At 43.6% G+C, this 72,089-nt stretch overlaps 1 protein-coding gene across 5 annotated transcripts; it reads left to right on the top strand.

Moving 5' to 3' along the window:
* Nucleotides 1-5,298: 5,298 nt before the first annotated feature.
* On the top strand, nt 5,299-50,557 carry LOC147436042 (adenylyl-sulfate kinase 3-like). Of its 5 annotated transcripts, none has more exons than XM_086488936.1 (8): nt 5,299-5,454; nt 5,540-6,135; nt 48,427-48,567; nt 48,662-48,811; nt 48,892-49,010; nt 49,902-49,986; nt 50,108-50,154; nt 50,230-50,557. In XM_086488936.1, the coding sequence occupies exons 2-8, from the start codon at nt 5,703-5,705 to the stop codon at nt 50,341-50,343; spliced, it is 1,089 nt and encodes a 362-aa protein (XP_086345062.1). In that variant the 5' UTR covers nt 5,299-5,454; nt 5,540-5,702; the 3' UTR covers nt 50,344-50,557. The 5 variants fall into 5 exon arrangements, with proteins under 5 accessions (XP_086345062.1, XP_086345065.1, XP_086345064.1 ...); XM_086488937.1 differs by having other exon boundaries at nt 5,306-5,454; nt 5,586-6,135; XM_086488940.1 differs by lacking the exon at nt 5,299-5,454 and having other exon boundaries at nt 5,694-5,831; nt 5,912-6,135.
* Nucleotides 50,558-72,089: the final 21,532 nt, after the last annotated feature.

Genomic DNA, 72,089 nt, shown 5'->3' on the forward strand with positions numbered 1-72,089 from the left:
CATGTATTTGAAATGTGCTTAGGTGCATGCAAAGTGTGCTTTATGGAGTGCAATGGTTGCTAGGCGGGACCAACAAGGGTAGTACTAGAATGTGCTTGATTATTTCTAGCAAAGTAGGTTATTTCTAACAAAGGTAGAGTGCAGTTCCCTACATTTTCAACAGAAGCACAATGAGAGTAGATACATTTTCAAACTATTTCAACAAGTGAAGACAATATTTTTTTGTTAAAAGTAAATTAGACGAATAGTGGAAAAAGGATGCTTTCACCTTGGGGGGAAGTAGAATGGTATGGGAAATGAAAAGTCTAAAGACATTGGAAAGTCAATATTCAGTCTACACTTCTCAAGACCAAAAGGGGGTGCTTTTGAAATAGATACTTCAACGATATTTCTCCATTTCTACAAAAAGGTGTCATGTGGTTGCAACAATGAGCATGTTTTCTACATGCAACCTTTTCCATCTCCGAAGTTGTTCTATATGTATTGTAAGGATTTTAAGTATACTCCATTAGAAGATATAGATATAGATATTCCATTGAGGTATTCGAGTATCTAACGAACTAGCCAAATATAGATATAGATTAGGAAAAATTACCAAAATATCCCTGTAATTTGTGGAAATTTCCAAAATACCCCTCAAATTTGAAAAATTCCCATTGCATTCCTCATATTTGGCCAAAAACTCCCAAAATGCTCTTCATTTTTGCCAAAATTCCCAAAACACCTAATTAACCTTGCTAACATCTCTAAAAACAATTCTTTTTGCACCTCTTCATAGGAAGATTGGTTCTCCTCAATAGAAGATGATAGAACTAGGATTTAAGATGGTATTGAGGGCTCTTCAAATGAGTTCATCATTTTGAACACAAATGCCTCTATTTGTGAGCTCATTGGTGAATAATTTTGTCTAAGATGCTAAAAGATCTCCACTGCCATAAGCATTAGACCAAGCAAAAATTGGGGCAAGTGCATCCCAAAATGATGCAAGGATATAGGAAATTTTGAAATTTGATGGGAATTTTGGGAATTTCCACAAATTTGATGGGAATGGGGTCGTGCTAACTAGGGTGGATGAAAGAGAAACATAGTGCAAGTGTGTGAGTGTGTGTAAGAAAGATTATCACTCAAGTGAATTAGGTTCCAAGATAGATTAGCTTGGACTCATAAACACAATCTTGAGTATTGACTTAGCTTAGCAGAGGCTCACCATAGACAAGCATGTAGTGCAAACTTGAACCATGTTGTTTATTCATGAAAGTGAGCTTTAAGTATCTCTACAACTTGACTCCATTACATGTGGGATAATTCCCCCTCTTCCCTCGTTCACTTAGACCCTAGGACAAAACCCACACTTTACAATTCTCCCCCTTGGGATTTGTACTAAGACAAAATAATGAAGATGCAATATCCATACAAGATGATAAGTTGGTATCCACATAGGATGGGTAAAATTCACACAGGTTGACAAAATCCACACAAGATGATAATATCCACACAGGAAAATAAAAGTCGTCCCCTACAAGTAGAGAGGCTGCAATCTTCAAAGTATGTCGTAATAGAAGACAAGGTTGTTCTCGCCTTCGTCTTTTACTTTGTCCTGCACCATATGAGCTGATCCTTTGATAGGTTTCTTCCCTTTGTAGCTTCTATTGTTGTTGTTGCTACTGCTACTGCTTTCTCTAGTACCATTGCCTCCATTTGAGTACCATTGAGAAGGAGGATGACCCTTCTTACCACATGTATTGCAAGGTTTGTTTGTGTAGCAATATTTTGCCACATGTCCCATTCTTCCACAATCATAACCTTTCTTCCATTTGATGATGTCGATGGTGAATATCTTCCCCTTGAGGATATCGTGACAAAGGCCCCTCCTAATGATGTTAACGAGCCTTTTTGCTTTTTTTCTTTTGCTTGAATTGAGTTGATGACATCTTGAAAAGGTGGAGCTGGTTCTTTTTCTTCAAGAATGGTGACTAAGTGGTCATAATAAGGTGGAAGTGCACTCAATAGTACAGCCACTTTTGTCATCTTTTGGTACTTTGCACTGGATGTAAGTGAGCTGTGTGACAATGCTCTTAAGCCTATTTACTAGGCTAGCAATGTCCTCCCCTTCAGTCATAGTGATCTTGTAAAGTTGTCTTTTGAGACTAACTTTACTTCTTTTGGCCCTAGCTCCGAAATTGCTCTCTAGAGCATGCCAAGCTTCATGTGCATGCTTGCATTTGTCTAGTTGTCATGCAAGGAAGTGATGCTGATTCCTAATGTTTGTTCGTCCTTGGCCAAATTCAGTGCACTAGCTATGAGTGTCGTTGCCCTAGTGTGCACTCCATCGATTTTGGTTTGTTGCTCTAGGGCTGTGCTGATAATAGACCATGAACATTTTTTCATTAGGTAACCCCTTAACTTTGTTTGCCAGGTGTGAAACCCCTCCCCCTTGTACTTTTCAATTTCCTTTTCCCCCATTTTGTGCTAATAGAGGGGTCTTAGTCAATGTCTGCCTCTTTACACGAGCACAAAAAAATTGAAATTTATTTGAAGTTGTTGTGCTTGGTTGGATTCATTTCATTGCAAGTTGTGTGTGTGTGTGTGTGTGTGTGTGTGTGTGAGAGAGAGAGAGAGAGAGAGAGAGAGAGAGAGAGAGAGAGAGAGAGAGAGAGAGAGTTCTATTATCATCCTCGGAGGTCAAATATGACCTATGGGACCAAATGAACATGTCACATGGTGTGAGTGGAGGTCATAAGTGACTCTCGATGCTCAAAAATGAATGAAATGAGCGTCGCAATAGAGAGTCCACATCGTGGTTGGGAGAGGAAGGTATGTAGAGAGGCTGAATATATGGGGAAAAGAGGACCTAATGTGGTCAAAAGCTGAGCACTCAAGTAGTGTGTGGTACTCACTCTCTCGCACTTGACGAGGGCATAAGGTGCAAAGTCGATGAGACTCCTCGCCAGTGCCCCAACGTCCTGTCTCGCAGCGTAGAGAATGCGAGCTAAGACGAATGGAGAGAGAGAGAGAGAGAGAGAGAGAGAGAGAGAGAGAGAGAGAGAGATTTCTTCCTTTGTGAAGCTCCTCTTGACCAGTGTGAATTCCCCCTTCACAAAGAAGTAATGCTCCTCTGCTTTGCTTTGATGTTTAGCCAAGCCGACATGGAGTTTAAAGCTTTGGATAGGTTGATGATTCCTTTTTGAATGCTTGTTGTGCTCCCTTTTTGAAGCCTTGCTAGCTTTGAAGGCGATCTCTCTCCTTGAAGCTTCTTTGAATGCCTTCGAGTGCTTTGGTTTGATAGATTTAATGTGCTTTTAGCTCTTCTTGAATGTTCGAAAAGCTGAATATTGAAGCTTCCTTTGAAAAGTTTGAAGTTAGTTACTTTTTAGAGGGGAGTGTGAGGCCCTTCGGACATGCAATAGCATGGGAATTCCCTCTCTGCTTGTCGGAGCTCTGCAAAGCTGTGGCTGTTGGATTAGTTCCTTAGAGATCCCTGCATGGGGGGTTTGGCAGGTAGCAGCAGCAGATGGTGGGAAGGGGAGGCCCCGTAGTGGCGGACCGAAAAAAGGCCATAAAATATAGTTAAGCGCACTAGCCTTGCGTCCATCGGTCGAGTGGTAAGGCTTAGTGATCTTGAGCCGATCGATCACGCTGCAGCACAAAGAGTTGTTGATCGGCGAGAATCCGGTGGCGGGTGGTCATTCAGACCCAACGAGCTTCCTCAATCCAGCTTGGTACCTTGCTGAAATCCGCTATTGGGCCGGGCGGTGAGGAATGAGTTGGGATGGGCCCTCCTTAGAAAACAAAGGTCAACACTCTATAAATAGGGTTCTTCCCACGGGTTCAACAAAAAAGTTTGAGCATTTAATGCATGAAATTCTACACACACACACACACACACACACACACACACACACACACACACACACACACACACACACCTAAATACACTTCCCTGCTATAGAACACAGAGAAATAGTAGCCACAAACTCTCAAAAAAATTCAAAATTAATTAATCAATTATCCTCACATGAGATGCCCAATTGGAGCATGGGAAGATGCATCGTGAAGCTCATGACTGGCTACGGATACACATAAGTGAGGAAACAAGATAGTGCCGTACTTGGGAGTAATGGAGCACACAAAATGGTGCAAAAAGAGAAACTATCGAGGGAAACACACCTAATAATGAAGCCTAATGCTAATTAACCTCATAATTAGCCAGGAGAGTAGTGGCCCAAGAGAATCAAATCCAAGAACATGCTCACACTAACTAATTGATACTAATTAGTCACAAGGTATGCAATGGAAAGAGAAGAAGAGAAATACCAAGGATCCTAATGTTGACTAGGAGATGCCAATCAAACTAACACACAAATGCATAGTAAAAAAAAACTAGCTAGCATACCATAAAGCTCTCATACTACTTGATGGGAATGGGATCGTGCTAACTAGGGTGGATGAAAGAGAAACATAGTGCAAGTGTGTGAGTGTGTGTAAGCAAGATTATCACTCAAATGAATTAGGTTCCAAGATAGATTAGCTTGGACTCATAAACACAATCTTGAGTATTGTCTTAGCTTAGCACTGGCTCACCATAGACAAGCATGTAGTGCAAACTTGAACTATGTTGTTTATTCATGAAAGTAAGCTTTAAATAGCTCTACAACTTGACACCATTACATGTGGGATAATTCCCCCTCTTCCCTCCTTCACTTAGACTCTAGGACAAAACCCACACTTTACATAATTTTAGGGGTATTTTGGTAATTTTTCCTATAGATTATGTGGTGACTTGGAGCAAGTTTATCTACGCCAATGTAGAGTCTTGGTAGAGTGCCTTATTTGCATTGAGAATGCAAATCCATTTTTTATCGAATAGCAAAAGCATGTTGCCAATAATAATTGACTTAGAAAGGGCAATTGCATAATAGGGATGTAAATGGGTGAAATAGCCGCTCCTAGCAATAACGAGGGTGAATAAATGAGACTATCTTTCTAAACTCCTCCACCCATCCCTGGAAACCCTTTTTTGCATGTCTAGCGTATACAATACTTGAGTAGATGAGGCAATATCTGGCAGACAAAGAAACCTTAACTGAGCTAGCACCTTCCTCGCCTTGCACGCTTGTTGCCTAGCGTTGAATTAACAAGGATGAAAAGCGAGTTGTGGCATTCATTTCTCTTACCGAGCAGCAGATTTACGACTTTTAATGCCACCAATAAATGCAATGGGCCTTAGAACTTAGAACATTTTCAAAGCCCCATGTACTTCCCCTCTTTCAATTGGGACCATTGATCCCATGCTTTGGGACCTCGTGGCACTTAAAAGGGGAGGGTTGGCGATGAATATGTTTGTCACGAAAGAAGCACAGAAGCAATGGCCCACTTGAGTCTTGAAACATTACTAGCCTCCTTGTACATTGCACAACTTGAAGGTTCATGGGATCTAAAACTCGCAGCTTGAAGGTGAGCGTTTCCACCCTGCATTATCTGCCTCATCTGTCGTCTCTTTTGCATGGCTCATTCGCATTTCCTTCATGAAATTCTGCAGGCCTTTTCTGCAAATTTGCATCTGTTCAGATTGAAGTTTCTTGCAGGATTCCATAGTTAGCATTTTGCATGCTCCAGGGTGAATTCTGTTGTCGTAAATACACCCAGCGGAGTTTCTTTTCCATGGTTCGCAATTGCTTATCCTTAGACTTCAGCCGAAAAGCATGATCTGTTCCATTTCCAGTAGATGCTCATCAGAAAGGCACGCACTAGCTTCACATTGGCTCAACCATCAGCTAGCTGGTCCGTTCCTGTGTGATCGCAAGGGTTTTGGAGAGCACACATTCAGAAAGGTGGATGCCCTTAAGTCAGGTCTCCAAGGTTGGTTTTACAGCTGCAGGCTCAGCCCAACTGCCACAGTTCTTGCATGCAGGGGATTTTCTGCTCCTTTGACTAGGCGTTGTTATCACATTGGACGGAACTTCTGGATTCACAATTCTACATCGATCAGATTTTTTGAAGGATCCAGAATGGCTGGTGAATGTGGTTCAAATGTTGCCATGGAGGCAAGTTTTACAACTGATTCTTTCAAGGTGGACCAAGTAGACTCAGAAGTAGACTCGAATAAAGCAACCGATGCTACACCATCATTACCAGGTGAACCTTGATGATGCTTGTGTGCAAGTTATGTATCTTTGGTGCTAGTGCATGTGTATGGTTTCATTAATACCACCATCAGCATGGCAGCTAGAGCTTATGCTTGTCATCCATGTATGCTTAGTACAAAGAGAGAAATTGAGAGAATTTACGTCCACCGAGTTAAATGACAGGGATCAGTATCCACTAAGTATTCTGGATATGAAAATTAAACAACAGGTTCAGAATTGGGCTGAAAAAAGGTGAAGATGGTGAATCCTCAAAGCACCAGGAGGGTGGATGGAGGTCTATCTTGAAAGGTTCAAAATGCCCTGGGTGTCCAATCGTGCTATGCAAATCTGACTAGCTTCACTCCATCTGAGGTGGGGTGTTAAGATAGTATACACCAATGATGGGGGAAGTAGGGAACTCCTGAAGATCCTTTCAAGATCTGAGGGGAAGTATGCCAACCTCTTCTGAACAGAGTGGTGGTAGAAGTCTGGATCTACACAATCTCTCTTTGACTGGTCTGGGGTCCGGTAGCATGGTGCTCTTTAGACTTTGTACCTCTCAAACTCAGAGATTCTAAGCGTGTTGTAGTGTGAAACCGTTCGAAGAAAATGGGGAAGCCCAGTAACCGTCATGAGAATGACTGGAAGCCTGTCAATGCATGAACCTGTAACCCAGTGTGGCCAAGTGGCTAAGCTGTGTAAAACTCCAGGAAGGCGTAAACGTCCTCTGAATCAAGGAAAGCCAGACTAAACAGTCTGCACTGTAGAAGCTACCGTAAGTTGCAGCAGTCATCGAGAGACCGTACGGACCACCACCAGATGGTGTCCTGTCAGTAGGTAGGGTAATCCAAGATGAGGGGAAAGCCAGACTCAACAGTTTGCGCTTTGAAGGGCGTCTGAGAAGAGGTGTAATCAGACCAAGTTGTCTACACCGTAATCATCTTGTATGAAGAAGGGAAGCCAAACTGAGAAGTCTGCGCTGTGAAGATCCTCTGAGAAGAGGAAAGGCCAGACCAATCTGTCTGCACCGTCTTGTCTGTATCTCGTGCCTCCAATCCTCTGGTGTCAACCAAACAGAATCTGCGCCAACAACGCCACCAAACCGCATCTCGGTGTGGCTCTCAATGTGAAGTAGCTGGGAGTGGCCTATTGCCCAAGCCGGGGGACAAGTCTGCTGTAAGGTTATGGTGGGTGAGTGTAAGCAACTCTGAAGGTAGCAATCCAAATGATCAGGAGTGTTGAAGAGCAACTGCACTACCATCCAAGCCAAGCTCCGGGTGACTCCGGATGTAGGTGCGTAATGATGCCTGAACTCCCGCATCTTGCGGGTAAACTCTCCAAGAGAGTCCAAAGCATAGTTACCGGGGAACGCCCCCTAGCCCCCGTTCCGACGTTCCGGGGGGCAGTTCCCTTCCCGAACGTTCCGGAACGTCCCAGAATGTCTGACGTTCCGGGTGGCCAATGCAAACCGGAACGGCCGTTCCGGAACGTTTCGAAACGCCCCCGGACTGTTCCGGAATGCCCCTGGAACGGCCAACGGCTACAAACAAATTTGGCAAAAGTAAATGTTTGGGCTTCTTTTGAAAGTGTGCAAGGCCTCAAGGACTCATAAAATGCACCCCCCTCCCCCTTTCTCTTCACAAGCTAATCCTCAAGGCTCAAGCTCTCTCCCTCTCACTCTCAAGATCTCTCCCTCTCAAGACTCACTTTCTCAAGGCTCAAGGCTTCAAGCCTTCAAGCTCTCTTCCTCTCCCTCCCACTCTCTCAAATCTCTCCCTCTCCATCTCACTCTCTCTCTCTCTCTCTCTCTCATCATCTAGTCATAGCAAGGTTGAATGGTCTTCAAAACGAGTTTTTTGTGAGTATTAGAGTCAAAGCACTCTAATACTCCTTGTATTTAAACACAAGGAGCTAAAAATTGCACTATTTGGGTGTTTTTTATACCTCCCGTTCCGCGACGTTCCCGTTCTGGACCCCTAGCCGTTCCCCCGTTCCGCGGGGATCCCGTTGCCGTTCCCGTTCCGCGTTCCGGGTAACTATGGTCCAAAGCACTGAAGTCCCACTCCAATCTATAGATCCCAGCAATGAACCCGTCTAAGAAGAGATTGAAGATCCTCTCCCTAAGTCCATGTAGATGCTCCTGTGTAAAGCAAGTGATCTGACGTGTTGAGGTCAAGTGGTAAGTGTCTGTCCACCAAAGATGGTGGTGTCTTCTCTGGTAATGTTGGAATCCCATATGCCATGAGCATGGCCATGTCACAAATTGCTGACGTGCCGAAGCCCTAGAGAATGGAGCCAACTTGCAGATGCCGGCCGAGGGGCCTAAGCCCTAAAAAGAACAAGTAACAGAAGAAGAAGTCCTACCAACTTATGGGGACCCCGTCCGATGGGGCCCCAAGTGACATAAAGGATTAAAATAAAGCAAGACCTACACAAAATTGCGTAGCAGCTGATGACGTGGCAACTATACGGAAAACCCAGATTTCACGTTGGATTGTTGACGTGGCAAATTGTACGGATTTTCGCGTTTTGTGCTGATTGCTGATGTGGCAGTTGTACGGATTTCCGCAAATCGCGTTTGCAAATTTTGGCGCTTTTTGGGCCAATTGCTTTTGAGTTTGAAGCTTTTCACTGTAACTGCTTTTTAGGCCAAGGGCCTTTAAATATGAAGCTAGGGCTCATTCTTTGATATGCTTCCTGGAGAAGGTGCAGAGTTTGGAGTACCGGCTTGTACTGAGTTGATGCAATATAAAGAAATACCGAAAGGGGCGCCAATGTTTGGGGCCAATACTCTTTGGGATGGAATTCTGCCACTCCATGTCGCGTGTCGTCTCTCTCTCAGTTCAGTTGTTATTGAAGTGCTAAAAGTTTGTTTAGTCTGTTCTTTTCTATTGGCATGTGGTGCCTGTCTTGTGACAGTGGTATGAGAGCATCATGTGTGTGCTTTTCTGAAAGCATACTGGTCCCACCAAAGAGCAGAGAAAGCAAGATCGCACTTCCAAAGTTCATTGAAATTTTTAGCTTCGTGCTTCGACCCCAACAGACAAAGCAAGATCGCACTTCCAAAGTTAATCATTGGAAATTTTAGCTTCATGCTTCGACCCCGCACTTATTAGCCACTCCCATCCTTTCTTCATTGCGCATCGGGCGCGCTCCCTGCAAAGAATTGATGCATTGAGTGAGCGTCATTGCTTATGCCGACGTCGACAAAGCTTGGGGGTATCTATGATTCAGCATCATGTGCAACTTTTGTAAAAGGCCTCAATGGAGAGAATCCACCCTTCGAGATGGTGACAAGATACAAGTTGTCGGGTAGGTTTTGGGCTAGGTGGTAGTGTTTGTGTATGATAAATGGGGCTAGAGCTACAAAGTGTATGGTTCTCCAATCCACGGTCGGCATTTAAACTCAGTGAGGTTGTTGCTAATTGGACTATTTTCTTATTTTTAATGATTAATTTCTTTTTATGAAATTAGGATATTTTAATGTGTACACTATGAACTGTTAAAAGATTGTAGCTACAGGAAATGCCATCAGGAACGGACAACTCTGATGTGTCATTTGATGGGTGACGGTAAACATCTCGAAGGAGTTTCCGTAAGTTCGGTGGAAAGGGCCGGGTTACGAGTGCCTTTGATGCGTCACATGATGGGTGACGGGTGCATCAGTAAGGGGGCATCCCGTAGGCTAAGGAGGAAATTCGAACTGAGTAAGAAAATATGCGTAAGAACGCAAGCACAAGAATAAAGATGTGTTCAATGAAGCTTTTTACGAAAAGCAGGAACAATCGCGGGAAGGCAGACGCTTTCCCGCGAGGAATCTATGTTTGCATTGCATTCGTGTATGTGGTTGCATCCAGGGACGCCTGGGAAGTGTTGTTAAATGCATTGGTTTTAACTTATAAGGTTTTATTGAGTTTTTGGGTAGGTTCAGACCAATTTTAAAATATGCCAGCCGCCCACTTAATAAGTAGGCAGCCACTTAGAAGATAAAGCAACAAAACCAGCTAGCAAATTCTCTCTCCCTATTTCGGGTAGAACAGCGTTAAAAAAAAAGAAAAAAAGAAAAGTAAAAAAAAACGGCCGCGATCTCTACGCGAGCAGTGCTTTTCCCGCGCAAGAACGACAGGTATCTATTGTGGATTCGCCATACAAATTGTTGTCGCGTGTTTGTGTGGTTTGTTTTGCAGGAATCTCCCGTCTTACGGGAAGGCCCTTCATGGGAAGTACGGCTTCACGCCTAAGTTCCTTACGGGAAAGTACGGCTTCGCGCCTAAGTCCCTTACGGGAAGGAACGGCCTTGTGCCCAAGCCCTTTACGGGAAAGCACGACCTTCGGGTCTAAGATTACAGAACGGAGGGGTTTCCTCGGGTTCTCGTGCTTGTATAAGAATTCTCCCTGAATAAAAGAATACTCTTAACGAGGGGGGGACCAGCCCATCTTCTGGTCCCCAATATTGTATCGATCTTCTCCCTTCTCTCACATTTGCAAAGTATTTTAATTTTCAGATTTTCAAGTGCTCGTGTACGCTTCTGTTTTGTGACAGTGGTATCAGAGCTCGGACTCCTCTCTTTCTCTGAAAAGAAGGACGATTCCGGGAAGAACGGGAAGAACCATGTCGAGCCAAGGGAGAAGCGTTGAAGAGGAACTTCAACAAGTGCAAGCTCAGCTTGCGGAGTTGCAACAAATTTTACTGTTGCCGGACGTCCAAAAGCTTTTGGGCGGAATGAAGAAAACGAATGGAACTGATGCAGCCAAGCATCCAGACAACACTGTTGGCGTGAGACCACAGGAGGCAAGAGAAGAAGCCCGTGCCGAGGTGCACAAAGGATCTTCGGATCGGAATGAACGGCCTACTTCAAGGAAAGGCCAGGAAAAAGCGCTCTCTCTGCTAGACGAGAGCAAGGACATCTCTATCTCATCTCCATCTTACTCTCCTGATTATACTTCTACTTCTCGATCATCTCGTCAGAAGAAGGAAGCAACTACTACCGCCACTACCATACATCAACCTAAAGATAAGCCTCGATTCAAGAAGCAAGGTCGCAAGTCTCAACATCACATGAGAGTCTTCAAATCAGGCGACAAGGACATCAAGTTCGACACCTACAACGGACGGAGAGACATCTCCAAAGCACTGTCCTTCATCAGACAGTTTGAAGTTGCCTTTATCAATGGGCACTTCACAGAAAAATCCAAATTATGCCATGTGGGGATGCACCTCAAGGAAACGGCAAGTAATTGGTGGTTAGCCAAGATTCTGGAAGGTTCTCAGGCCAGAACTTGGGAGAGCTTTAAATCTGAATTTTATGAACAATTTCTTCCGCCTGACTTCGTGCAGGACATACGGAAGGAATGGGACTGGCTTACCCAGAAGAAACATGAAAGAGTAACGACTTATGTGGACAAGTATTGGTCGGTGCTTCTGAAGGTCACTCCCTTCATGAAGATTGCCGACGAGGAAAAGAAACGAAAGTTTGAAGCGGATCTCCAACCGCAGCTTCGAAAGAGTATGAAGGTGTATCCGCATGATACTCTTCAGAGGATGATGGAGTCAGCAATCATTGCTGAGGATTTGCACTCAACTGGGACGCCCAAAAAGATGTAGCATAGCACTTACTGTGCAAGACAAAGAGGGGTCTACGATGACCAAGGGGGCCAAGGAAGAAAACGTCCTCCATCTAGAGACGATGATCATTCTAAGAAGCCAAAGGGCACTGGCAAGCGAACTAAGTACCTTTCTCCTACTCAACTTCAAACTTTCAGAGAGGAAGGAAGATGCTTCTACTATGGCGAGAAAGGACATATGAAACCGGACTGCCCGCTAAAGCAGCAACGGCAAGAGCAAGCCTCTACGAGGCAAGAGAAAGCAAGGAAGGAACCTGCACCACCAAGCTCGAACTCCATTCCAGATGTTCAAGGAAACACAGAAATGGAGAAAGGGAAGCGTCAACTTCTGAAGGGCTGGGGGTCTTTAAACAACCAACGAGTACTGATTCTTTATGATTCAGGATCCACGGATAACTTCATCTCCCTGGATACTGCGGAACGTTTGTGCCTCGCACTGGCTCAGCTTGGCACACCGGTTACATCCGGATCGGCATTCGAGGGGTTGACAACCAATGCAACTCCCGTGCAAGGACAGCTCAATCTTCGGATTGGCGAGTACAAGGACCGCGAATCATTTTTGATGGCACCCATCGAGGGATGTGATATCATCTTGGGTATGCCATGGCACTTTCACATGACACCTATTCCTGATTATGTGGAAAAGACCCTCACTTTTGATCATGGGGGTAAGAAATAAAGATTCAAGTTGATGCAGGAGATTGGCAGTTCCCAATTGTAAGCCATATCTCCATGAAGAAGTGTGTTTCTGCTTACTTGATTTTTGCAAAGGATAAAACTAGTAGGGACTCTCTCTCTAGTTTGGAAATTAAGCGTCTTCAATTTATTGAAAAGTACAAGGATTGTTTCACGGAAACACTTCCTGATGAACTCCCTCCGGTACGCTCGGAAGATCACCGGATAGATCTCATACCGGGTAGCTCGCCTCCCAATCAACCCCCTTATCGGGTGAGTCTTGCTCAGCAAGAGGAAATTTTGAAGCAAGTCAACGAGCTTCTGGAGAAAGGGTTAGTACGGCCAAGTGCTTCATCCTACTGCTCTCCAGTTTTACTGGTGCAGAAGAAAGATGGCACGTTTCGAATGTGCATAGACTATCGGTCTTTAAACAAGATCACAATCAAGAATCGCTTTTCGATCCCTCGGATTGATGATATACTTGATAAGTTGCAGGGTGCAAGTGTCTTTAGTCGCATAGACTTAAAGAGTGGGTATCATCAGATACGCTTCGCCCCTGAGGATGTCCATAAGACTGCTTTCCGCTCAACCTTTGGACTATATGAATTTTGGTAATGCCTTTCGGCTTGACCAATGCCCGTGCGACATTCAATCGCATGATGGACCGCATTTTCAGCCGTATCGAGCTTTTACGGGAGTATTCTTTGATGACATACTCATCTTCTCTAAGTCAGAAGAGGAACATCGGAAGCACTTGGACTTAGTGTTTCAAGAATTGCGAAAGCATGAGTTGCATGTGAATGCAAAGAAGAGCGAGTTCTTTCTCTCTGAGATACACTATCTCGGCCATATAGTCTCTCACAATAAAGTGAGTATGGATCTTGCCAAGATCCGAGTGGTAGAAGATTGGCCTATTCCCACTACGGTACATGATGTACGTAGTTTCCTGGGATTATGTTCGTATTATTGAAGGTTTGTTCGAGGATTTGCTCATGTAGCAGGACCACTTTATGACTTGATAAAGAAGAAGATTCCTTTCAGATGGGGATCGAGACAACAAGGAGCTTTTGATCGGCTCAAGTACTTGCTAAGCCATGGACCTATTTTGATAGTGCCTGACTTAAGAAAACCATTTGAGGTTCACTGCGATGCTTCAGGCGATTGCATCGGAGCAGTGTTAAACCAAGAAGGCCATGGAGTGGCCTACGAAAGCAGACGGCTTAAGGATGCAGAGTTGCATGCATCAATCTACAAAAAGGAACTCATGGCTGTGATTCACGCCTTATCCAACTGGAAGCACCATCTTCTAGGAGCGGATTTTGTGATCAAGACTGATCACCAGAGTTTGCGGTATTTTCTTACGCAAAGGAAACTATCTGAGAAGCAGATGAGGTGGGCAAACTTTTTGTCTATGTTTCACTTCTAGATCCTTCACACGGCTGGGAGTAAGAATGTGGTCGCAAATGCATTGTCTAGGCGGCCAAGGGTGAATGCTATCACTTCGGTGTATCACCAAGAATTAGAAGCACTACCGGATTTGTATCCGAATGATCCAGATTTCTCCACCATTTTCGGAAAGCTACATCGTGGAGAGAATGAGTTTCCCTATTCCATTCGGGACGGTTCTCTCTACCACCATCAAGCCATATGTGTGGCGGAACCATTAAGAAAGAAGATCATGGATGAAGCACACGCTTCGCCTTATGCGGGTCATCGGGGTATTCTCCCTACGACCTTAGCAATGGAAAGATATTTCTTTTGGCCTAGCCTTAAAGCAGACATTGATAAGTATGTCAGGGAATGCTTGGTTTGCCAAAAAGTGAAGTATGATCGGCATAAGACGCCTGGGTTGCTACAACCTTTGCCTGTGCCTAATGAACCTTGGGAAAGTATTGCCATGGACTTCATCATGGACCTCCCTAGAACTCAGACTGGAAATGACGCGATCTGGACAATTGTGGACAGGTTTAGCAAGCAAGCACACTTTATACCAGTCAAGAAAACGATCAAAGTAGATCATATGGCTAGGGTTTTTCTAGCACAGATCTTTAAGCATCATGGAATGCCTAAGTCTATTGTGAGCGATCGAGATCCTCGTATGACAGGAAATTTTTGGCGTGCCTTGATGGATAATCTTGGTACGAAGTTGAATTTTTCATCTGCCTACCATCCTCAAACGGACGGGCAAAGTGAGATAGCCAATTCCACAGTATTGGATATGTTAAAAGCTTATGTGTCAGACCGGCAATCTGACTGGGAGAAATATTTGCCTCTTGTCGAGTATGCGTATAACAATACCATACACTCATCGACGGGGAAAGCACCTTTTGAGATTCTTTATGGTAAGCCTTTGCTTCCACCCATGCTTTTAACAAAGGATAAGATCTTTGCAGCAGATGAATTTGTCCGAGATTTGGACACCGCCTACGGGCAAGTTAGGAGAGCTATTCTACGCTCTTAGGAAAAGCATAAGAAAGCTGCAGACAAGCACAGGAGGAATCTCGACTTAACAGTCGGATAGTTAGTCTTACTCAAGTTTGAGAAGGCAAGACTTAAGAAACAAGCGTCTCATAAGGGGAAAGTGGTAAAACTTTCTACCCGTTATTATGGGCCGTTTAAGATTACTGAGCGAGTGAATGATGTCGCTTTCCGATTAGAGCTACCGCCTAATTGGAAGATCCATAATGCTTTCCATGTCAGTTTACTCCGGCCGTATGTGGGACCGCCTCCAAGCCAGCCTAGCGTTGAGGAACCTCCTGAGGTCGAGGAAACAGAAGAAATACTCCAACCGGAGCAGATAGTAAGTCATCAGGAGCGGTCTCTCAAATCCGGAAAGATAACACGGAAGTATTTGGTTAAGTTTAAGAACTATTCGAATCTAGATGCTCAATGGATGACGCAGGAGGATTTAGCAGCTTATCCCGAGATACTGGAGGTATATGTCCAAGCACTACAGTTGAGGTCAACTGTTTAGAAGCCAAAGGGATGTTGCTAATTGGACTATTTTCTTATTTTTAATGATTAATTTCTTTTTATGAAATTATGATATTTTAATGTGTACACTAAGAACTGTTAAAAGATTGTAGCTACAGGAAATGCCATCAGGAATGGACAACTCTGATGTGTCATTTCATGGGTGACGATAAACATCGCGAAGGAGTTTCCGTAAGTTCGGTGGAAAGGGCCGGGTTACGAGTGCCTCTGATGCGTCACATGATGGGTGACGGGTGCATCATTAAGGGGGCATCCCGTAGGCTAAGGAGGAAATCCGAACTGAGTAAGAAAATACGCGTAAGAACGCAAGCACAAGAATAAAGATGTGTTCAATGAAGCTTTTTACGAAAAGCAGGAACAATCGCGGGAAGGCAGACGCTTTCCCGCGAGGAATCTATGTTTGCATTGCATTCGTGCATGTGGTTGCATCCAGGGACGCCTGGGAAGTGTTGTTAAATGCATTGGTTTTAACTTATAAGGTTTTATTGAGTTTTTGGGCAGGTTCAGACCAATTTTAAAATATGCCGGCTGCCCACTTAATAAGTGGGCAGCCACTTAGAAGATAAAGCAACAAAACCAGCCAGCGAATTCTCTCTCCCTATTTTGGGTAGAACAACGTTAAAAAAAGAAAAAAAAAGAAAAAAAGAAAAAAAAAAACGGCTGCGATCTCTACGCGAGCAGTTATTCGTGCCGTGGCCAGGGAGCTATAAAAGCACCACATGCCCTCACTCACGGGAGGTACCAACATCAGCAAGAGAAGACTCTGCCGCAAGAGATCGCGAGACTACGAAGCACGGAAGTCGCTTTTCCCGCGCAAGAACGACAGGTATCTATTGTGGATTCGCCATACGAATTGTTGTCGTGTGTTTGTGTGGTTTGTTTTGCAGGAATCTCCCGTCTTACGGGAAGGCTCTTCACGAGAAGTACGGCTTTACGCCTAAGTCCCTTACGGGAAAGTACGGCTTCGCGCCTAAGTCCCTTACGGGAAGGAACGGCCTTATGCCCAAGCCCTTTATGGGAAAGCACGACCTTCGGGTCTAAGATTACAGAACGGAGGGGTTTCCTCGGGTTCTCGTGCTTGTATACGAATTCTCCCTGAATAAAAGAATACTCTTAACGGGGGGGGGACCAGCCCATCTTCTGGTCCCCAATACTGTGTCGATCTTCTCCCTTCTCTCACATTTGCAAAGTATTTCAATTTTCAGATTTTCAAGTGCTCGTGTACGCTCCCGTTTTGTGACAGAGGTCAAAGTTGAGAAGCGACGAAAGAAATCGTGGAGCCGATCAATGTGACTTGGTGGGAGTCGTCCCTTATTTTTGAAAATCAAAGGGAAATGAAAAGGGGTTTTTTGAATCGTCTGCAATGAGTGGGCGCATGGCCTGCACGTGAAGAGCCGCCTTGGAGAAGGGGGGAGCATACAGAGCATGGGCGAGCAAGGGAGCGGGGGATGAGTCGTAATTAGCAGGAGCCTCATCACAAAAAAAGGGGAAGAGCAGAGCCGGCGGGCTGCAGCTGGCACGTACCTGGGGAAGGGGTGGGCAGCCTGGAGAGCTCTGTAAGAGAAGAAGGCTCAAGAACGAGGGAGTAGAAAGGGGCGTCGGCCCATGAGAGGAGGGCTGCAGAACCTGCAAGAAGAGGAGGGGCTCTACAACGCAGATGTCACGTGACACATCCAACCCTATGTGTCCGTGGACAAGCTACAACATGACGAGGGTTCAGTTCAGTCAAGTCAATCTAGAATAGGAAGTAATTTGGCACCGAGTCTGTTTGCAGACCGTGCATGTCCATACACTTAGATTAGATGCATATCCTCTCTGGTTGCACACAACATGACCATCACATTTCCATAAGAACCCATCAGGAGCATTTTTATAGTGCATAGACCTATTTTCCCTATTTTTGACATTTTTACTTATTTATTACGTGACTTTTGTTGGGAACTAGGTAGGGCAATTTTACTAAGATAATATATAAGCAAACCAAAGCTAGCACTTTCCGGCAGATGAGGCAGCAGGAGCAGTGCTCAACAGGCCAAGTCTCAACAAGAACAAGAACCCCTCTCAGCAAGACAACCTCCCCTTCATGCTAGCGTTTTTCCCTCAGCCCTTGGCGAATTTCAGCAGCATATCAGCGTTTGGATCAGCCCTTAGCCTGGCGTTTCCAGCAAGGCCCTTCAGCAAGCAAGTGCCCAGCAAGATCAGCTATTTCACCTCAGAAGGCCAGCGTTTTGTTCAACGTTTTCAGCCTTGCTTCATAGCATTTTCAGCCTTGTGCCTTGGGCGATTTCAGTAGGTAAATCAGCCAGCAAGTGGCGTTTCCTACAACAGCATTTCAGCCAGCAGTCTAGCGTTTTGGAACCAAAGCAAGGCAGCGTTTTTGCACAGGTTGTCCAGCGTTTTCAAGCCATACGAAACAGCGGTTTCAGCCATAGAAATTCAGCAAGCAGTTGCAGATTCAAAGCACTCAGTTTTCAGCCTTAGCATCGTCCTCGTCGTCCACTCCGTTGGCATCAACATAGCAAGCATTTAGACTCATTGCATCAGCCATTGTACCAGATTGTGCAATCAATAGTAGACCACTCTCGCCATCGAGAGTGGGGCCCTTGGAGGAGGGTTTTACGTCTTCCCCGGTGTCGTATTCTCTTCTCTATCTCTCAGTCTTATGCACCTTCACGCACAGTGTCCATTCACTTTGTTTGTGTCCATTGCACTCTCTCATTAAGAACGGAAGGCTCTCCCTTCCGTAAGTAAATGGAACCTTGAGCACAGTTCGAAGCACTCATCTTGAGCAAAGTTCAACATTCATTCCGCTGCACCGTACAACTGCAGAAGCTTGAAGGAAGCGGCCATGGCGTGAGAAGGAGAAGAAGGTAGAGAGAGGACTCTCGAAGCCAGGCTCGGCAAGAAATTAGGGGAGTGACCAGGGCTCATCACCATGCAAGCAAGGGCCGAGAAGCCACTCAGAGGAGGAAAAAGTTGATCAAGCGCTCGCCCCAAGAGGTAGCTGACAGATCAGAGAAGGGAATAGCAAGCTGATTGAAGCAACCGGCTCGATCAGAGTAGAGCGAGCTTGGGTGAGTAAAGAGGTCGACGATGGAAGGGGTGCTACAAGCCACATCGTCAAGGTGAACGAGCCAGTCAAGGTGGGGACCATTAAAGGCCGCAAAAGCTCACTGGCTACCAAGTGTGTATGTGGGGGGGGGGGGGGGGGGGGGGGCTTGTAGGAAAAAGGAGCTCTGAATTGTGCTTGAAGGGTGTTACAGAAGAAGAGCTACAGGCCAAGGCAAGGTGGAAGACCTGAGGAAGCCATCAAGCAGGAATCAGTGGTCGAGGGAGGCTCTCTAAGCCAAGACTCTGCGAAGGAGATTCGGGCCATAAATTGAGAGCCATTAGTGGTGACAATTGTGCCAGAGTGTACAAAAAGAGGAGTGCATAATATTGGGGATAGGAGGGCTTCCTGTTGCAAAGGAGTTGGTCAAGGTGTTGAGGATTGGTAAGGAGAGTTAGTGCTGCAGAGGAACTGCAAAAGCAACCAAGAGAGAAGGGGGGCTTTGGAGCACGAGCACGGTGGCTATAGAAGGCCGCAGGTTATTTGGCTACAGAAGGAGGGGCTCCTTGGGGCTCCTTGAGGACTGCTGAGGGATGCAAAGAAGAAATATTTCCATGGGCCGCCCTTGAGTGGCCGACTGCAGGAGCTGTTGGAGAGTTTTCTTCAGGTTAGGGTCTCTAGTTGGATGGGGCAATTTTCAGCTATGAAGTAACATCTGCCTATATTCTCATGCATTGAGAATTTATTTAAGGCGTTCGTTGTACATCTTGTCTTCTAGTATGCTCGTGCTATTAAGCATGGAATTCAGTGCTTCACTGTTCTCTCAAGAGCCTTTTGGTTGCTTGCACAGTGCTGGGCAATGCCAATCTTTGGATGTATGCTCTTGGCTATGGTCTACAACTAGCTATTTGACTAAGTTTGCAAAGAATTGATGCATTGAGTGAGCGTCATTGCTTATGCTAAGTCGACAAAGCTCGGGGGTATCTATGATTCAGCATCATGTGCAACTTTTGTACAAGGCCTCAATGGAGAGAATCCACCCTTCGAGATGATGACGAGATACAAGTTGTCGGGTAGGTTCTGGGCTAGGTGGCAGTGTTTGTGTATGATAAATGGGGCTAGAGCTACAGAGTGTATGGCTCTCCAATCCACAATTGCGCTGACTGCTGACGTGGCAGATTTTTGTAAAACACACTGACTTACTGATGTGGCAGTCCGTACGGAATTTCAAAAATTACGCTGGCTGAATTTTGGTAGCTTTTGGGCTACAATTCCTTTTGAGTTTAAACTTCTGGGGCTTTGCTTTTGGGCATCCCTTGTAAGAATAAATAAGTCCAAGGGCCTCATTACTCAAAGCATTTTGACGCAGAGTCTGAGTTTCAGTGGACTCTTGTACATTGCACACAAATTAATATAAAAAGAAATACCGAAAGGGGCGCCAGTCTTTGGGGCAATACCTCTTGGCACGGAACCACGCCGGGCCGTGTCGTCTTTTGTGAACTGTTTTAAAGTGAATCTCTGCTGTGTCGTGGTAGAATCTAGACTTGGGGTGTCCAAGTTTGCTACAATGGTAGAGCGCAACCGATTTCTCTTTTACTAGGAAATCCGATCCTTTTCTTGTGACTCTTATGAATTCCAACAAGAATCAGTCGACTTCTTCTGCATCTGCTAATGCGGAAGGAGATCACGAAGAAGATTTTGATGACTTAACAAAGGAAGAGTATGGGCCACCTCGGCCTACTCTATTGCCAAATTGGCTTTATCTGACAGAAAAATAATTCTAAATGAATTATTGGATTTATAAGTGAGGGTTTTCTCGCTTGGAACACCAAGGAAAAATAATTCTAAATGAATTATTGGAATTTTAAGTGAGAGGGTGTTTCTCACTGGAGACATCCTAGTACAGAATATTCCTAGTGCGTCATTCAGAGTAATGACGGGAACATTGTGAAAGGGAATATCTGTAAGGCCACCAGGAACGGGTACTTATGATGCGTCACATCGGATGGGTGACATGGAGCATCGGGAAGAAGTATCTGACCATCCGGGAACGGACATCTTTGATGCGTCATAGGATGGGTGACATAGAGCATCGTGAAGGAGATTGATCATTGTACCGTAAGTTCGGTAGGAAAGGACTAGGTGATGGGTATTCTTGATGCGTCACAAGGTGGGTGACGGGTGCATCGGAAAGGGAATATCCATAGTCGGGAGGAAATTCCGAACTGTGTTAGAATTGTGCACAAGGAAAAAGCAAGCACTTGAATGAAGATGGGTTCAGAGGAAACTTTGAGGAAAAACAGATGCTTTTTGAGAAAGCGGGATTGCTTTTCGGGAAAGCACATGCTTTCCCACGAGGAAGTCTATGTCTGCATTGCAACTGTGCATGTGATTGCATCCAGGGACGCCTGGGAAGTGCTGTGAAAGCATTGTTTTTAACTTATAAGGTTTTATTGAGTTTTTGGGCAGGTTCAGACTATTTTTAAAATACGCCGGCCGCCCACTTAATAAGTGGGCACCATCTGATAAATAAGGCAACAGATCAGCCAGCGTTTTCTCTCTCTCTTTTTCTGGCAAAACAGAAAAAAAAAACGGAAAAAAAAAAAACGGCCGCGATCCGTGATCTCTACGCGAGCAGCTATTCGTGCCTGTGGCTAGGAGCTATAAAAGAATCACATGCCCTCATTCAGAGGGGAGGACCAATCTTTGCAAGGAGGAGATGCTACTGCAGATTTCAGCCGTAAAGAAGACGTTGCCGGTGATGCCCATGGCTGCCCCATGTGTACCAGATGTCACCAAGACCCAGTGCGCGAGTTCCCTCGCGATGAAGTGCCTACGAAGGGTGTTTCCATCGCGACAAGTTGCTGTTTTTCTCTGTTTTCAGCCCATAAACGTTGTAGACGGGGCTGATTTACAAGAAGGAACCCGAGAACACACCTCTTTTGTGTGTAGGATTGGAAGAGAGGATTTTCTATGGAGAGATCTCTTCCGGGGAATTGCTTTTTCGAGAACCGAGTTGCGGTTCGAGCGTCGAGACTTTGAAGGTAACGATTTTCATGTTCTGATCTTTGAGTATTTGATTGCAGGTGTACTTCCTCTTCGTGAGGGAGTAGGAGCAGAGGAAGGCATGAGCCTTTGCAGGAGAAAAGCGCTCTGAGGAACTAGAGCCAGATCAGCCCAAGGGTTTCGTACCCGACTTTGGGAAGTAGATCCATGGATCAGAGAGAGGTAGTCTCTCAAGTTGTGATATGGAAGTTGGGATTCCCAAGTAAGGACTTCGTGTCTGGGAAAGCAGAGTTGTTCTGCGGGAAGAGGACTCTGGAAAGAGAGTTACAGGGATGCCATGCCCTGAGTGTGGAAGGTGAGATCCAGAGGCGAGAACCTTGATTCTCAAGGATTTGGAATAAGGAACGGAAGTTCCTTGGAATAGGGTTTTGCCCTAAGAATCGGAAGCTGAGGCTTCCGGGAACCATCAAGTCTAATTCTAGAACGAACGTGGTAATACGTTCGGTTCAAGTGCTTGTATAGACTTCTTCTCAGTAATAAAGATACTATTACGGGGGGGGACCAGCCCATCTTCCGGTCCCCAGTACTGTGTCGATCTTCTCACTCTCTATCTCTCTCTCTATTTATTTCTCTCTATATCCTCTGGCTTCAGTAATAAGTGATAAATCCTATTTATCCGAATGTATTATATATTGTTATGCGCTCCCGTTTGTGACAGTGGTATCAGAGCATGGTGTCCTCTCTTTCTCTATAAAGGAGGATGACTCTGGGAAGATACGGGAAGAAGCCATGACAAGCCAAGAGAGAAGTAAGCAGGCGGAACCCTAAGTCCTGCAAGGAAAAGCTCGTAGAGTTGGAAATTTTTTTCTCTCTGCAAGAAGTCGACACAAGGCTTGGGATTCTCTGAGAAGGCGACAAGAGCATGATGCTCAAGAACCTAGAGAATCCAAGGAGCGGAATGCTCGAGATTCTTCAGAATCCAGAAAATATCCATGAACGTCAATCCAAAACTATAGCCATGAAATCCCGTCATTCCGGGAAGGATATGAAGAAGGTCTCTAGACCTAGGAACACTTCCAGTCAAGTTTGATACTTTTGATGGAAGGGAAGATGCCCCGAAAGCTACCGCATTGATTCGACAAGTTTGAAGTTGCCTTTGCAAACGGCAATTTCTGAAAAAGCGTCGAAGATGAGGGATGTGATTAAACACCTCAAGGGGATTGCAAGTACTTGGTGGTATACCAAAGCTCTGCAAGGAACTTACAACAAGACTTGGATTCAATTCAAGGCTGAATTTTTTGACAAAATTTTTTCCTCTATGCTTTGAAGAAGGCATCCAAGAAGATTGGGATCGGTTTGCCCAATAGGAACACGAGTGAGTCAAAGCAAGTAGTGGTTCACTCTTGCCAAGGTAGCTCCATTCTTGATCCTATCTGAGGAAGGAAAGATGAACAAATTTAACGAAGGACTTTTGCCCGAATTTGTAAACCCATCTGCAAGATACTTTGCAGCAGATGGTGGAGTCAGCAATACAAAGCTGAAAGTGTACACCTTAGTGTACATAGAATCCAATCCCCGTGGTGGGACGGGAAACATTGAACACAGAAAGTTTGGCATAAGGGAATTAAATCTAACTCCTGACTTCTTGAATATAAGACCCTTGAACTTTAAGTGAGAGGGCAGGTTTTTAATCAAAGTTACATCTTTGAGGAAATCATAAAGTGCATTATGCTTGTTTGCTCTTTTGCACGAGGTATGGTTGTGTCTAACCATGACAATCACTCTCGAGTGTTTATGAGAGTAAGGTTGAGTCAGAACATTGTTTATACGATGAACTGCTTTGCTTAACCATCCGGAAGGTCCATGATTGATCTGGTATCCGGTAGTTCTCCAACAAATTACCTGCTATTGTGGGTAGGAAATTATGAAGGAACCATTCTGAGTTTTCAAGCAAAGAAAAGCTTTCATGAAGCTTGAGTACTCTTTAAGCCCACACCCCCTACTCGGTGAGGGAAGATATGGTAGTGCTTTTTGCACAAGTGAATGAACACTCTCTTTACGAGGGAAGGAACAAGCGACGACTACGGCCTGTGCTTGAGGAATCCAAGGATTAAAATCCTAGATTATTTGATGAGCGGGTTTTGCTCTAAGATCGAGCCAAGTGATCGTCAAGTTGAGTGTCTTCGCTCTAAGGATTTTACGAAGGGAAGGTAATTTCCCAGGTTCACCGAAACTCTAACACAGCTTAAGAATTATGTACACTTTTGAGTACATGGATAACACATGAAGATGCAGACCTATGCCAAGGAACTGGACGAGAGTTTGTTATACTCTCTTGAGCGCCTTTTTGCGCGCAAGAATATTCCGACACGAGAATCTCTATTTGAGATGTGTTTGGTAGAAGGAATTTGAGTTTCTCTACGCAGAAGAGGTTTTCCGATGGTTGTTGATCATTGAGTACGCTATGTGCCTTTACCATTACAGTAGCAACTTTTGGTTGCGGTATATGTTTCTCCATGAGAAGGTCAAGTAGCATTTACACGCTGCTGGAATAAATTCGAACTAAGAATATAGCTCGCCAACCGTTTCAAAATGGTAAGAATTATATATGGGAGAACATCCCTGAGAATCAAAGAAGGTTTGCTCTATTGTGAACCGGGTTTGAACGTACGTTCAGAAAATGCTATGGCTAGAATCCTATCTGCTTGAGATTTTGCAAGGCGTCATTGATGCTTGCAAGGAGGAAAAGATTGGAAGGAAGTGCGCCGTGCACAAGGAATCTTCGGATTGGAACCGTCCGCCTACGTTGAGCGACGGCCCGAAACAAGAACCTTCTTTAAGGTGATCGCAAATTGTGAAAGAAAGACATCGAGCTTAATGCTCTATGACTTGAGCATTCCCTATGTGGGAGGACACAAGAGGTTTAATACCCTCTAGACTAACAACGCAGGATTATGCGTAAAGACAGATACCTAGATTGATTTCTAGGAGGATTATTCTTCTCGGATTGAGAAGGTGGATTTGAGTTAACAGACTCTCGAATGAGGAAATGTTCGATCTGTTGGAAAGACGCGAATGACGAGTTCTTCCACGGCTCATAAGTTTGATGATTGGTGAAGGATGTCCTCGAGGTACTAGAGGAAGGACATGAATCGGTAAGCTAAATATTGAATTATTAAATTTTTGAATTTTTGTTTAATTTAATTTTTAAGTTCTCTTTTGAGAAGGACTAGCTCAACTCACCATTGAGCAAGATTTGGAATCTTTCCGGTTTCTCCCCGGCAGTTCAGTTGGACCTCTACAGTTGAGGACAACTGTTTATAAGTGAGAGGGATGTTGCCAAATTGGCTTTATCTGACAGAAAAATAATTCTAAATGAATTATTGGATTTATAAGTGAGAGGGTTTTCTCGCTTGGAACACCAAGGAAAAATAATTCTAAATGAATTATTGGAATTTTAAGTGAGAGGGTTTTTCTCACTGGAGACATCCGAGTACAGAATATTCCTAGTGCGTCATTCAGAGTAATGACGGGAGCACTGTGAAAGGGAATATCTGTAAGGCCACCAGGAACGAGTACTTTTGATGCGTCACATCGGATGGGTGACAGGGAGCATCGGGAAGAAGTATCCGACCATCCGGGAACGGACATCTCTGATGCGTCATAGGATGGGTGACAGAGAGCATCGTGAAGGAGATTGTACCGTAAGATCGGTAGGAAAGGACTAGGTGATGGGTATTCCTGATGCGTCACAAGGTGGGTGACGGGTGCATCGGAAAGGGAATATCCATAGTCGGGAGGAAATTCCGAACTGTGTTAGAATTGTGCACAAGGAAAAAGCAAGCACTTGAATGAAGATGGGTTCAGAGGAAACTTTGAGGAAAAACAGATGCTTTTTGAGAAAGCGGGATTGCTTTTCGGGAAAGCAGATGCTTTCCCGCGAGGAAGTCTATGTCTGCATTGCAACTGTGCATGATTGCATCCAGGGACGCCTGGGAAGTGTTGTGAAAGCATTGTTTTTAACTTATAAGGTTTTATTGAGTTTTTGGGTAGGTACAGACTATTTTTAAAATACGCCGGCCGCCCACTTAATAAGTGGGCAGCCATCTGATAAATAAGGCAACAGATCAGCCAGCGTTTTCTCTCTCTCTTTTTCTGGCAAAACATAAAAAAAAAAGAAAAAAAAAAAGACGGCCGCGATCCGCGATCTCTACGCGAGCAGCTATTCGTGCCCGTGGCTAGGAGCTATAAAAGCATCACATGCCCTCATTCAGAGGGGAGGACCAATCTTTGCAAGGAGGAGATGCTACTGCAAATTTCAGCCGTAAAGAAGACGTTGCCGGTGATGCCCATGGCTGCCCCAAGTGTACCAGATGTTGCCAAGACCCAGTGCACGAGTTCCCTCGCGAAGAAGTGCCTACGAAGCGTGTTTCCATCGCGACAAGTTGCTGTTTTTCTCTGTTTTCAGCCCATAAACGTCGTAGACGGGGCTGATTTACGAGAAGGAACCCGAGAACACACCTCTTTTGTGTGTAGGAATGGAAGAGAGGATTTTCTATGGAGAGATCTCTTCCGGGGAATTGCTTTTTCGAGAACCGAGTTGCGTTTCGAGCGTCGAGACTTTGAAGGTAACGATTTTCATGTTCTGATCTTTGAGTATTTGATTGCAGGTGTACTTTCTCTTCGTGAGGGAGTAGGAGCAGAGGAAGGCATGAGCCTCTGCAGGAGAAAAGCGCTCTGAGGAACTAGAGCCAGATCAGCCCAAGGGTTTTGTACCCGAGTTTGGGAAGTAGATCCATGGATCAGAGAGAGGTAGTCTCTCAAGTTGTGATATGGAAGTTGGGATTCCCAAGTAAGGACTTCGTGTCCGGGAAAGCAGAGTTGTTCTGCGGGAAGAGGACTCTGGAAAGAGAGTTACAGGGATGCCATGCCCTGAGTGTGGAAGGTGAGATCCAGAGGCGAGAACCTTGATTCTCAAGGATTTGGAATAAGGAACGGAAGTTCCTTGGAATAGGGTTTTGCCCTAGGAATCGGAAGCTGAGGCTTCCGGGAACCATCCAGTCTTATTCTAGAACGAACGTGGTAATACGTTCGGTTCAAGTGCTTGTATAGACTTCTCCTCAGTAATAAAGATACTATTACGGGGGGGGCCAAGCCCATCTTCTGGTCCCCAGTACTGTGTCGATCTTCTCACTCTCTATCTCTCTCTCTATTTATTTCTCTCTATATCCTCTGGCTTCAGTAATAAGTGATAAATCCTATTTATCCGAATGTATTATATATTGTTATGCGCTCCCGTTTGTAACATACTCAGTAGAACTTCAAGAGATAGGGCAGGTTGACAAGTGGACAAAGCAGATGATTAAATTTGCGAAGGATCTTGAGTTTGCAAAATTTTTGTCTCACCAATCCATCGCAGAAGTGCACACTCAGTGGCAGAAAGCCACAGAACCACCCATCTAACTTGCAATCAAGAAACCTGCTCCTCCGAGGATGTTTACAGAACAAGAACTACAGGAGGTGGTTCAGAGTGAGATCAGTCGGCTTTTGGACTCGAATAGTCAATCCAAAAAGCAAGTGAAAAAGCCCAAGCAGGGGACTGACTACCCTGGCTATTTGGGCCGTCAATCTTCTTTTGCATCTGCAAGAAAACAAAAGAAGCGAGTACGTTTTGAAGGACTACCCAGTTCTTCTTCTACCTCTTCTTTTGACGGTTCTTCTAGCTCTTCTGACTCAAGCGAGGAGGACAAAAAAGGCAAAAAGCGAAGCGAAAAGCAAAGCTTTGGAAAGGGCAAGAAAAAAAAGGCAAAGAAATTCAGATTTCGCCCAGTTTCTATGAATCTCTTGAAGCCTTTTAAAGGCGATGTGCCCGATGATGGGGAGCCAGATGAGCAACCGAAAGTAGAGGACAACGAGGAGATACTCGTTCCAGAATAGATATTGGCACATAAAGATAGAAAGATTAAAGGTAAAGTGATGAGGCTGTTCTTGGTTAAATTCAAGAACTATTCCGCATTGGATGCGAAGTGGATGGAGGTGGAGGACCTGGCAGATACTCCTCAAATTGTGAAACTTTACCTTGAAGCATTCGATTTAGCATAGTCTACTCCGATAGAACCCCGACTTCAGCTTGGGCGGAATTTGGTGCAGCGGGCTTGCACAAGAGGGGAGTCACTCCGCTCCTTTGTCAATGGATTGCCCCGATTTTTGATAATAGAGTCATTGATGTCCTTATTGGGTTTTAGGGATACTGTGAGTTGACAATATTCTGCTGTAATGACTTTAAGATTTGGAATTCTCAATAATACGATATTGATTGATTTGTACATGATTGTTTGAGTGTAGGAACTGATAGACGAAATGACTGCAGCATTCGGTTTGATAAATCTCTATAGACATGATTGCAATAAGGATTAGTCAATCGGGCATCTGAGAGGTCCCGACTGGATCTAGATGCGATTGCTAAATGCGTTACCTATTAATCATGGTCTGAGATTGTAATGATTGTTGAATGTGATTTGTCATGTGATGTCCTATGATGTGACTGTCGATTGGTACATGTGCTAGATGTGTTGTTCCTAGTGCGTCGGTACTAACAGTCAGTGTCTGCTAAGACAATTTATGGCCTCTGTTTGTTTTGCAGGTGTAATCGAGGGCGATTACAATGCTTTCAAGCGGGGGGTATGTCACAAATGGGTGACGTGGCATGGCCCTGGACATGGGGCAGTAGAGTACACACACACACCCGGGCTGGCAGGCCCGTGAAATGCAGAGACAGGTTGATGTGGCAGATTCCAGAAAATGCGACGGGCTGGTGACGTGGCTTGCCGTACTGACTTCCGTGATTTGCACCGTAAAAAGCGGCCTGGCTGTACGGAATTCCTGAAAAAGCGTTGGCTGAATTGGTAGCTGTTTGGAAGAATCACTTTATTTTGAAACTCAAGCTTTTGGATTACTGCTTTTGGGCATTCCTTGTAAACATATAAATTAGTGGGCAAGGCCCTCACAACTCAGAGCATCTGGACTCAGAGTCTGAGGGTGAGACCCTCCCACTCTCTTGTACTTTGAACACAGATTAATACAAAAATAAATACCGAAAGGGGCGCCAGTCTTTGGGGCCAACATCTCTAGGCACGGAACTCGGCCAGGCCATGTCGAATCAATTGTGAATTGTGAACTGTTTTGAAGTGAATCTTTGCTATGTCGCGGTAGAATCTTGACTTGGAGTGTTGAAGTTTGTTACAGTGCAGGAATTGAAAGACGAAATGACTGTAGCATATCGGTCTCATAAATTTCTAGACATGATTGCAATAAGGATTAGTTAATCGGGCATCCGTGAGGTCCTGTATGAATCTAGATGCGATTACTAAATACGTTGTTGATTGATCATGGTCTGAGATTTGTCATGTGATGTCCAATAATGTCAAGTGATGTCTTGTGATGTCCTGTGATGTACAGTGATGTGACTGTCGTCTTGTACAAGTGCTAGATGTGTCGTGTCTAGTGCGTCGGTACTAACAGTCAGTGTCTACTAAGACACTTTATGGCCTTTTTTTGTTTTGTAGGCGTAATCGAGGGCGATTACAATTCTTTCAAGACGGGGGTATGTCACAAACTGGTGACGTGGCAAGCCCTCAGACACACAAAAACTGTACAGATCCCTGCAAATTGCGTTGACAGCTGACGTGGTAGTCCGTAAGGAATTCCGGAAATTACGCTGGCTGAATTTTGGCAGCTTTTGGGCTATAGTTGCTTTTGAGTTTGAGACGCTTTTGAGTTTAAACTTTTGGGGCTCTACTTTTGGGCATCCCTTGTAAGAATAAATAAGTCCAAGGGCCTCATTGCTTAAAGCATGTGGACGCAGAGTTTGAGTGTGAGTTCCCGCGGACTCTTGTACTTTGCACACAGATTAATATAAAAAGAAATACCGAAAGGGGCGCCAATCTTTGGGGCCAATACCTCCTGGCACGGAACTACGCCGGGCCGTGTCGTCTTTTGTGAATTGTTTTAAAGTGAATCTATGCTGTGTCGCGGTAGAGTCTAGACTTGGGGTGTCCAAGTTTGTTACACTCCTCCGTGACTGAGAACCCGCAAAAGCACAAACACGAAACAACTCCTCGAAGAGCGTATTCACAATCGGTACCTGTCGCTCAAAGTGCTGAAAAGCGACCTTTGCATGCTGGCCTCGCACCGTCACGTGCAGATCCCTGGCGGAGGTGCTCCTTACTGCTACTGCTGGTAGAACTGGGAGATAGAGGGAGAGAGCTGGCTGGTTTTATGAATGGCAGGAATAGCTGGTGCGAAGCGGGCAACAATAGCAGTAGAGGGAGCGCTAGAGGAGAGGGAGGGCTGGCTGCAGATTTGGCGATAGCAAGAGAGAGAGAGAGAGAGAGAGAGAGAGAGAGAGAGAGAGAGAGAGAGAGAGAGAGAGAGAGAGATGGCACGTTATTTTCAGATTAATACGTAGCGCTGGTCCTTTTTCTAAGAGCCTTGCTTTATATAATTATTGGCTGCCCACTTATTAAGTGGAGGACCAATCATCTTTAAAAAAAATTGTGAACCTGTTTGAAAACTCAATAAAACTTAGTGACCTGAAAACAGATCCTACACCACTTCCCAGGCGTCCTTGAATGCAATTCTTAGGCATAGATGCAATGCGGACACAAATTCCTCACGGGAAAGCATCCACTTTTCTGGAAAGCACTTAAAATATTATGTAGTATAGAAAAAGCTTCTCAGAACCCATCTTTATTCTTGTGCCTGCCTCTTTATGCGTATTCCTTTTTTTTGTTCGGATTTCCCTCCATACCAATGGAGTATTCCCTTTTCGATGCTCCTGTCACCCATCATGTGACGCATCAGGAATATCCACTTCTCGATCTCTCCCACCGAACTAAGGGTACAACCTCTTTGTGATGCTTAATGTCACCCATCATATGACACATTAGAGTTGTCCGCTCCTGATGGCTCTTATCAATTCCTGTTAGGTGCAGCAGAATAGAAATGGAGGTTTTACACTTTCACAAATTCTTTACTTCTTTCCTTGCGTTAGTGATTCCTTTTAGCTTGAATATTGGTTCCTTTTACCTTTAAGAGAGGGAATGAGAGAATGCAATAGAGATGTGGAGAGGAAGAAAGAAAGAGAGAGAAGAGGATAGCGACACCCGATGGGGTCCCAACCAACCCTTTCAAGGGCCTCCCACACTGTTGCCAATGTGGTAATTGCTTCAGATTGCGTAAATGGAATGTACACACAATGCAATACCTTAAGTGCAGACTCTACTGACTCGAATGATGACTCTTGCCGCGGTAACTCCTCAAGACGAGGCACCTCCGGGTGCACCTTTGGATCCTTCTTGATGTGGGATTGCGGATGGCCACCAAGGGGCTGATTTGCACTCCCGGTGTGAGGAATGGACTGAAAATGCAGATTTCGACAATGCTGATGATGGACAGCAATAGAGCACTCGATGCCGGCGAGGGAATGGCCGAGTGGAGGCTCAATGGGCTGCCGAAGCACCGGATCGCATCTAGAAACGGCTAACACTTGCAGATGTCCCATGCTCCTGCGACGGAAGGACTGAAAACTGAAAAGTTGGCCTGATCTGCTGCCAATTGTAAGTTGGCCTGATCCACTCTAGAAAAGCACAACTAAAACACGATAACCAATGCACGGACGAGCTCGCTGCTGCTGTACTCTCCCGCTGCGCCATTGCCATCGCCTCCTCCCCCCCCCCCCCCCCCCCCCCCCCCCCCCTCCCTCCCTCCCTCACGTGCTGCCCGCTGTCCTCCTCGTGCTGCCCTCAGCCCCCGCTGCCCCCCGCCTGCTGTCCCTCCCGCCTGCCCTCTGCCCCCGCTGCCCCCCCCCTCACGCTGCCCTGTTCCAGCCTTTCTGCCCGCCCTCAGCCCCCTGCTGCCGCCACCCGCCCTCAACCTCATCCCATGCTGCCGCCTCACGCCCTCATCCCTTAGCCCAAACCCGCTTTATCCCCCCCCCCCCCGTCTCGGCCCGTTCACCCATCAGTTTGGGCCCCCCGCCTCGGTTGCTCCCTACAGTTTCGGCACTCTCGGCATCTGTTCCAACTCCTTGGAGCAGTGTTTGCGCGCCCTTCGGCAGCATCCTCCCGTCGTCCTCTTCTTACGCCACAGCAGTAGACACAGATGGAGGCTCCAGCTTCGCCACAGAGGGACTCGCCTGAAGCCCCCTCGCCCGACCCCGTTGAGCCCACCATTCGACTTGCTCTTTCGCCGACAGAGCAAGCGAGCCTTGCCGCTGAGGTAGAGCGCTTGCAGGCGACTTCGGTCATTTGCAAGGTTCTCGGTACTCGACCTAGCAGAGGAGAGCTGCGAGACCTTCTCCAGGCCCGCCTTCTCGCAGAGGTGGGCAAGATCTTGGATGTCCAGATTATCGGACGGGGGTACTACCAGATTGAGTTCGAGACTTCCGAGATGGCCTCCAAGGTCATTGCTATGAGTCCACTGGCCATCCGAGCATCACGCGCCCACTTTCGACAGTGGCGACATGGTTTTGACCCGACTTCGGATGTGCTAGTAGAGGAGGCAGACATCCCCATCTCAGTCTGCTTTCCGGGGTTACGGAGGGAGTACCTTCCACTTCTCTCCAGGATTGGCTCCGCCATCGGGACAGTCCTGGAGACACCTCGTACGGCAGCATCAGTAGCTGCCAAGGCGGCTGGCATCCCTTCAGTTCGAGTTTTGGTCAGAGATACCCACACGCTCCCGAAGGTCATCCTTCTGCCTCGGGTGAGTGGAGGTTGGTTTCGACAGAGTGTGGAGTACTCGGGTCTCCCGAACCAGTGCTTCATTTGCAGAGAGATGGGCCACCTAGCGAAGGCCTGTCCACGGAGGAGACCACGACCCGCACCCCAGCCTCAGCCCCAACCTGCCAAGGCTGGGCCGCAGCCACAGCCAGCGACACAGAGCATAGATTCAGCGCCACCCTTCGAGCCTGGGGCTCCAGCGGAGGAGGGGTGGCAGCAGGCCCGTGGCCGTCGACGCCAGGGGCCACAACGACAGCCTGGCACTCAGAGTGGCCCCCAGGTGCCTACTCAGCAGCAGTGGGTTCCCACGGGGAACCGCTTTGGGCCTCTTGAGCAGGAGGAGTCTCCTTCGCCAGCCTCCACCTCCGCTTCACCCTCGCCAGCCGCTCCGCCTTCCGATCTCCCCTCCTCCTCCTCATGCCCTCCCCCGCCCTCTGCTACCGCTCACCCCCCACCTCGCCCCCCCCATGTCTCTGCTGCCCCACCCCGCTTCTCCTCTCCCCCGCCCCCCCCAGCCCCTTCTCCCCCTCCTCCTGCTTCAATACCTCAGTCGGCTCAGGAGACTGGACCCTCGCCGGCGGCTAGGAGATCTCTTGGCAGCGCCTTTGCCACGAGTCGCCTAGCGAGAGAGGGTCAGCCCTTCATGCGGCCCCCTCTGCAGATTCAGACATCTTCTCTTGCAGCTATCCCGCGTGGTTTGACGAGCATTGACCTCCGACGCCGCTGGGATTTCTTCGATTACGGGTTTACTCGTTTTCTTGGCGACTCCGCAGCAGACCACGAGGCAGCCTGCTTCAGAGTCCACGCTTTGTTCCTCGCCGCTAGGGGGACAGAGGCCTTGGACTCAGCAGTTGGTTTCTCATTCCCCCTCTGTGGCAGGACTGAGACAGAGTGGTCCCTCGACTCAGTGGTGGGATGGTTGCATACACAGGTTCTCGAGTTCTCTCACCACATGGGAGAACTTGGCGTTACAGATTTGCTGCAGACGTTGTGGCCACTGGCCAAGTTTGCAGTGACACCCCCAGTTTCAGCAGGATGTAGACACATTGTGGTGTACTTTTTTGTTGATACGCAGTGTTTGCCTTGCTATGTATTCATTCATGAGGACTCCTGGACAGAGGAGGTTGCTTTACGCACGGCTCGCTCTGCTTGGGCTTGGACCAGGCACTCACTGCAGTCTCGCCTATCTAGAGGACGCTCGGATGCGGATTACTCCCCATCCAAGCCTGCTTCGAAGATAGCTCGTCTTGCTGCTGCGGCAGCATCTGTTCTCTCTTGCTCCCCATGAGGATCGTCTCGTGGAATGTGCAGGGACTAGGTGGGCCCCAGTTTCAGCGACAGCGGGGCCGCTTGCGTCAAGAGCTTCAGCGTTGCCTTGTGGGAGGAGAGATTGATCTCCTTATGCTTCAGGAGCACCATTTGTCTGAGAGCCGCATTCGGTGATGTGGTCAGATTTTGCGTGGACGCTATGATACCTTTTGGTCAGCTGCTTTTGGACCTGGAGGCATCCAGGGTGGGGTATGTATGACTATTGCGGACTCACTACAGCAGGCCATTGTGGGCAGAGGGATTATTGTACCAGGCAGGGCTCAGTGGATTACTATGCAGGTTCAGGGTAGCCTTGTGGGTTTCCTGAACATCTATGCGCCCAATGTGGCGAGTGCTCGTGCAGAGTTTTGGTCACAGATTGTTGAGTCTTTGCCACAGGTTGACCAGTGGTGTGTAGGAGGGGACTTCAACATGTTGGAGGACTTAAAGTGCTTAAAGTCTGTTCAGTCTGTTCTTTTCTATTGGCACGTGGTGCTCGTCTTGTGACAGTGGTATCAGAGCATCAGGCGTGAGCTTTTCTGAAAGCATACGGGTCCCACCAAAGAGCAGACAGAGCAAGATCGCACTTTCAAAGCTCATTGGAAATCTAAGGCTCGTGCTCCGACCCCGGACTTATTTGCCACTCCCACCCTTACTACATCGCGCATCGGGCGCGCTTCCGTCTTTACCGCTCATGTCTTACTGGGCATAAGCCAAAAAGATCACTTGCAAGAGAAGGGTCCAAGATTTGTTTCGAGTCACTGTTTTTCTCAAAAGCAGTGCCATGCAGATGTTGATGTCTATAGCGACCAAACAAGGACTTGGCAAGCTTTCATGTGCCCGAAGTTATATGGTTTCTGACATCCTCCTTCGGAATGCAACTTCTGGCAGAGTGGGGTATCCTGAAATGATTGCCATGGAAACCCTAGGAGATTATAACTTGAAATTTCTTGACATCTCTCAGTAGATGTCTCTTCACGAGCAGATGACCTTGGAGGTCTGGTGCGATTGCTATCTTGGGACTACCATCGCCGCCAAAGAAACACTGTTTGTCCAAGAGCTGATGGACTATGCTGTGCTCGGCTACGACCATATGGAATGAACCTAACCCCAATTTTTTGATGCAGGTTTCAGGATAGAAGGTAAGCGAGCTCGACTGATGTCGAGATTGCTTTTTAAGTTTGAACTCTGTTTGAGAACTTGTTTGGTGATCCTGTTTGGAATTTGTTTGAAATGGATGGTATTTGTTTTGAACATGTCTTGGTGCCGATTTGAATTGTTTGACCCTGAATTTTTAATGGTTTCAATGATTGGTAATTTTACTCCCGAGTGGAGTAGTGAGAAATAATGTTTGAAAATGCTTGTTCATACTCATGGCCCGGACCCTTGTGGTTATTTGCGGGGGGAGTATTGAATGACCCAGACCCTTGTGGTTATCAACGGGGGGAGTATTGTTGTTGTGACTCCCGGCCCAAACCTGGATGGCTATGCGGGAGGAGTATTAAGAAGTTTGAGCAGTGGTTACTCTCAGCACCTCCAAACGACGCAGGCTGCGGTTTGGGGGGCGTTTGGTTGTAAAAGGCCTCTATATCTCCCGGCTCGGACCTTTTTAGGTTATGCGGGAGGAGTGATGAGGAAGTCGTTGAATATATCCCGGCCCGGACCTTGTTAGGTTATGCGGGAGGAGTGTTCATCGGTGGCTTTATGTTTCTATGTCTTGTAATATGTGAGCATTTGTGTTGCATTGTGATGTGCCAACCACTGAATATTCCTAATTGGATGAGTTTGCTTGGGTATGTAATTTTAGTGCATCAAGCACCTGTGGAAGATCAGTACGGTCTGGGTGTGATGGCTAATTTTACTACGTCAGAATATCAAGAGTTCCGATTTGGACGAAAGGAGAAGCCAACTCCTTAACAAAAAGAGCAAACTGATTGTCCCTCGGAAATTTTTGAGCTAACTTGAGTTGTTTTGCAGATATGCTGTAATCGCGGACAATTACTCTCTTTCAAGAAGGGGAGATGTCACAAACTGCTGACGTGTCAAAGCCCTGAAGAAGGGAGCCAACTTGTAGATGCTGGCCGAGGGGCCTAAACCCTAAGAAGAACAAGTAACAGAAGAAGAAGTCCTACCAACCTATGGGGACCCCGTTCAATGGAGCCCCAAGAGACATAAAGGATTGAAATAAAGCAGGACCCACACATACAGAGAAAGACTTGCGCCAATAATAATGATGTGGCAGGTGTACGATCAAATTCCGGAAATTGCGTTGACATGATGACGTGGCAGGTTGTAAGGATTTTCGCGTTTTGCGTTGACTGTTGTACGGAATTCCGTGATTTACGCTGGCAGCTTTAGATGCTCATTCTTTAGCATGCTTCCTGGAGAAGGTGCAGAGTCTGGAGTACTGGCTTGTACTGTGTTGATGGAACATAAAGAAATATTGAAAGGGGCGCCAAGGTTTGGGGCCAATACTTCTGGGGTGGAAATCCGGCACTTCGTGTCGCGTGTCGTCTCTCTCTCTCTCTCTCTCTGAGTTCAATTGTTATTGAAGTGCTTAAAAGTCTGTTCAGTCTGTTCTTTTCTATTGGCACGTGGTGCCCGTCTTGTGACACTCTATGTACTTGGTCTGGGCGTGGAACACCGGATTCCTCACAATGGCTATACAACTCTGGTCGTTAGTACATGATGTTCGTTTGCTGGGAAAATCCCATCTCCGAAAGTAGCCTCCGTAACTACACTGACTCACATGTAGCACTACAATCAGCCCAATACTCTGCCTCTGTGGAAGATAAGGCAAATGTAGGTTGTTTCTTGCTGCTCCATGAAAGTGCTCCCAAGCCAAAAGAAAAGGTGTAACCTATAGTTGAACGTCGTCCATCTGGATCTCCACCCCACTTAGAATCACTCCATCCTTAGAATGATCTTGGAGTCTATACCCCAGTCGCATAGTGAATGCCTAATGATTTGGTCGCCTTTAAATACTGCAGAGTTTGAAGAGCTTGCTCCAAATGTGACTTGGCGGGTATGTGCATGAAAGAACTGAGACGTTCCACCGGGAAATGGACATCAAACCGGGTGTTGAGAACCCAAATAAGAGAACCGACCAGTTTTCGATACTTTGTAGCATCTGCTACATGTGGTCATATTGTGACAACTTTTGATTCGGATCCATAGGGGTTGAGATAGGTTTGCACTCAATGATACCAAATGCTTCCAACAACTCTTGGATATAGCGCTCTTGAGAGAGAGATGCCTCCTCTGTCTGCCATATCTCCAATCCAAGAAAGTAGTGAAGCAAGCCGAGATATGTCATCTCAAAGTCCTTAGGCAAGGTCTCTGTAGTGTTGCGGATGTGCTCAACATGACTCTGTAATCACAAGATCATCCACATAAAGGATAACAAGTGTCACCAATCCTCACCCACGGTAAATGTATAAATCTGGGTCTATAGAAGATCGTCGAAAGGAGTGTCGTAGAAAGAAAAAGTCAATCTTTTGGTTCCACGCTTGAGGGGCTTGCTTTAGGCCATAGAGAGCCTTTAGCAACCTACAAACCATGTCTGTGAAATCTGGATCCTCGAACCCTGGAGTTTGCTCCACATACACCTCCTTCTCTAAGTCACTATTGAGAAATGCCGAAACAACATCCATTTGAAACATGGAACACCCGAAAAAGGCAACAAGAGCAAAAACTATCCAAATGGTCACCATCCTCGCAGTTTGTGCAAAGGTCTCGTCATAGTCCACACCAGAGAAGCCCTTGGCAACTAGCCTTGCCTTATGTTTGACCAAAGAACCATTAGATTTGTACTTGGTCTTGTAGACCCATTTGACACCAATCACCTTCCCCTTGGCAGGCCGCGGAATCAACTCCCAAGTGTTGTTTCTTCTTGATGGAATCAAATTCTTTCTGCATGGTCAACTTCCACTTTGGTTGTGTGAGCACCTTCTCCTTGTCAAAGGATCTTTGTCCTTGATCACTATCGACATCAAAGCATAGTTCACCTGTAATAAAGTCCCATCTACCTTAGTAAAACGAAGTTGTTGAGATCGTCATGTAATACTGGCTTCACGCCAAGTGCTTCATCTCGCAAGGTCTCCAATAGCCACTTCGGTGACTTGTCCGACTTGCTCCCCAAGGGAGGAGCTACTGGTAAATCTGGCTCTAACTGTGCACTATGATGAGAATCATTCTCATCTGCATCATTTGAAATGGGTGCATTCTTCTCCGAAGCCGAAGGGACAGGGGTTCATCAAGAGGCAACACATAATCTTGGTCTCCAAGTATCGGCAAATCAGGGGTCGTCGTGGAAGACTTGGGAGTGGAAGCCCCCTCTAAAGGTAAAAACTCGTCGAAGACAACATCATGGTTGAAGACAACATCCTTCTTCTCTAGATCACAAAGTCGATATCCCTCTAAAAGAGTATTGTAGCCGACAAAAAACATTCTCTTGGATTTGGGGTCAAACTTCCTCCTCTGCTCCTTGGGTACATGGACATATGCATCGCTCCCAAAGATTGAAAATGGGAGGCGTCGGGCTTTTTATCAATATAAGCTTCGAATGGGGTCTTGCCTGAATTGAAGAGGTTGGAGATCGGTTTATGGTACGAACTGCCATCGCAATTGCCTCTGCCCATGAAGACTTTGGCAAGTCTCGACGCTCAAGCATGGTCCGTGCTATTTCTACCATTGTCCTATTCTTCTACTTCACAACTCCATTCTCTAAAGGGGATCTGGTATTTGCAAGCTCTCACTTGATGCCATTCTCCACACAAAATTGATTGAATGCTTTGGAGGTGAACTCTCCACCTTTGTTTGATTGAATAGTCTTCAACACTTGATTGCTTTCCTTCTCCACAAGAGAACGCCAATTCTTGAAGAGGCCAAATGCCTCATACCCGTGCTGTAGAAAATATACCCAAGTAAAGCGGTTGAAATCGTCCACTAGCAACATGAAATAGAGAGCCTTGTCGAGGGAAGGAGTTGGCATAGGTCCCCAAAGGTCGGTGTGAACCAACTCCAAAACTACAATGGCTCGGCGTGTAGAAATCCTCTGAATAGATTCTCGATGTTGCTTCCCTCGAATGCAAGTAATGCATTTGCTATGCTTACTCCCAACATCTAGTAAGCCTGTAAGCATCTGCTCACGAAAAGCAAGACGAAGAGCATCATTGTTCAAATGACCAAATTTGTAATGCCAAAGATCACCTGTGTGTATCCGTGTTGCTAAAGAAAGAGCATGGAGCTTGGAGAGTCCGTTCTCCAATGAGCCCCCTCTGACCTCCTTGGATTCACGATCCCAAATAGATACCGCACCCTCTATAAAAATCACCTTCATGCCAAGCTTGCACACCTCGTGCACAGACATAAGATGAGATCCCAACTTCGAAGCATAAAGTACCTTGGAGGTATGCATACTCCCTCTGTCGTCAGGAATCAACTTCATAGATCCCTCGTTGTGAATAGGAATTTCAGATTTGTTGCCAATAAACATGGTACCATAGTGTTGCCGCATGTGGGACAAAAGATCCTTCGAAGGTGTCATGTGTCGTGAGGCATACTATCCAGAATCCAATCACGATGATCTCGAACGGCAAGAGTCGACGCAACCTCCGATGTCCTTGGAGAGTCCTCTGAGGGTAGAATCTCCAAATGAACAAAGTCCTGCATGTGTTGGTCTTGCAGCGCCTCACACTCTAGCTCATAGCTGCCCTCTTTTCTTTAGTTGCTATGCATTGAGCTTCGCGTGCCTGCTCATGGTCTAGCTCCATAGCTACCCTTCTTTCTTCAGTAGCTACACGTTGAGCTTCATGTTCCCTTTCTACGGCGTCCCGCTGAGCGTCTTGTTGTAGCATCATCTCCATCATAGACTTTACCAAAGCCTCCATAGATGGGGACGGAGGAGGATCTGGAAATGGTCCTCCTGGTGTAGTGACTTCTTCTTCTCCAATTCCACTTTCATCACCTTCGTGCAATCCGCTTGGGTGATGACCATGCACCGAGTATTTGGGTACTTGGGTTCTTGGGGTACTCGAGGTTCTTTGCACTTGGTGTACATCGATACTTTGGGTTGTTGGTACTTGGTATTGCTTGCAATCTACGTTGAAGAAGGCTTTTCTTTTACCCAAGCTCAACTCCTTCCTGCGTGTGCACCCCTTGGCAGCTTTGCACTCACACCAAAGTTGCTTTTTTCCACCTCACGTCGATTGGCCTGCCGCAATGTGCAAGGTCCACTCTCAATGAGTGGAAAGGGGAACAAGGGGAGGCTGGACAAGCCCTTCTTTGCTGGGTTACGTGTCACTCTTCAGAAACATAGATTAGAGAGATCAACATGCCCAAGTGGTCTTGGGTTATGTGAAATCTTAAACAAGCAAAAAATTTTGTAGTTCTTTTATGGCTTGATGGCCTCTTAAGTTAGAGCAATGAAGACGGGAGCACGCCCGCTGGGCAATGGACTAAGGGTGGGAGTCTCTAGTAAGTCCATGGCAAGGACACGAAGATTCTGTGACAAAATAATTATGAGAGGTTCTTTTGGTTCTTTCTTGAGTGATGATACCGAACACTGCCAAAGAGCTTTGATATCAATGTAATGTGTAGCGGAAGTGATTGATGGTGAATGGTCAGGATGAGCGCTCAGTGTTTACTCAATGTTCCTTTATTGAATGAGAGAGTTCTTTTTATGTCTTGAGAGATGTGCAAAGACTAGAGAGAGAAGAGAGAATGATACCGTGAATGAAGGCTCTGTCAGTGATAGAGAGAGATAGAGAAGACTAACACCAGATCGGGTCCCAAACCATAGTTACCCGGAAGGGGAAATCGGGGAACGGGGAATGGCAATTGGTAGGAACTGCCATTTCGCTGTTTCGAATACTCGTGTCTGAAACATGGAACCCGCGATTCGGAACGGAAAGCTAGATTGGGAACGGAGAACGGCGATCTGAAAATGGCCATTCCCTATAACTATGTCCCAAACCCCCCTCCAAGGGCCCCCCTCTCTATCACTAGAGAGGTATTTGCTTTAGATTGCACAAATGCTGATACAATGGTCCCGGAAGCCGAGATGCTGATGGGATCTTGTGGTAGGTTGAGAGTGCGCGTGCGGAAGCGTGAGAGAGAAGAGAGACAGAAAACACAAACGCTAGAGATGGGGAAAGGGCGATCAGCCCCCCTTTGACTACCAGAGCAGAAGACCCGATACAAGTGAGATAGTGAGTCTATGACTGTGGAAGTGGGTACCCCCATGGCCCCATAAATAGGTGTCCAAGGGAAGGTAGGGCAATGCCTGGAAAAATCCCCCACGATCCAACAACTGAAATATGAGGGTGCCCGGACAAGGTGGGTGGTCGGCCGGACAGTGCAGGGAAAATGCATATGCAAAGGGTGGCCAGCTTGGAGGCACACTAGCCGTACATGTATGTCCTAGATCTGTGTGAAGCAACAAAGTGGTGCGAGTCTAACACCCCCTCTTAGCACTGGATGCTGAACAAACTGCATGAAGCCGAAGATGTGAGGCAAATGATGAAGATGTCTGCTACGATGTCCACTGAAGGACAATACTCCGGCGAACCTTGCGAGTGTAGCAACAGTCTGGGGTGTTCCAACCGCCAAGAAATCTTCATGGTAAAGTGCCGTCACGAGCAGTGTAGCAAACTGTTGTACTCCATCGATACAAGGCGAAGAAGGTCCCGAGCTAAGTGTGAAAACAACTCTTTCTCGTAAAAGAAGTGCCAATAGACCTGCAAGTGTCTTGCCCAATAGGATCTGTGGTGTCTGTAGTCAAAACGTATGGAGAAAACGAGGAAGCCCAGGAACCGTCATTAGTATGACCAGAAGCCTGTCAATGCATGAACCTGCAACCCAATGTGGCGAGGAGACTAAGCTGTGTAAAACTTCAAGAAGTTCAGATGTAGCAATTTGCGCCGTAAACGTCCTCTGAAACAAGGAAAGCTAGACTAAACAATTTGCACTGTAGAAGCTACCGTAAGCTGCAGACAGCAGTCACCTGGAGACTGCACGGACCACCACCAGATGGTGTCTTGTCGGTAGGTAAGGTAATCCAAGATGAGGGGAAAGCAAGACTCAACAGTCTGCGCTGTGAAGGGCCTCTGAGAAGAGGTGTGGTCAGACCAAGGTGTTTGCACCGTAATCATCTTGTAGAAGAAGGGAAGCCAGATTGAGCAGTCTGCGCTAAGAAGTGAAGTGGCCATACGAAGATGTCTGCGCCGTCTTGTTTGTATCTCCTGCCTCCAATCCTCCGGTGTCAACCAAAACAGAATCCGTGCCAACGCCACCAAACCGCAACTCGGTGCGGCTCTCAATGTGATTGATTTGGCAGTGGCCTTTTGCCTAGGTCGGGAGATAAGTCTGCTGTAAGGTTACGAAGGGTGAGTGTAAGCAACCTTGAAGGTAGCAATCCAAATGATTAGGAATGTATAAGAGAAACTGCACTACCATCCAAGCCAAGCTTCGGGTGACTCCGGATGTCGTGGGATGCCTGATCTCTTGCATCTCGCAGGTAAACTGTCCAAGAGAGCCCAAAGCACTGAAGTCCCATTCGAGTCTGTAGATCCAAGTAATGAACCTGTCCAAGAAGAGATCGAAGATATCTCCCTATGTCCATGTAGATGCTCCTGTGTAAGCAAGTGATCTGACTTGTCGAGGTCAAGTTGTAAGTGTATCCACCAAAGATGGTGGTGTCTTCTCTGGGAATGTCGGAATCCCATATGCCATGAGCATGGCCATATCTCGTGTGAACTCCTCTGATGAGTGCATAGATGTGTCCATAGCAAACCAACCTTTGGACTGTGCAACCACCGAATGATGGCTGGAATGAATGGATCTCTCAAGGATCATACGCCCGTAGATGATCAAGCCGATTTTGAAGATACTGTGTACTGCAGCAAACACTGAGAGACCGCATGGACCACCCCCGGATGGCGTCCTGGCATGTTAGGTGCAGCGGAATGAATGTTTGCGCTTTGCTCAAGATGAGTGCTCCGAACTGTGCTCAAGGTTCCTTTTCTTCTTATGGAAGGGAGAGCCTTCCGTTCTTAATGGAAAGTGCTACGATCGCAACAAAGTGAATGGACACTGTGCGTGCAATGAGAGATAGAGAGAGACGAGAGATATGACACCAGACACGTTGTAAAACCCTCCTCCAAAGGCCCCACTCTCGTCGGCGAGAGTGTTCTACTTATGATTGCACAATCTGCTACAAATGGTATGCATGAGACTGATGCAAGTCTAGGCTATGTCGACGATGACGATTTCGTGCATCGCGCTCGCGTTCCAAAGCAATGCGAGTCGCTTCTTGTTGTTCTGTTTTTCTTTCTAGTTGTGCCATCGCAACGCGATTCGTTTCTTGTTGTTGTTCTATCATCTCCAACATCAACTTGACCATCGCCTCCATAGGATTTGGTACAACTCGTAGCGTAGATGGGAAGGGGTGAGGGTCGGAAAAACCTCTTGGTGGGGAAAATTCTTCGTCACCTCTCTCATGCTCATCACCTCCATGCGAAGTATCCATTCCGCTTCGGGTGATGACCATGCACTGTGATCTTTGGTTCTTAAGTTCACGAGGTACTTGGGTTCTTGTGGGTCTTGGGTTCTTGGGTTCTTGAGGGTCTTGAGTTCTTGAGTTCTTGAGGTTCTTGAGTTCTTCTTTAGCTTGCAATCTGTGTTCGAGAAGGATCTTCTCTTCACCCGAGTTCTGCTCTTTTCTGCGGGCGCACCCCTTGGCGGCCTTGTGCTCACACCAAGGTTGCTTTTTCCCACCTCACGTCGATTGGCCGGCCGCTAAGTGCACGGTCCGCTCTCAATGAGTGAAAAGAGGCACAAAGGGAGGCTGGACTTGGGTTTCTTGTCACTCTTCAAAAACACGATTAGGAATCGACACGCCCAAGTGAACTTGGGTTTTTTCGACCTCAACAAGCAAAAAAATTTCTATGGTTCTTGTGGTTCTTTCCTTGAGTGATATAGAACACTGCCAAAGCTCTGATACCAATGTTGGGTGCAACGGAAGTGAATGTTGAACTTTGCTCAAGATGAGTGCTCCGGAGTCCGAACTGTGCTCAAGGTTCCTTTTACTTATGGAAGGAGAGCCTTCCATTCTTTAATGAGAGAGTACAGTGGACACAAACAAAGTGAATGGACACTGTGAATGGAAGTGCATGAGACTGAGAGATAGAGAGAGAAGAGAATACGACACCAGAGATGTTGTCAAACCCTCTTCTGAAGGCCCCACTCTCTATGGCGAGAGTGGTCTACTTATGATTGCACAAATCTCTACAATGCTTGGACTCGCCGACGATGAGGACGACGACGAGACGGGCTGAAATTTGAAAACTCTAAGGGTTGAAACTGCAAATCTTTATCCTGCTGAATTCTGACTCTATGTCAGTGACGATGTCGATGGCGACGATGCGACGACGATGCGCTGAAAACGCAGATGCTGAAATTTGCGTTTTCCGGGCTGAATCTGTAAACCTTGCGGAATCTGACCGTGCGGCGAGGATCTGTTGGCGGGAAGGTGAGATCTGCGAGGTTCGGGGGTTCTTCTACGAGTGCTAAAGGCTGAAAACTGAAAACGCTGGTCCTATGGCTGATTTTGCCGCGATGATTTGCAAAAACGCTAGGGTTGTTCTGCAAACCAAAAACGCTAGGGCTGTTTCTTGTCCCGCTGCAAAAACGCTAAGGAATCTGCAGAGTTTGAGGTTGCCAAGCTGATGCAGAAGCAAAACGCTAGGCTGATCTGAGTTCTGTCCAAAAACGCTAGCCAATCCGTTGTGGAGCAAAAACGCTAGGCTATTCGGGGGTGTCCTGCTGAGAAGTTGCCTGTTGAGCAAGGTGCTCCTGCTGCCTCTTCTGCCAGGAAGTGCTAGCGCTAGGTTTTTATTTATACAACTTAGCAAAATTGCCCTACCTACTTTCCAACAAAAGTCACTTAAAATAATAAGTGAAAAATGTCCAAAAATAGGGAAAATAGGTTTAATGCATTGGAAAATTCCCTTGATGGATTCTGATGGGAATGCTTATGATCATGCTATGTGCAACCGGAGGATATGCATCTAATCTAAGTGACTGGTCATGCACAGTCTGCGGACAGACTCACAAAAGTGCTAGATCACTTCCTATTCTAGACTTGACTGAGCCGAACCCTGGTCATGCTGTAGCTTGTCCACGGACACATAGGGTTGGATGTGTCACGTGACATGAAAGGCTAGAGCTGATCTTGCATGGAACTATGAATTGGCGATGAGGCTAGGGCTGAAATCTGAAAACGTTGGAAACATTGGGACTATGGCTGAATTCTGCAACTTTTGAAAAACGCTAGGGTTGAAAATTGACGGTGATGCGAATTTGCTACTAATGGCTGAAAACACTGTTGGTCTACTGGTAATGGCTGAAAACGTTGATGCAAAAATGCCATGGATGCTGATGGTTACTGGGTGCTGGTATTGAGGGTACTGAGTTATGCTTAAGAAGTGACCCCTAGGGTTACTTATATAAGGAATCAAAGTTGGGTCAGGCAATGCAGCTAAAAATCCCACGATTTTTTAAAATGTCACTTATTAATGAGTTAATTAACTCACTTATAAGAGGTGCTTCACATGCCAATAAATACCTAAGCTGGGTACTAATGCAACTGTATGGGAACACTCCCCAATGCCTACTCCTAGCAGACATTGGCTATGCTCATGTACAATAAGAGGATATGCAACTAATCTAAAGTGCTTGGACATGCACTTCTTGCGTACAGGCTCACAAGGGTGCCAGAACACTTCCTAGGCTGTGCTAAACTTGCTCGTCCACATGCACATAGGGCTAGATGTGCACATGATAGCAGTGCTTCCTTCTTTGAGCCGCGCCGAAAGCGATGCAGGAAACGTGGTTTGGCTCCATGTCGTCAATTGACTATGAGTTAGGCAACCATAATTTCATACACACATCTGTGTTTTTTCTAATGATTGGAAAAGGACCTATGCTTCCTAAATACTGTGGGGAAATGCATATGAAAAAATGTGATTAATTGCCATACTTTTCAAAGAGTGCCTGCCAAAAATGTGATCTAAACAACCTTTCTACGTGAAACTATCGACTCTGGCACACCACAAAGAGAATACCTATGCTTGATGGACAATCGTGCTAATGCTTGTGCTGTGAGTGTGTCTTACGAAGGAATGAGCATGCAAAACTTATTGACACGAACTGCAATGGTGAAACATTGTGTATTTCTTGAATGCAATCTTTCTACCTTTTCTAAAGTGATATTTATGCTTCTCTGCTAATCCGTGAGTGAATCATGTGCATCGTGCAATATGGATTTGCTATGAGAAGGTAACACACAAAGACGGTGACGAAAATACAAGAGACCAAATGAGATACTTGGAATATGCATATGCTATCAAGAGTTACTTCTTGAATGGGTATTGTGGAACTCGACTCAAGAGCCATGATCCGTTTTGCGTGATTGATCATATTTGCAACTGGGTAAGCTTTACGGAAAATGTTAGTTTATTTTTGCATTGTAGTAAATACTTCTTCCTTTGGAATGTTAAAGATAATCAATAGTAAATTTAAAAAGCTCACTTATTGTTTGACTTAGTAACACACTATATTGCTGTTTAGATCCGTAGTGCTTTTACTTTTTTTTGTTCTTACTTGACAAATGCTAACCTTTATCATGGCTTACTATACTTATCTCCTGTGGAGGGTGGGAGAATCTTAATTCGTTGGTTTTATAGAGTGTGTTTAAAGCATGAATGACCTCTATACAAACCTGCATCTACTCTTGGGCACTGGGGATGTGAGTAGGGAGGTCATAGCTATTGTCTAAGCTATGCATGCTACAATTGATAATCTTATTCTTCTTGTTTGGACAAGCAACGAAGTTGAGGTCGCATATTGTCAAGTTTTGAACTTCGTACTACTCTGGTTATATTCAGCCTCTTCTAGGTAGGTTCAGAGTAGTACTCATTTCTAGTATTAGCTTACATTAGGATTGTTTCTTCATAAGTTGTTGTTTGGAGTCTGATTTCTAGGACTAAGTCTTTGAGATGTTTTATTGTTGTTAGTTTAAAGTTAAGTACTTGTTTCAAGTTTTAGTCAAGTAAGCTGCTTTAACTTATTTTGCTTATGCCTTTTTTGAAAGCATTTTTAAATGAATTTTGGTTTGTAGAAAATAAAACGTTGTATTTTTTTTCTTGCATCCCTTGCTTTTGTATTTTGTGATCGTTTTATCCCCTCTTTTGATTGGTAAGTTCAGACCATTTTGACCTTATAAAGGTATATTTTTATCATTAGGCTCTCTACCGAAGTAAGCCTCAAATGGAGTTAGTCGAGGAAGCGAACTCATAGGAGATTGGTTTAGTGTATCGTGTATGAACTGCTGTCGAAACTACCTCCGCGGGCAGAAGGTCTTCGGTAGATCTCTGTTTGTGAGCTTTGTCCGCGCCATCTCCACCACAGTCCTATTTTTCCGTCCCACAACTCCATTCTTTGAGGGCAATCCAGTGTTCACAAGCTTTCGCTTTGATGCCATAGTCCGCACAAAACTATATAGAAGCATTGGAGGTAAACTTTCCATCCTTGTCCGCACTTATAATCTTCAACTCTTTGTTGCATTCCTTCTCCATGAGTGTGCACCAATTCTTGAAAATCTCAAAAGCCTCAAAGCGCCTAAGGACAAAGTATGCATAGGTCCACAGAGGTTGGTGCGAACCAACTCCAAAACCGTAGTAGCTCGGCGTTCAGTGCCTCATGCCAGCCTACCGGGTGGGCAAATACATGGATTATACCGCCGAAAAGGTACGTCTATCTCAAATATGGCCGGGCATAGCCACAAAGCGGCCCTCACTCCCTAAACTGCTCTTGGGAGATATTGGAACCACCACCGGATAGTAGATGAAACTCTTAACAGCTTGTGCCTCATCATGACCCTCAACTTTCAAAGAATGGACTTTGGAAGCTTGACAGCTAAGGTATTGAGCTCTCCATAATTTTTGTAATTTACTTTGCTCATACTCAATTGGCTGGAACAGTTGTCTTGGCTGTACCAAGAGTTACACTTCCATTATGCTTGCTATAATGCCCTTATTGGTGTTTTCAAACTCCATATAGGGGTAGAGGCATCTTTCGATTTCTATTTCTTCAGACTTCTTGACTCTGATTCTTTACGTTGTCATGTCCTTTTCCTGTTTGTTCGACTGTGTCGCATCTTAGGAATTTTTCTCTTGGAAGAGTTCAAAACAGATATGCTAGAGTAGCCTATAGCACTCGCTAGGAACACCGATCCATAAGGGCACTCTGCAATGCTGTGTTTAGTCCCTAAATTTCTGTACATGTGGCTTACAGACTGGTGATGAACAAGGAGCTGGATCTGCTGAGAAGATCAAGAGGCAAAGATGGGAGCAGGCAATGATTATGTGATGAATCTCTTACAAGATGCAAGTTTGTGGCATGGATTAATTGTACACCCTTGTCCATGGCCAGCTAGATGCCCATTCTCTTGAGCTTTTTGTTCTGTCTTGTAGAGTTGCTAAGTAGTTGAATGGCATCTCCGTAATTATGTTCTGTCTCTGCTGGTTGTGAGGCAATTCCTTTTCCCTTTTCATGCATGCACCTCCATATGTCAGGACTCTTTATACATACTGTGTACCATGAATAATTGTTTCACCCGACTGGCAGCAGTCTAAAACTTTCTACTCTTTTTGCTTGTCTCATTTCCTCTAGCCTTTGATTTCAACGGGAATATTTGGTTAGAAGAGACTCCAAGCTTTCATGTTTTAACATAAGTTACCAGCCATATTTATACTGATGCTGAAACTGATCTTGCATTCATTTTCTGTTTTTCTTGTGAAAGGTTTTCTCTGTAACTCAGTCACCACAGTTGGAAAGTCAACCAACATTGTTTGGCAAGAGTGCATGGTAAAAAAAGAAGAGAGGCAAAAACTTTTAGGACAGAAAGGTTGTGTGATTTGGATAACTGGTCTCAGTGGATCAGGTCTGCCTTTTTGGAGCTTTTCAGTTGTTATGGTGTTTGTTGTTTAGGAAACACATTTATAAACTGGCTCATGTTGAGCATTTGTGCAATGAAGGTAAAAGTACACTTGCATGCACCTTAGATCATGCTCTTCTCAAGAGAGGGAATCTCAGCTACATCATTGATGGGGACAATTTACGGCATGGCCTTAACAACAACTTGGGGTTTTGTGCGGAGGATCGTACAGAGAACATTCGACGTGTTGGTAAGGTTGCCTCAAACAGTTAACACAAACTTGGTTTACAAACTTGAGTATTGAATTAACCATTTTTCTGTCATTTTTAGGAGAAGTGGGAAAGCTTTTTGCTGATGCTGGAGTTATTTGCATAGCGAGTGTGATTTCTCCATATAGGAAAGACAGAGATGCATGTCGACAGCTTGTGCCTCCAGGAGAGTTCATCGAGGTTTTTTCCCTTACGTCTTTTGTTTATATTGTAATTTGATGAGTAAGGGTATCCAATAAGTGGAAGGTGAAATATGCAGATCCTTTTTAGGACCCTATATTCTTGTGGACGATTGATGGAGCATGGCATTTTCCAATTCCTAGTCAATTGTAAGGAGGCCAGTAGTTGTGTCTTTCATATTGAGAGATCTCTGTAGAATGTGAATTGGGTCACTTTGGGTCACTTCGATGTGCGGGCGTTCTGGGCTGGTTGACATAGTGGGTACTATATCTACTCTGTAGGTGGAAGGTATCTTGTGTGAATAGCTTCAAGATGATGCAAAGCTGATTGTTGGTGCAACTTACATAGAAAGGATGCACAATTAATAGCTTCAAGAGGATGCGAAGCTGATTGTTGGTGCAACTCGCATAGCACGGATGCACAATGAATGGCTTCAAGAGGATGCAAAGCTGATTGTTGGTGCAACTCACCTAGCAAGGATGCACACTGAATAGTTTCAAGAGGATTGTTGGTGTTACTCACATAGCAAGAGTGCAGAATGTCTAACAAGAAACTAGTGATTAAGTTGAGGTTTTGGCTTGCAGGCTAATTGAACCGACTAGTGCATGCATGCTCTCATAGGCAGGCTTTGCTACATTGACAGTTTTAGATGTCAAGCTTGGGTGCTTTGAGAAACATAACCAAGGGGTGGGATAATCTATGCCATTTTCCTTGCTTTCTTGGGGACTCTCATGACTTGCTTGTGATTGTCCCGATTCTAGTTCAAGCTGGCCGTTGTTATTTGATAATTTTTGGGTCAATGTTAGTATAGCCAAAATTGCCCCTCAGTTTCTAGTTGAACATGCTGCTACTTTGTTGTATCACAATAACCCATACCCTTGACTTGCTTAGGTTCATATGAACTTTCCTGTAAGTCTGTGTGAAGAAAGAGACCCAAAAGGATTATACAAACTTGCTCGAGCTGGTAAAATAAAAGGTGTGCCACTTTCAAATTTGGTGAAGTGTTCAGTGAACTTCCACACACCTTTTATCTGTGTGTTGCCATACTTAGCGGTGAATGTAAATATTTGGCTTTTTTGTTCACTTTTTGTCTCCAGGGTTTACTGGTGTAGACGATCCGTATGAAGCTCCTGTGAATTGTGAGGTAAGCAGTCAGAGACCTTGTGAGAAGTAGTTTGTCATGCAGAAATAACGACTATCTATTTTCGGTGTTTGTCAGGTTGTCATGCAGCAAATCAATGGAAGGTGTCCCACACCAGCAGAGATGGCATGCCAGCTAATAACATATCTGGAAGAGAGAAAAATTCTGGGACGACCCCGTCAAAAATTGTAATGTCTTTACAGCGCTATGTCTAGCCTTCTAGAGAGAATCCCGTATGGCATATCCCTTCAAAAGACACGCCTGATCAACGGAATCCAGATATTTTTTTATACACAGGAACATACATTCCTCTCAAACAGACTGAAAATTTGGTTGTCAACAAATGATAATAAGGAGCTTGCAAAGCTGACATATTGAGATAAATTGCGTGATTTCTGTTTTTGAAGCCTGTGGAAACAACTTCACATGGGTAAGATGATAATTACTCACAAATTCCTGTAGTACATTATTCCATATTTGACAACGTGACAGGCTTGGGGATCTAGCCTAAAAGGAGTAGGGTCAAAAACTCTTTTGCATTTTGATTTGGTTGATTTTGGAGATTGTGGTGCGAATTACATCATAGGGTTACATTGTTTTGGTACCATTACATAGAATTTTTCAAACAAAACTTGGCCATTAAATTCTAACAAGGATTTGGTAACTCCTAGGCACTCCGTCTCAACAATTTAATGGCCCAAGAACGTGGCCATTTGTTGGTACTCCCTTTTGTTGGGAAGGGAGAGTATATGCCGAGAAGTTTCAGTCCGTGTACAATAGAGCTAAACCTACAAGTAATGACTTTACATACATTTTCTATTTTTTTCCGCTAGTCTAGAAAAGAAATCTACACCCGATCTAGTATACAAGACAAATTATTGGTTTGTGAAAAAGTTCTGTTGAAGAAACTAAGGAGTTCCATTGATTTTATGCTAGATTAAACAATTAAGTTGTCATAGAGTGCCCATTCTTGGAGCCACCCACCTCAATACTTGACCTATAAGTAGCGTAGATACGATCTCTTAGAAAGTAAAGAGAAAATATCACTGTGACAATACTAGAGAGTGAAGGAAACAAGCAACTAGCAAAGAGCTTCACCATCGGAGCTCACATTTAAAGGCACCACAGTGTGAACCTTTCCTAGGGGATTGTCATGATAATCTAGATTATAACGAAGAAGTACGAGTTCAGCATATACTTGGTTTACGGTGGGGATAGAACCTGTCCTCTCATGGTTCTCACTCTAATTTTCAGTAAGTCATGTTGCTCATCAATGTGGATCCGGCTTCTCCCTCTTGTATCTCCCTCATACGGAGAGAGAGAGAGAGAGAGAGAGAGAGAGAGAGAGAGAGAGTCACAATATTGTTTCCACCCCTTCTTTCTAGAGTGCTATGGAGAGATTGCTAGGCATTGTGATCTTTACGATGATCCAATATAACATTGAATGCCCTATGAGGTTGCTAAATTGAGAGCTACACCGGTTGTGGTTGAGGTATTCATGTGAGATGGCTTGTGGGACTTTTAGGACATTGTTATGGTAGATTGTCCCTTGAGGCATCTCAAAAGCTAGCCATGGGAGGGGACTCTAGATGTTGGTAAGCACATACGACAAGCTTGGTATCAATTGCATTGCTTTGCTACGGACATATTGACACCCTTTTAGAACTGCATAGATGCACCATTGTTGTACTCACATGTATAAATCAATAGGATTATCAAAAAGTATCACATTGATCTCTGAAGAGAGGACATTGGTGAATTTCCTTGCAAATTTGTTAAGAAAATGACTTTTTACAAAAAGCACTTTCTTCATAATACTGAGATGAGTTTATTCTATGATCAAGATACATGGATTCACACCTCGCACGGGTTTTGATGCGTCATAGGACAACTTTGCACCTCCTTCCACATCAACTCTGCAAATATAGATGAATAGACATTTTTTGATGCTTTTGAAGCAATGGGTATGCCACCTATATAGTTGAGAATTACATCCCTCGACACCTCAAACCACATCACATCCCAATACATGGCACTTTGCAAGGTAGAGCTACATTATGTACATGATTGCAACCATGGCAAGCATTCTCACACATGACACTGTATATTGTAGCACTTTCTTTTGCCTATCAAAAAGCATAAAGAGTGAGGTGAATATTTAAATTCAAAATATAAACATGGCACAACACAACATCCATCTCCTCTAGACCTGCACATCCTTCGTAGGTATGTGCCACAATAGTCTTCTGTAAGCATCAAAAATCCTGGTCAAACACCATATATTCACCTTCATTGTCACATTGCATATAGTCACGTACATCCTCTTCTTCACATGCTTTGGCATCCAATGGATCCACATTCCTTCTTGTTTGGACAACTTAATATGTTTTCCTACAATGGGAATTTTCATTTGTGTCCCATCAAGCTCAATCAAGGCATATGTAGCATTTCCATATTCATGTACATATGGCCCAAACCATCTCTTTGCAAACTTCTTGTTGTAGTATGATGGTTATTAGCGTGCATATTATATCTTATCATCATACAATCACCTGCATGGTGTGATACCCTTCATAACATCTTTGGAGCATATTAAAGCCTTCAGCCCCACATAGATCATAAGGCAGCATCAAGTATTTCCACACTCCTTCTTCAATCTCTTAAAATTTCTTGGAACCATAAGTAATACTCACAAGAACACAATGCGGCTAGGAAAGCATTGAGCCTTTGACTGTGAGGGTTCACGACAAAATCAAGCGAATCATAGTTGATTCAAAGCAAAAGAAACACTTGAAATGAACAAAGATTCACTCTAAAACAGAACAAGATCAACTCAAAACTTGTGTATGTGTGATGATTTGGTGTAGCCTCTCCCATTTGCACAGGTACAATGCCTATTTGCCCTATCAAAAACCCTTTCTTCCTCCTTCAATTCTTCATCAATACCATTTCATGGAAGCTTAAGCACTTCTATAGACAAGCCCACACACATTTTTGAGGAGAGAAAACCCTAATTGGATTACCTACACACTCAAATACAAGGTAAGAACAGTGTGGGACTGCACTGCCACACCATAGAAGAAGCTTGTGTATCCTTTCCCAGAGAGACTTACAGTGCCTATATTCCCCTCTAAAAGTGCTCCCCAACTGTTAATAGTCATGAAACCATGAGTGATGTGGCATTTTAAGCCATTTTTTGGGTTATTATGACCACTTTATGGCCATTTTTAGCTTAAAAATGTCTTTTTTGGTCCTAAGAGGCCCACATGAGCTGGGGAAAATTCCCTTTTGCTCAAATTACACGCTGAACCTCTTTTTTCCACTTCAGAAACACTTTAGATGCATTTTTTTATGGATGTGTACGAAACTTACTACTTTTGACCGCGATCTCCCTGCTGCATTGAACTTTCTAGGCAAAACGAGTGTGCCATCTCCATGAACTTGAAATATGTACATTTCTAAACCAAATCGAGCATGATTTTATGTGATGAATCACGCAACAAAGCCACATCCAGGGCCTCGCATGTTCGACAAGGTATGTACATAAATGTGACCGTAGCAATTGTTTCACACATGACACTTTGTACATTGTAGCATTTGGTCCCACATAACAAACACATCAAAAGTAATGTGAACGTTTAAATTTCAGATTGTAAATGTGCTACAACATGAACACACAGTTTCTTAAATTGGTTTGTGACTCCCTATGAGCTATTTGGTGTTGTATCTTGTGATTTAGGCATCCATTTGATGAACCTCCAACTCTGTACATAAAGATCAACATTCCTAAGGCGTAAGATATCTTAAATAATAATTTTGACATGCTACAAATTAGAGTGAATTCTTGGATTTTTTTTTGTAACCACATGGTGTTTGGTGATTCTAAGACCATAGGATTGGCCATCCTAGTTTTATATATTAGCCCTAGAAGTTTAGTTGCGTTTGGGTATCGTATGGTGAACCAAATCATAAAGATTGACTCATGGTCATAGTTTAGCCTTTGATGATTTCAGGGTCATTTGAATGTTGAGTCTTGATTGTAACCTACATTGATATTGTTTTCCAAGGACATGACACATCCTTGTAACCTCCATGCCCTAGTCCAACTACATCCTTGGTATTGACATTAATGCATAGGTTCTTGCTATCCTCTGCAAAAAGATTAGAGTGGAGTGTGGAAACCTATTTAACATTTGGCGCTTTTGCAGGGGATGTAGTCACCTAAACTAGTAAAAAAAATTATCGTCGTCATTATCTCATAAAAACTTCCTCTAGTTAACTCTAGAGTAACCTTCCTTTTTACATATAGGCAACCATTGGTTTGATTGTTTGTGTTTAGGGATTTTGAAATCCTCGGTATCAGCTAAAGATCTTTAAATTAGGTATTGTACCGATGGGATACTCTTAGGCTCTGGATGAGGAAAATGGATATTCATTGAGTCAACATGTGGAAAGTTTTACTAATTTGATGTTTTAAACATTTCACAAAATTTTTAGTTCTGCATTAGGTGTAGGGTGAATGGTCACATAGTAGAAGTCTGAACCACCCCCAATCACAACCAAAGTGCATTTCAAAGAGACATCTTGAGATTTGGCTTTGAAGTGTGTTGTGTTAATTTGCTTGCAAAACCGAGGTCAAATAGACCTGCTAAATCACTATATGAATGCATAGAAAACAAAAACTTGAAATCCAAACTTTGATATTGTTATTCTTATCACGATACTTAACTTTGGGGCTGGAATCTAACCGACTTTTCACACTGGTTATGCATGTTATCTACATGTTGCATATCGAAATTTGCATAAATGGGATTTTAAAATTGAAACTTGAAACTTAAAATGGAACACTAGAAACTTTAACTCCAAACTTTGATACTGTTGTTGAGTATCGTGATACTGAAATTTGGGGCTGAAATTTGACTGACTTTTCACACTGGTTATGCATGTTATGTATATGTTGCACACCAAAAATTGGGTAAATGGAACTTTAAAATTAACCAATGGAGCAAACTAATCCAAAACCACAAACAAACAAAAAATTGTTGAGAATTACTTGAAATTGAGTTCAAATTTCACACAAAGGGTACCATTGAATTCCTTGAGGTGGACAATTATTCTGAAAGGTTTGGATAAAATCTAAAACAAAAGTTTAGTATTGTGATACTAGTCTTTTGGGCCAAAATTGCAGAGTTGTGGATACATAGTGTTTACATATGCTAAAAATAGCAGGTAGGTGAAGTCAAAACTAGATTTGGGGATTTTGATCACCTATAGAGACCAAAAACTAGAATCAAATAGTCTGTTTGACTAAAAATTTCAAGCTAAAGCAATACAAGCTTAACCAAAACTTGCAAGGGACTTTACTTGCTAGTGAAAGCAACTATACCAAGTCAAAATTTTCATAGCAAGTCCTAAGATCCAAGGCTACATTGAACTTTTCTTCACAATCAAGGTCTCTAACTTGAAAATTCTCTAGATATACATGATTACATCCTAGATTCAAGTTTGGGCAAATTTGAACCTTTAAATCAAGACCAACACAACAAATATACAAAAAACATAAACAAACGAAGAATTTGAAAAAACCGCTTTAAAGGAGCTCCAAATTGCTAAACAAGGATATCATTGGATTCCTCTTATAGTGAGAAATCATTGATACAAGTTTGGTAAAAACTTATCACGATTTTGTACTTTTGGGATAAAACAAGAAAATTTTGTTAGTCTTGGTATACACTCTATATACATACCGACTAGAGTCCATTGGTGAACTTTGATGAAATTTGGTGCTTTTGATCATCTTCAAAGGACAAATTTAGAATCAAGTAGTCTGATATACTAAATACTAGCATTTTGGGGAAGCACATGAAATCCAAATTGAACAACAAGTTGTCAGGTGTATAACTCATCATTGTGAACAATTCTGTGTAGTTAGATTCTTTATTGTCGAAAAAAATTGAGTATTGCAATACTAAATGTTTTCTCACATTGGGGGTATCTAACTTGACAAGCTTATAAATCTACTTTACATCCTACAATTCAAGTTTGGGCCAATAATATCCACTAACGAGCAAAATTGTAAGCAAACAAAGCTCTATTTGCTTGGTCCTAAACGTGTTTTGTGTTTTGTGTTTTGTGTTTTGTTTCAAATTGGTTCACCAAAATTACTTAGGCTTTTGATACACAATTCCAAATTGAGTTAGGTATAGCTAGAACAAAAGATAGTTGTAACTTGACTCTTCTTTTTCATATTAAATCCATTTCTAAATAGGATTCTTAATTCGAAACTTTAAGGGTGTCTAGAATAGGTGTCCTAAGAATCTAAGGACCATTAAAGAAAAAGGGAGAGATCAACAAAAGCTGGCTGTTCAAAGACCATTCAAAGGGAAGAAGAGAATTACTTGGACTAATCTATCAACATAATTTTTCAATTTAGATGAATAAGTAGGACCAAAAGGCAAAGTCAAGTGAGAGAAGCTATGCCATTCTTCATAGACTGACCATAGACTGTGCAACACCTTTAAGTACGGGTTTGAGAGCAAACAAAGAGATGTATCTCTTACCAAGCCATACCTCAAAGTTTGGTTCATGAGTGATAATCTAGCTCATGTGGAGCCATACCAAACACTGCATTCATTAACTCAAATGTGTATGTCTAGAGACATGAGCAAGAGTGAGATGACTACTAAGCAGCCTAGTGCAAAACCAAGTACCACATAACCATTTGAGCTATTGTTGCAACACGAATCTAGTAGTAATCAAATTCACTTCTCAAAAGTTGAGGGCCAAAGATACTTTCATAGCATTAAAATATAGAGTCTTAGTGGAAAAATCTCATAATTAGGGTGAGACCGTGTCTTGAGCATCCCAATTGGAGGGTTGTCTTGAAGACTTAAGGATCATATGCAAATCAACGTTAGGAAGTTATACACAAGACTAAATAGGAATTATTGAATCACCCGACAAAGATTCAACTATAGCATTGTGGTTAAAGGATAATATATATGGATCACTTTTGCTACATTACCATTACTTATCCATTTGATCAGGGACGAAAGTGGATCTTACAACTTTTATACTCAAATGAACTCAAAACTTCTTGAGCCTTCACTAAACTTCTCACACATCACCCTAGGAAGCTCAAACTTGACCCAAAGCCCAAACTCACCTTAGGAGTCCAAAATGTATACCTTTGAAATTCATAGAAGAAATCTCATTGATGATCCCTTATAGAGTGAGAGATTAGAGTTTCATCATGATGATTGCTTAATTTACTCCTAATCAAACACAACATGGGCAGTGGAAAATTTCTACAAACATTGATTTGGTTCTTGTTTTTTCTTACTTGAGTGTCAACTTTCAAACTCTGTCATAGTCTTAACTCATCAATCACTCACAAAAAAGCCCACTCTTAAGTGTAGAAAATCCTTGGTAAGTATTACTCCTAAGTCACCTCTATACTACACTCCTCAACTATGCGGTTTTTGAAAGATGATGTTTTTCTCCGGGTAAACCTAAAGGGAGTAATGGACGATGATATCCAAGCACTAACCCCTAGTTTAGGTCACTCCATTCTTGACAACAATGCTAAATATTGGTGGCATGCCAATCCTCAATCTACCTTATTGTAGACATAGTAAGAACCACGTGAATGGATTGGGGGGATTAGCAAGCATGCATTGATGGTAGCATACTTGAATATCACACTTATTATTGAACAAATTACTCGAAGAGAGAGAGAGAGAGAGAGAGAGAGAGAGAGAGAGAGAGAGAGAGAGAAGGCTCGATGATATCTTGAAGGGCAAGAGTGGCTCCATAGAATGTGGAAGCTAGGATGATTGGGATACCTTTTTGAATTTTGTGCAACTCACTTGCCAAGTGTACTCGACCATGTACCTTTACATGCTCATATGATGACTCGGCTACTAATTGGAGTCTTACACGATGGCGAGCGAGTTTTTTCGAGCGACAAAAAAACGAGCATGTCCCTCAATAAAGTTATTTGTGAGTTAGAGAGATGTTTATAAAGCATGTTGTTCATTAGACCCAAATACAAGCCTAAAAACTACCTAAACATTACATAGGATAGGAATTGGTTGATGATTGTGCATAGAACCTTACAATGCTTCTCTTTACTTTGCCAAAACATTTCTTTTATTGTTGATTTCCATGCCAATGTCCGGTTGTTCCCTTCCCACACATAAACTAGTTGTCCTAATAGTGACTCTAACTATGGGTAATAGTGACTCTAACTATGGGTGCAAGGAATAATCATCTTCATATTTTGTGTTAAAATCCACAAGGGATCCCATGTCTCAATAATTTCACCTATGTAAAACGATGCATAATAACAAAACAAGATGTTATCAAGAACGCTATGGTGAAATATTCATAGAACACTTCTATTTTCTTTACTAATTACCTATCCACTTGGTGGTTTCCTCCTTTTAACATGTGTGCACTAAAACTATAAAAGCTCCTTTCTCTTTAATGCAACTTTCCCTAGGAAAAGCTACCTTTAGACCCTAAACATCTTATATGAGACTGCAAACACATGCATACGAAATAATTCTGCATAAAGGCATAGCCGGACACTCAAAGCAAGTGAAGACCCTTGTGGTCTTTAGGATGCCCTTACCTCTATACACATGTATGTGGTTGTCATCCACCTTAGCCACACATAGAGCCAACTCGGTCTGCATAAAGGCATAATTGGACGCTCAAAGCAGTTGAAGAACCTTGTGGTCTTTAGGATGTCCTCACTCTAAGTGGCTATCATGCCCCTCATCCACACATGGAGACACCTACAATGCTATGTGAAAATGCATAAGCTCCAAAGTAGCTTCTTGGCTAGCTGTCTCTAGATCTTCAAGCACTAAAGCCAACCAAATGTTTGTACTCTTACTCTCATCAACACGATTATCAGAATCATCAAAATATTTGGTGACAGACACTGAAATGACTTGATGATTGCAGAGAACATCATGAGTCAAGAAAGACCTTCCCCATGTTCGATAACCACAAGCAGTTGTTGGACAACGCAATTAAATGCTCTCATTGTTTTAGAATTTGATTTTTATGTGTATAAGACATACACTTTCAAGTGGCCAATAATGTGAAGACATTTATGTAATGTACTAATAATTAATAAAAGTATTAATCTTGATCACATTTATGTGGAAAAAAAATCCCCTCGGGCATGTTGGAGAAATGGGACAATGGGTCCGCAATGTCGTGAACACGTTATGGTACCTGTCCGGCTTCTCTAACTTGCCCAAGGGCCTTTTTTTTCCAGACCAATTTGTTGAAGCAAGAAACCAATTTCATACAAAAGTGATCAAGTTTAACCAAAAATCCAATCTTAAAGATAAAAAAAAAACCAATGCAATAGTGCTCGGCCTTGCCACAACACCACCTGAATTCGTCGCCTCTAGTGGTGGTGTTGCCCTATGCTTGAGCCGATCTGTGTGGGCCGGGCTTGTTTGAGCTAGTGTTAACTGTAGCATATACAAACAAGTGAAAGGGTCACGACGGCTTTCAAAAACAATAAGAAAGTGAAAAAAGTGTTTAAACTGTATCAGTGTTTGGGAAAGGATTGCATCAACTTAGTCTTGAGCTGATTGAAAATCGAGACTAGCTAGCTGCATACCATGGTATCAAAGTCCCCCTAACCCAGCCCAACACTAAGGGTTTCCTTTAGAAAGCCAAAAAAACAAATGTTACTCTCTTCGTTTGGCATGTCAAAGGGGTAGTAGGCTTAAAAGATGTGCACGATTTTGAAACACATGTTATTAAGCCGAATCTGAGGGAGATACCCTATGGGGAAAATAAAGGGTAAGAAATGGGAAAGCAAAACCATGCACTCACGAGGCAATCCAACAAAGAAAGAGCATGCAAGACGATTTGTGTCGGCATTATTGCGTCTGTTGGAGGGCAACCCTAGTACACTACTGCGTGCTGCAGTCAAGGAGATGCCTGGGGAACACGAGCGGGAGGGGCTAGGGAGCACATCCTATTTTTTTTAAAATTTTGAAGGTGTTGCATGTAGCCTCACCAAGCTGCTGGTGGCCTACAACGGAATGGTGCACTCATGTTTTATCCACGCGAGATCAATTCTAGACGGTGTAGCATCAACCTCTTAGTGCAGATGGTAGAGCAAGAAAGAAATGATAAAGAATGTGTGAAGATTCTACATAATATGATATGGAAACTACTAGGAAGTAGTTGACAGGATTCAAAATATGGGTCGGTATCGACACGTTTGTGCATAGTTACACCTCTTTTATCACCCATAAGCTCTTCATTGTTAGCCAACCTTACCGCCCACTTGCAATCTACCATAAATTGTCTATCTATGTGTGAGCCACCTGCTAGAACCAGTTCGCACCGGTGCGGACTGGTTTCCACAGATTTCAAGGGTAGAGACAAAGTAGTGGGGGGGGGGGGGGGGGGGGGGGGGGGGGAGCATGGTAGAGGGTAGTTTGCAATGAAAGAAAAATGGAAGCATGTGGGAATAGGGGGCCACTGATGGGATTCAAGACATGGCTGGTATTGACATGTTCGTGCACAATTACACCTCTTTTATCACCCATAAGCTCCTCAGTGTGTGCCTACCTTATTACCCACTTGCATTCTACCATGAATTGTATGTCTGTGTGTGAGCCACCTGCTGAACTAGCTTGGGCCGATGCGGACTGGTTTCCACAGGTTTAAAGGGTAGAGACAAAGTGTGGGGAGGGGGCTGGGGGAGCATGCATCATCATCAGCCATGGCCACATGCACAACCACGTTGCACATCACGTCAAGGTAACTTGGGAGTGATGATATCGCATGACCTCTCTATAGGAATATTGATTGCAATATGTGTCACAAGCATCCAGATGCCTGAGCGCACTGCTGAGGTGTACGAATGGAAACATGTGCCTCCTCTTTTCCGTGTCACACACTGATGCCTGCAGAAGCCCTCATTGTCGTCATACTGCATGCCAAGTCACGGGTATCCCAAAAACAAATACGGGCGACCCCAACCTTGCCCAAGGCATTCCTCTCATTGTTGATTAGCTGCATCGTCTACAAGGTGTCAACCTTTTGTGATGTTTTCTTAATCTTGTTTGTATTACTTTGGGCTTGTCCCTCCCTCTCATTCAACTAGGTAGGCTTTCCGTCCAAGAAAGGGGAACCCGCCCATCAAATCCTAGCTAGGAAATGGGTGTTGGTCAAGTGTGACACGACCTTGAAGGAAGTTGGCTGTTAGTCCAGGCTCCCTCAATGTTGACTCTATCCCCAGCCCGCAATAAGCCTACAATTCAGAGTAAAAAGTACATGCCCGTTAGCCTCAAAATAACGCCAATCATGTCAACCCCTAAAGCCTTTTCACATCTATAAGGTCCTAACATGCAATGCTTTTTCCTGGTCGGTATGCATGTTTTTTTCCCATTTAAAGCTAAGAAAGAATTTGAAGAGCAGCCAAGCTTCAGTTGATGAGGACAAGGATTTCACATGAGATGGAATAAGACCTTAGCTCTATAATGTGGCACTATTGCATGGAGAGCAACCAAGCTTCAGTTGATGAAAACAAGGATTTCACATGAGAGGGCAAAAGACCTTAGCTATCTACAGCTCATTTCGGCTTCCATTTCCACTACAGACAGTACTATGCAGGCTATTTTGTCATTTTGTGCAAAAATTTTGTCAGTGCCGTTTTTTTCATAATAGGTCCCTTACTATCTTCTACGGTTTGTGTTATATAGCATGTGTTCTTCTCGCTTCATTTCTCCTCTTTTCGAGAAGTTTTCACATCAGGTGCAACATTTACCATGCCTGACAACAACACAGATGTGTTCAAGATGTTTACTGTAACCCTATGTGGGCTTATATGATGCAACATGTTCTTGTGTCAAAGTGCGTTTGGAACATTGTGCAGGGCATTGATGTACGTCCTGATTCTGAGGATATAGGCAATGTTGAGGATGTTGTATGTTCTGCTGCAAGGATTGAAAAAGTTAGAGCTGTTATGCCGACGATTGAGCAAGCTTGTTGGGATGTAAAAGATGCACACGCTCATGCATTGATTGCGTTTTTGTGAAGCGCACTATTACTGCTCACATTCGTTCAACGAAATTTGCAAAACAAGCTTGGGATATTCTGGCTGGACTTTATGCAAGTCGCAATGAGGCAGAAATTGCATTGTTGCGTAAAGAGCTGGACTCGAAGATTACGCATGAGGAAGATGACATGGAAACTTTCCTTTCTAGCATCAAGGATATCAATGAGAAAATTATTTCTTCAAGTGAAGTTATTTCAAACAGTTCCCTTGTGCAGACTGTTCTTGATGCCTTGCCAGATTCTTACCAGACTTTTGCTAGTACTTGGAGACTTATGACCCAAGGAAATCCTGGAGTTGTCAAGCTTGATACATTATACACATTGCTGTTGCAAGAGTCACTTTCCAAAAAAGAACAAGACTAGTGCAACTAAACATGCCTTTATTGCTGCTCAAAGAAAAGGTGGTAACAGTAATGTATCCACTTCTCATGGTTCTTCTACGAGTGGTAAATCTTTATTCCTAATGCTTCTCCTAGAAAAAATTCTTTTGGGAATTTTGGTGATAAGGGCAAAAAGAAGATGCATTGCCATTATTGTAAAGCTAATGATCACTTGATCAAGCAATGTTCTAAGTTGAAGGCCAAAGAGACTAAGAAAAAACAAGATGGCTCCACTACAAATGCAGCTATTGTTGAGTCTTCTGTGAAAGGAGACTGTGATGCTGATGTTGATGCAAACTGGGCTTTTAGTGCAGAGTGCACTTATGATCCTAATGTCCATGATGCATGTTTGTCAGTTTGCTATAGATGCTCAAGTGTGGTAGTTTCATAGTGGTGCTACAAAGCACATTACCTCTCATTGTGACTTGTTTACCTCTCTCGAGGATGTCCCTCATGGAAATTCTGTCACTTGTGCAACAATGTCTCTTATCCTATTATGGGAGTTGGAAAGATTGTGTTGACTGCTGCAAATGGTAGTTCTTTTACACTTGTTGATGCATTGTATGTACCTAATATCAAGAATAATATTTTGTCTATATTTGCAGTTGCTAGACTTGGTCTTGTAGTCAAATTTGTGGATGACAGATGTACAATACATGATCTCACTTTTGGTGATGAAATTGTTGCATCTGGCATTTTATGCTGTGGGATGTATAAGCTCACTTTATATGACAAGTGTGGCCAAAATTTTACAAATGTAGTTGTGGATTCTAAGGCTATTTCAGATGCAAAACTTTGGCATGCACGTTTTGGGCATCTAAATTTTGTCAGTTTGTTGCATTTGCAAAAATCTGATAAGGTTGCTTCTTTGCCGCCTCTTGAAGCACCTATCAAAAATGTTTTTGAAGGTTGTATTTTGGGTAAGATGCAGTGCTCAAAGGTTCCAAAGGATGCTTCAATTAGGGCCACATGCAGGTTGCAGCTTGTACATAGTGATGTTTGTGGACCCATGGAAACTCCGTCCTTGGGAAATTACCTTTACTTTGTGACTTTCATTGATGATTACTCTAGGCATGCATGGGTATATCCGCTTAAAGAAAAGTTTTAGTGCAGAGTGCAGTTATGATCCTAATGTCCATGATGCATGTTTGTTAGTTTGCTGTAGATGCTCAAGTGTGGTAGTTTCATAGTGGTGCTACAAAGCACATTACCTCTCATTGTGACTTGTTTACCTCTCTCGAGGATGTCCCTCATGGAAATTCTGTCACTTGTGCAACAATGTCTCTTATCCTATTATGGGAGTTGGAAAGATTGTGTTGACTGCTGCAAATGGTAGTTCTTTTACACTTGTTGATGCATTGTATGTACCTAATATCAAGAATAATATTTTGTCTATATTTGCAGTTGCTAGACTTGGTCTTGTAGTCAAATTTGTGGATGACAGATGTACAATACATGATCTCACTTTTGGTGATGAAATTGTTGCATCTGGCATTTTATGCTGTGGGATGTATAAGCTCACTTTATATGACAAGTGTGGCCAAAATTTTACAAATGTAGTTGTGGATTCTAAGGCTATTTCAGATGCAAAACTTTGGCATGCACGTTTTGGGCATCTAAATTTTGTCAGTTTGTTGCATTTGCAAAAATCTGATAAGGTTGCTTCTTTGCCGCCTCTTGAAGCACCTATCAAAAATGTTTTTGAAGGTTGTATTTTGGGTAAGATGCAGTGCTCAAAGGTTCCAAAGGATGCTTCAATTAGGGCCACATGCAGGTTGCAGCTTGTACATAGTGATGTTTGTGGACCCATGGAAACTCCGTCCTTGGGAAATTACCTTTACTTTGTGACTTTCATTGATGATTACTCTAGGCATGCATGGGTATATCCGCTTAAAGAAAAGTTTTAGTGCAGAGTGCAGTTATGATCCTAATGTCCATGATGCATGTTTGTTAGTTTGCTGTAGATGCTCAAGTGTGGTAGTTTCATAGTGGTGCTACAAAGCACATTACCTCTCATTGTGACTTGTTTACCTCTCTCGAGGATGTCCCTCATGGAAATTCTGTCACTTGAGCAACAATGTCTCTTATCCTATTATGGGAGTTGGAAAGATTGTGTTGATTGCTGCAAATGGTAGTTCTTTTACACTTGTTGATGCATTGTATGTACCTAGTATCAAGAAGAATATTTTGTCTATATCTGCAGTTGCTAGACTTGGTCTTGTAGTCAAATTTATGGATGACTGATGTACAATACATGATCTCACTTTTGGTGATGAAATTGTTGCATCTGGCATTTTATGCCGTGGGATGTATAAGCTCACTTTATATGACAAGTGTGGCCAAAATTTTGCAAATGTAGTTGTGGATTCTAAGGCTATTTCAGATGCAAAACTTTGGCATGCATGTTTTGGGCATTTGAATTTTGTCAGTTTGCTGTGTTTGCAAAAATTTGATAAGGTTGCTTCTTTGCCGCCTCTTGAAGAACCTATAAAAAATGTTTGTGAAGTTGTATTTTGGGTAAGATGTAGTGCTCAAAGTTTCCAAAGGATGCTTCAATTAGGGCCACATGCAGGTTGCGGCTTGTACATAGTGATGTTTGTGGACCCATGCAAACTCCGTCCTTGTGCAATTACCTTTACTTTGTGACTTTCATTGATGATTAAAGCAAAGTTTGAAGTCTTTATGTGCTTCAAACAATTTTTGGCTATGGCTGAAAATGTTTTGAAATGTACTATGGGCACCCTCCGTTCCGACCGAGGGGGGGAGTATATGTCTCATGAATTTAATGCATTTCAAGCTAGTCGTGGGACTAAACACCAATGTACAATTCCTTATACGCCTCAACAAAATGGTATTGTTGAGAGGAAAAGCAGGTCACTTACGGAAATGACACGATGTATGGTCAAAACTCAAGCTTTTTTGTATTCATTTTGGCTTGAGGCCATCATGTGTGCCACTTATGTACTAAACAGGTGTCCTACGAAAGCTTTGCAGTTTATTACTCCATATGAAGCATGGCATGATATAAAGCCTTCTATTGAGCACATGCATTTTTTTTTGGCTATTTGGCATATGCTTTGGTGCCACAAACACAATGCAGGAAATTGGATGATAAGGTTGTCAAATGCATTTTTGTTGGTTATAGTGCTGAAAGCAAAGGTTACAGGTTGTATCATCCACAAAAAAGGCATATCTTGGTCTCATGAGATGTTATGTTTGTGGAAGATTTTGTTCAGCCCTTGTTGTCATGTATTAGAGACAATAATGTAAGCTCACAAGACATTTATGACACTTTGGTTACCTCTTTTCAGTGGTGGAAGTTTGAATATAAATTCCAATGAGGCAAACATACAACCTATGGGGGTTTCTAATAATGTTACATATCAGTCTATTGATGCAGATGTACATGATGTACTTGATGAGGAAAAGGACGAGAATGAGCAGGCTAGAGGTATGCCTAAATGGCTAGTGCATACTTTGCGTGACAGTAAATTGGATGCACCTTTGTCTAGTTGTACTCATTCAGGTTCTCGCCATGCATCTTATGCATTAGATTGTTATGCTTTGGCTATGTCTAGCTTACATGATGTTGAGGAACCTCTATCTTTTGATGAAGCACATAATTCAAAATATTGGATGGCTGCCATTTAATCAAAATATAATGCACTTATAGAAAATGACACATGGAATTTATGTAATTTGCCTCTTGGAAAAAAGGCCATTGGTTCGAAGTGGGTTTACAAGTTGAGACGCAAGCCGGATGGTGAGATTGATCGCTATAAGGCTCGACTTGTTGCAAAAGGTTATGCATAGCAAAAAGGCATAGATTATGAAGAGACTTTTGCTCCCACTTCTCATATGACTACTATGCGTTTTTTATGTGGATTGGTAGCTCATTTTGGTTGGGATGTACATCAGTCAGACATTGTTACTGCTTTCTTGAATGGTGACATATTTGAGGAAGTTTATGTAATGTAACCTCGTGGTTTTGTCAAGAAAGGACACGAGGATAAAGTGTGCAGATGTAAGAAAGTTTTGTATGGGTTGAAGCAATCTCCTTGTGCTTGGTATGAGAAGGCTAACACTCATTTGGTCAAACGAGGCTTTCGTAATAGTCCAATAGAAAGCACATTGTATGTAAAACGTGAGGGTGATGTACGTCTCATTGTGGTTCTTCATGTGGATGATTTGCTGATCACTAGACCAAATGAAAGACATATTGGTGAATTTAAGGCTGATTTGAATACTACCTTCAAGATGAAAGATTTGGGCCTGTTGTATCATTACTTGGGTATACAATTTAAGCAGTGTGATGGTGGTATTTCCTTGTGTTAGAAAAGTTACATAGAGACATTGCTATGTAAGTTTGGACTTGAGGATTGCAAACCTATTGCTACTCCCATGGAAACATGTTTGAAATTTAGTCTTCATGATGCTAGTGATCCTGCCAATGTCACTCCTTACCAAACTGCTATTGCCTGCCTCATTTATGTATGCAACATGAGGCTGGATTTAGTTTGCAGTCTCACAGGTCATCAGATTCATGCTTAGCCCATGGTGTAAGCATTGGCAGGCTGCCAAGGGGAGTTTTTACTACGTGAGTGGCACTTTACACCTTGGCTTGTTTTATCCCAGGGGGGGATCATTACCGCCAAATTTACATGCTTTTATTGGGTTGGTTGTTTTGACACACGAGTGTCCACAAGTGATTCTTGTTTCATGCTTGGCAGCTCATGCATATCATGGTTAAGGAAGAAGAGACCTACTGTGGCCACTTCCACTTGTAGGTATGAATACAAGGGAGTCTTCATAGCTACAATTGAGTCTGTATGGATCAGATGCCTTATGTGTGTTGATTTGGGTGTTGGATAAGTTACTACCAACACTATCTACATTGACAATTAGAGCGCATTGGTAATTGCAAGGAACCGAGTTTTTCATGCTCGCACACAGCACATTGCGGTGCATTACCACTATGTCAGGGAGAGGCCCTCTACAAGAGAGATCAATTTTGCCTATGTGCCAACATAGGACAACCTTGTAGATCTTTTCACAAAGGCATTGTCTTGTGGAAGTTTGAAGCTTTCCACAAAGCTTTGGGCTTACACCCCTTTGTTGCGGACTGATCATGTCCTCAGGGCATGGCACTTCCCTATACTCTATGTGCCAGCTTTTGTTCACTGCATCACTCCCAAGGGACATTTATTACCATATACATGTGGTAGTGATGAATGTGAACACACTTAGGACCACCGAGGCATTTTTTCCCTCGTTAAGAGGTTTCCCCCCAGTGCATTGTATATATGCCCATCACTCTAGGCTATCTTATCTTTCCATTGCACACTAAGTAATACACTCTCCGTTGTGTGCCTTGAGATTCCTTTGTCTTCTCTAAGCTGTGTGTGTTTTCTTGCAACCCTAATTCCAACAAGAGTCCCCTCCACTCAAACCATGATTCTCTTAGGACCAAGCTATCCACACAGATTGAGCTGTCCTCAAAGACAACGCTCACAAAATGAGGCTGAGGTTCACCCATATTTTGCCTACAAGATGTCATTGTTATCTCTGCCAAGTCATGGGACACTAGTTTCACATCCATTCCTTTTATAGTGATGCACTCTAGATGGTACTATTGTTTCTACACTTGGAAGAGGGGTTCCCCATATTTCCACACTATATATACTGTTTAGATCTCTAGCAATCCTTTGCTACATTTCTGGGCCTTCTACATTCATAGAATTTCTTGACACCTTTATTGGATGGAAAACTAGACGCAGGATTGGAAAATTGAAAGGTACATTAGGAAAAATACGAACCCTCTAGGGGCCCTTTGGGATTAAGGTTAATTAGAGGTCAGCCAATAGGAAGAGGGTGGTGGACACACTCTATACCCTCAAAAAGTAGGGGGACAAGGTAGCCTTACACCTCTTAATTGTCTCTTACCTAGTGAGAAGGTAAGGGAGGTGGCTAGGGGAAAGAAGGGGGGGGGGGGACCCACTTTGACCTCTTTTTCCCCACTTTTTGGCCCGGATTTAAAAATACACTAAAAATTTCAAATTTCAAGTTTTCTCTCCTTAAAAGGTCCCCAAACCTATTTCATGGTCAAAAAAGCATTTTTGACCTTCAAAAGTTAAAAACGTGCACTAAAAAATCCAAAAAATTGATTTTTAAAAAAAAACAAATCAAAACATCATTTTCACCCTCCAAAGTCTTTCCAAACCTATTCTATAGCTAAAAAGTGTTTTTCTCTCTCTACAAACCTTTTTCCAAGCTCTCCATTGCTGCAACAACCACATGCACCCCCTATAGTCTATCATTATCTCTCTGCTAGCTTTCTCCCACCTCCATTGTAGCACCAAGCAAGCTCCTCCTCCATCTCTTCCCCTTACCCACCACATAGTTTCACACCAAGCTAGCTCCTCTCCCTTCTCTCATCTCCATTACAACATGAAACAAGATTCTACTCCTTCTACTTTCATTCACTCACACTACATGGAAACCTCTACTCCCGAAGGTGGCAAAAGTATGAGCTCACATGAGTTGCATACCACAACAATAGGAGGTGTGAATATCGCGTGGGCATTGCAAGGGTTTATCTCCAACATAAAGATAGAATGGTAAGAAAACTACCCTTGTAGCTTACATTCAGAGCTTAACATCATCTCCATCTTTAAGTTTATCATGCTGGAGAGAATTAACCTCTTTATGGATTTCAGTGTTTAGGCTTCACACCTCATAACAGTGGGTGGTACTATTTTGTTGATGACTTTGGTGCGCCATCTATAGTTGTGTAGCATGTGATTTGAGTCTCACAATGTTAGTAAGTTGTGTTATCTATGGAGAGTCGTCAAAGATTTTTCTTGTAATTTATTCTTCGTATAATTGTCATTAGATAATTGGAATGATATCATTTTGTACTTTATAACTTTGTGCTCACATAATCTTTTGTTTACTTACAGATTCAACTTGTTTTAAGAGGACATGAGCAAGCAACCATGTGGAGAGATGGAAATCACTCTATTTTTGTTCCTTGAGGAACCTTTCACTACCATGTCAAAAGATTTTGATAAGAATAGTAGGTGTTTTTTAGAATCTTGAACCAATAGGGACTCTCTAGGAGCTCTCATAGAAGCCATCCATATAGTACTACTATCTTCCCTAGTGTCATAGATACACAAATACTCAAGTGTATATGAATCTCTAGATGAGGAAGACAAATACTTGTAAGATAAGCCTAACAGCAACAACATTGTCTCCATTTGTAATTATTTTTCATGAGGCTGGATTCCTCTATAAATGCAATATAAATATGTTTTTTTGTTAAATGGTGTCGCATTGAGTGAGAGTATTTAATTTAGATTACTGAAGTTTCATACAGATCTGAGAAATATTGTTTACTTTTATGGATATTTTGATTTGCCTGTACGATGATTCAAGTCGCAAGTCTTAATCACTCCACCTTGAAGAAATTCAAGCAATATTTTGATTTCAGTTTAATCATTAATGGTTATTCTTATTAAAGTGGATCATAAACTTTGTCAAGATGTCCTCATTTGGGGATGTTGAATATATATCATTAGCAATGTTTCACAAGAACACTAGGTGGACACAAGGAAGTAAAAATTGGCTCCTTGTTTGGTCGATTTCTAGTGTTTAATGTTTAGTGCACAGGATTTGTGAGGCCGTTGACATGGGGAGTTCACTAAAGTATATGTAACATAGCACATGTGTTCAACAGAAGGGATTTTATATTCTTGTAAAGTTGTAGAAACATGTGTAGATAAGGCCTATAAGGGGTACTTTTAATCCATTCTAGTGAATGCACGTGATATAGGAAAATTTTATATAGTGAATGCTCCGGACCTTTGAACACAAAGAAAGGGGGGGGGGGGGGGGGGGGAGCTCTAATTACATCTGAGTGAAAAGAAGGGGAATTTGTACTGTCATGTTGCATAAAGATTTTCTTTCACTTAATCTAAAAAAAATTTGGTATCTTGGGGTGCAGACAAGGCCATATAATGCAAAAAAAGGGGTGGCCACAAGCGCGCGTAGTGAGCCATCCAAAACTGCTGGATGGGCCATATGTGGGCCCTTGTGGCCACCCTTTTTTTGCATAATTAGGCTATTGCTGCACTCCAGAACCCTGGAAAAGGTGAGATGAATGTAAAATTTAACTTTTCAAGCACATTATGCCTTCCTTCAACTCAACTTACTAGTTCCCTACACCAAAAGGCCAAATCACATTGGACAATATAAAAATCTAGCCTCATGCTACATAAACATCTGGTTTCATCAGCTATTAACATTTTTGCTATCCTAAGGGGCAAACAAAGCTAGAAAATGCAAAAAAAAGGGTGGCCACAAGGGTGCGCAGATGAGCCATCCAAAACTGCTGGATGGGCCATCTGCGCGCCCTTGTGGCCACCCTTTTTTTTGCATAATTAGGCTATTGTTGCACTCCAGGACCTTGGAAAAGGTGAGATGAATGTAAAATTTAACTTTTCAAGCACATTATGCCTTCCTTCAACTCAACTTACTAGTTCTCTACACCAAAAGGCCAAATCACATTGGACAATATAAAAATCTAGTCTCATGCTACATAAACATATGGTTTCATCAGCTATTAACATTTTTGCTATCCTAAGGGGCAAACAAAGCTAGAAAATGCAAAAAAAAGGGTGGCCACAAGGGCGCGCAGATGAGCCATCCAAAACTGCTGGATGGGCCATCTGCGCGCCCTTGTGGCCACCCTTTTTTTTGCATTTTCTAGCTTTGTTTGCCCCTTAGGATGGCAAAAATGTTAATATTTGATTTAAATTTAACTCTTCATGGCCAAAACCACTTAACTTAAAACACATGGATAAACAGAAAAGCCAAATCACTATGGAGACAGTAGACAAAACTCTTAATCATTTTGTCATTGCAAAGTCATCTGAAATGATGTGAGCCTCTACAACTTCTTGAATAGCCTCCAACGCTATTGCTTGCATTTTATACTGATTTCCATAGCTTTGAAGCACCTCCTTCACCGTGTGAGCATATTTTTGATGCATGGCCATGATTCAAGTGTTAAGTTTTTTTTTTTTATAAAATTTTTTATTTTTATAAGTGTTGAACTTTTCGGTTGTTTTCAACAGCTTCTAGATTTCAATCGACTCCGAATCTGTCTGGGCTTGTCTCACATGAATTTGTTCATCTCATCGCGTTCTTCGACCATCATGTGATGAGAAAAAATCATATCTTGCTCGCATTCTCCAAAAATCAATGTGCAAGTTGACAATTTATTTAAAAATGATGTAAAACATACATTTTTTACTTTTTTCTTAATCTACGGGCTCCAACGAGCATTAAAACCATGGAATCTGAAAATACTCAAAGAACCATTGTTTTTTATTGTGTTAAGGACTTCCTACATACAAAACTTTCCCAAAATCTCGCCCTAACACCTTCAAAAGT

The sequence above is a fragment of the Adiantum capillus-veneris genome, chromosome 18 (assembly GCF_014529385.1).
Source record: "Adiantum capillus-veneris isolate H3 chromosome 18, ASM1452938v2, whole genome shotgun sequence".
Taxonomy (NCBI): Eukaryota; Viridiplantae; Streptophyta; class Polypodiopsida; order Polypodiales; family Pteridaceae; genus Adiantum; species Adiantum capillus-veneris.

What these genes read in the sequence shown, in the direction of transcription:
- LOC147436042 (XM_086488936.1), top strand. Translation starts at nt 5,703, where the DNA reads ATGATCTGTTCCATTTCCAGTAGATGCTCATCAGAAAGGCACGCACTA. An exon ending in TGCTACACCATCATTACCAG is followed by an intron (nt 6,136 to 48,426) that starts GTGAACCTTGAT and finishes TTCTTGTGAAAG; the next exon opens with GTTTTCTCTGTAACTCAGTC. An exon ending in CTCCAGGAGAGTTCATCGAG is followed by an intron (nt 49,011 to 49,901) that starts GTTTTTTCCCTT and finishes TGACTTGCTTAG; the next exon opens with GTTCATATGAACTTTCCTGT.